This window comes from Mustelus asterias, chromosome 9 (assembly GCF_964213995.1).
Source record: "Mustelus asterias chromosome 9, sMusAst1.hap1.1, whole genome shotgun sequence".
Lineage (NCBI taxonomy): Eukaryota > Metazoa > Chordata > Chondrichthyes > Carcharhiniformes > Triakidae > Mustelus > Mustelus asterias.
Genome location: NC_135809.1, coordinates 7,654,172 through 7,726,260, shown reverse-complemented (window position 1 = coordinate 7,726,260; position 72,089 = coordinate 7,654,172). Strand labels below are relative to the sequence as shown.

The 72,089-nt window shown below is 44.0% G+C and overlaps 1 protein-coding gene across 2 annotated transcripts; it reads right to left on the bottom strand.

The window, feature by feature from the left end:
- Window positions 1-14,061: 14,061 nt before the first annotated feature.
- On the bottom strand, window positions 14,062-71,331 carry tmtc3 (transmembrane O-mannosyltransferase targeting cadherins 3). Of its 2 annotated transcripts, none has more exons than XM_078219626.1 (14): window positions 71,191-71,331; window positions 62,343-62,543; window positions 53,085-53,303; window positions 49,276-49,375; window positions 47,935-48,050; window positions 42,596-42,768; window positions 36,317-36,569; window positions 33,308-33,456; window positions 28,535-28,655; window positions 26,073-26,184; window positions 25,105-25,208; window positions 22,953-23,122; window positions 17,627-17,853; window positions 14,062-16,707 (listed from the first exon to the last, which is right to left on the bottom strand). In XM_078219626.1, the coding sequence occupies exons 2-14, from the start codon at window positions 62,535-62,537 to the stop codon at window positions 15,881-15,883; spliced, it is 2,766 nt and encodes a 921-aa protein (XP_078075752.1). In that variant the 5' UTR covers window positions 62,538-62,543; window positions 71,191-71,331; the 3' UTR covers window positions 14,062-15,880. The 2 variants fall into 2 exon arrangements, with proteins under 2 accessions (XP_078075752.1, XP_078075751.1); XM_078219625.1 differs by lacking the exon at window positions 71,191-71,331 and adding an exon at window positions 63,536-63,742.
- Window positions 71,332-72,089: the final 758 nt, after the last annotated feature.

Genomic DNA, 72,089 nt, shown 5'->3' with positions numbered 1-72,089 from the left:
GAGTCTCGGTTTTGCAAAAATCTTACACCATCCTCTCAACTGTGACCAGCGGTGTGCCTCAGGGATCGGTGCTGGGTCCACTGTTACTTGTCATTTATATTAATGATTTGGATGAGAATATAGGAGGCATAGTTAGTAAGTTTGCAGATGACATCAAGATTGGTGGCATAGGGGACAGTGAAGAAAGTTATCTCCGATTGCAACGGGATCTTGATCAATTGGGCCAATGGGGCTGACGAATGGCAGATGGAGTTTAATTTAGACAAATGCAAGGGGATGCATTTTGGTAGATTGAACCAGGGCAGGATTTACTCAGTTAATGGTAGGGCATTGGGGAAAGTTACAGAACAAAGAGATCTAGGGGTACATGTTCATAGCTCCTTGAAAGTGGAGTCACAGGTGGACAGAGTGGTGAAGAAGGCATTCGGCATGCTTGGTTTCATTGGTCAGAACATTGAAAACAGGAGTTGGAATGTCTTGTTGAAGTTGTACAAGACATTGATAAGGCCACACTTGGAATACTGTGTGCAGTTCTGGTCACCCTATTATAGAAAGGATATTATTAAACTAGAAAGAGTGCAGAAAAGATTTACTAGGATGCTACCGGGATTTGATGGTTTGGGTTATAAATAGAGACTGGATAGACTGGGACTTTTTTCTCTGGCGCGTAGGAGGCTGAGGGGTGATCTTATAGAGGTCTATAAAATAATGAGGGGCACAGATCAGCTAGATAGTCAATATCTTTTCCCAAAAGTAGGGGAGTCTAAAATGAGAGGGCATAGGTTTAAGGTGATACAAAAGTGTCCAGAGGGGCAATTTTTTCACACAGAGTGGTGGTGAGTGTCTGGAACAAGCTGCCAGAGGTAGTAGTAGAGGCAGGCACAATGTTGTCTTTTAAAAAGCATTTAGATAGTTACATGGATAAGATGGGTATAGAGGGATATGGACCAAATGCGGGCAATTGGGATTAGCTTAGGGGTTTAAAAAAAAGGGCGGCATGGACAAGTTGGGCCGAAGGGCCTGTTTCCATGCTGTAAACCACTATGACTCTATGACTATAATCGTCATTCTCTGATTTGATTTGATTTATTATTGACACATGTATTAGTATGCAGTGAAAAGTATTGTTTCTTGAACGCAATACAGACAAAGCATACCATTCATAGAGAAGGAAAGGAGAGAGTGCAGAATGTGGTGTTACAGTCATAGCTAGGGTGTAGAGAAAGATCAACTTAATGCAAGGTAGATCCATTCAAAGGTCTGACAGCAGCAGGGAAGAAGCTGTTCTTGAGTCGGTTGGTATGTGACCTCAGAATTTCGCACTTTTCTCCCCAACGGAAGAAGATGGAGGAGAGAATGTCCGGGATGCATGGGGCCCTTAATTATGCTGGCCGCTTTTCTGAAGCAGCGGGAAGTGTAGACAATGTCAAAAGATGGGAGGCTGGTTTGCGTGATGGATTGGGCTTTGTTCATGACCCTTTGTAGTTTCTTATAATCTTTGGCAGAGCAGGAGCCCACACCAAGCTGTAATACAACCAGAATGAGTGCTTTCTAGGGTGCATCTATAAAAGTTGGTGAGAGTCGTCGCTGACGTGCCAAATTTCCTTGGTCTCTCGCTAAGAGCTCAGTGATCTTGTGTCTTTCAGTTGGAAGATCAAACAGCACAGGTTAGAAATTACATACAGCATGTCAGCATGGACAAAGTGCACAATTTATTACAAATGGTCACGCCTTGTGTACAGAGTTAAGAGAGTGGCTCACAATGTAACAGACATAAATAGGAAACGCTACCAGCCAGCTGAACATTCACAGAGACGCCTGCAATAACAATCAAAACATTTCTTACAATGAAATCATACCAGTCATTGATAGGATTTCATTTCTTGCACTTGCAGGAATATTAGACTCCCCTTTGCGATTTAGTCACCTCACACTACCCTGGTGGATATTCAATTTCAGGCGCCAGTTGTGTGTCAGGCACATTACACCATGTTCCCATCATAGAGCTTCCTCATTTAGATAGAGTCATAGAGGTTTACAGCATGGAAACAGGCCCTTTGGCCCAACTTGTCCGTGCTGCTCAGTTTTTACCACTAAACTAGTCCCAATTGCCCACGTTTGGCCCATATCCCTCTGTACCCATCCTACCCATGTAACTGTCTAAAAGACAAAATTGTACCCGCCTCTACTACCACCTCTGGCAGCTCATTCCAGACATTCACCAGCCTCTTTGTGCAGAAGCAAAATTGACAAAGAGACTTCTTGAAATAATCAGGTTGCCAGTTCACTCTGATTTATTCTGCCTATCTTTTTGAGATGCCTAATGTGATCAGCCATTCATTCTTTTGGTGTTTCATTTATTCTTTCATGGGATGGTGACATGGCTGGTAAGGTCAGCAGTTATTGTCCATCGCTTAATGCCCTTGAAATGAGTGGCTTGCTGGGCCACTTCAGAGGGCAGTTAAGAGTCAAGCACATTACTGTAGATCTTAATTCACATGTAGGCCAGGCCTTGTAAGGATGATAGATTTCCTTCCCTAAAGGAGAACCAGATGGAGTATCTATATGTCAATCAATTGTTTCATGGTCACCATTACTGAAACTAGCTTTATATTCCAGACTTTATTTTGAATGCAAATTAATCATTGATGAATTAATTTATGGTCATTGATTAATTAGTTTGTGGTCATTTATTTAAAATAATTGGTGAAAGAAATTACGGGTAAATGAAGAATAATTTATTGCAGTAGAGGGTTATTAAGGTCTGGACTACACTATCTGAAAGGGTGGTGAAATCTCACTCCATAGGAACTTTCAGAAGGTAATTGGACATGTGGTTGCTGTTGAAGGTGGATCAATATGCGGGGCATTGAAAGAAAGAAAATCTGGGACTGGAACTAAATGGACAGTTACATCAAAGAGTTAGAACAGACACACTAAGTCGAATGGCCCCCTTCCGTAGAATTCTCTGATACTTGTGTGAGTAACTCATCTCCTGACTCTCCAAAGCCTGGTCCACCATAGACAAGGCACAGTACAGGGAATGCGACAGAATGCTCTCCAATTATCCAGATGAGAGAAGTTCCAACAACACTCAAGAAGCTTGATGCCATCCTGGACAAATCTTCCCACTTGATCAGCAAACACCCTCCACCACTAACACGCGGTGGCAGAAGTGTGTACCATCGACAAGATGCACTGCAGCAGCTTGCCAAGGATCCTTTGCCAGCATCTTTCAAACATGCAAACTCTACCACCCAGAAGGACAAGGGCAGCAGGTGCATGGGAGCATACCACCTGCAAACTTCTCTCCAGCATCCTGACTTGGAACAATATCGCCACCGTTCCTTCACTGTCACTGGGTCAAAATCCTGAAACTCCCTCGCTAACAGCACTGTAGGTGCAGCTACACCACATGGACTGCAGTAGGTTCAAGAAGGCAGCTCACCACCACCTTCTCAAAGGCAACAAGGGATGGGCAATAAATGTTGGCCTGTTGGCAATGCTCACATGTTTCTGTTTTTATTCTTTGCACGGGATCCCAGGAACAAATAATTTACAAAAAAAACAATGATTTAGTAACTGCCTGACTCCCGAGATGGGAGTGCAACTACTGGGCCAAGGCTGGCATAGAAATGAGAACAAGACCAACATAACCTTTTTCATCTTCAAGATTTAAAGCTGGTGCATACCCCAGTGCTAACCGTCAAATAACCTTAACAATAAGTCTGAGTTCCTTCCTATTTTGAAAAGAAAACAGAACACGGTGCACAATTGCAGGAAATAATTTAACAGGAACCCTTTAAACCTCGTCACACCCTCATTTTTAGCTAAAAGGTAAAAATAGTGGCTGATGTGGTGTGCACTCTGTCAGCACCAAAGCATAAACGTTAAGAGAGAATTCTGCGGCTGAAGTTTTTAAGTGAAATTCTTCTAGATGTAAGCAGTTGAAATTGTAGTCAAACCTGAAACTGCACTCTCGCTATGCTCAGAGTGTTTCCAAACAAAGAGCGACTGAACAAAGAGTGACTTTTAAGTGGCGTCTTGACAAATACACGAATAGGATGGGGATAGAGGGATACGGTCTCCGGAAGAGTAGGGGGTTTTAGTTCAGTTGGGTAGCATGGTCGGTGCAGGCTTGGAGGGCCGAAAGGCCTGTTCCTGTGCTGTAATTTTCTTTGTTCCTTGAATAGAATTGTCTGTCGTCAGTGATTGACAAATATCTTCGGATGTAGCTTTGTCTGTCATCACGTTTAAGAGATTGGGAGGATCTTACAAAGCGTGAGCACAAAACTAAAAACAGGTTTTGACATTGTCAGCGACCTAAACGGATTACAGCCTCCGGCGCCTTCTGAACACATGGGGCGGCACAGTAGCACAGTGGTTAGCACTGCTGCTTCGCAGCATCGGGGACCCAGGTTCCCTTCCCAGCTTGGGTCACTGTCTGTGTGGAGTTTGCACGTTCTCCCCGTGTCTGCGCGGGTTTCCTCCGGGTGCTCCAGTTTCCTCCCACATTCTGAAAGATGTACTAGTTAGGCGCATTGACCCAAACAGGCGCCAGACTGTGGGAACTAGGGGAATTTCACTGTAACTTCATTGCAGTGTTAATGTAAGCCTTACTTGTGACTAATGAATAAACTTTAAAAAAAACATCTTATCACAGGCTTTTCATTCAAGGTCATTTATTCTGTTACTGCCAGGAGTTTGCTCCAGTTGGTAGCATTTCCCCTCTAAGTCAGAAATTCCTGGGTTCAAGACCAGTCCTGGTTACCATAATTGCTCAAGTGCTTTATACAACTGCCATCTGCAGTCACTTGAGTCCAGGCATGATCAACTCTGCCATTCTTTTGCAAGATCACTGCCCAACTCCAAAGTTGTCCACATTCTGCCCTCAGACAGATCTCCGTGGCTACAGCTACAGAACTCAAAACAACTGAACTGAGTCACAAAATGACAAGATTTAAGAATAATGTAATGTCATAGCTTGCCCACGCAATGAATAGAATCTTATCATAGAAATCATAGAAACCCTACAGTACAGAAAGAGGCCATTCGGCCCATCGAGTCTGCACCGACCACAATCCCACCCAGGCCCTACCCCCATATCCCTACATATTTACCCACTAATACCTCTCACCTACGCATTTCAGGACACTAAGGGCAATTTTTAGCATGGCCAATCCACCTAACCCGCACATCTTTGGACTGTGGAGGAAACCCACGCAGACGTGAGGAGAACATGCAAACTCCACACAGACAGTGACCCAAGCCACGAATCGAACCCAGGTTCTTGGAGCTGTGAAGCAGCAGTGCTAACCACTGTGCTACCGTGCCGCCCTTAGGGAATAGAAATAGTTTAAATGATTTATATTTGTTTTGTGGGGATTAGAAACAAAGTACAAGTCTAATTTTTGTGTTCTATATTTTCATGCCAAGAAAGGGTTGAAATTTCAGTTAACTTCATGTTAAACAAAGGTACCTGCATGTCGATAAGTCTTAGTTTCACTTTAAGCTTTGCCTGCATTGTAATTAAGGGTTTACTATGTAAAAGTGAGTACAGGGGCAAAAAAATTAAGTTGTTGCTAGGCCACCAGAGGCTCACACTGAACAACATAAGCAGTTAGATTCAGTCCGAACAAGGTAACCCAAGGCGCAATAACAGATCTGCCAGTACAGGAAGAACAATAAAGTTAGGGGCAGAAAGCAAGTCCCAGAAGCTGAAAAATAGTCAGAAACCAGGGAATAGGGCTGGATAGAGATCAAGGAAGATAAAGGAACAAAAAAATGGAATCTGAACAAGGTACTGTTCACTGAAGTTAGAGGGGCAGAGAGAGGCTCTCAGTTAAAGAAAGCAACAAAGTGCAGACCTAAAGAAATCAGCTAGCAAGAAGCCAGACATCTGAAGCAATCCTAGGTTTTGTGCCATCTTAATAAAGCCTGTGAAGCAGTAGTGTACTATTGGCAAGGTTGTGTACCTCAGAGATTAAGTGGAAACTTGAATGTACAATGGAATCCAAGGCAGAGAAATCCTGATAGGAGAGATCAAAACCCTGGATACGGATCCTTGGTGAAAACACCTGACAGAAAGCCTCACTTTGGAAAAAGAGTACAAATTGTGTCCTTTGAGAGTGATGACTGGAAACCCTCGTGTCAAGAGTTCCAGTGTGACCAGTTGGCTTACAGTGTGACAAGCATCTGGGAGGATTTGATGAGAAATTCACAGAAGTTGTATGGGGTGGAAATTGTCACTTGGTTTGGGAGTGTGGGGTGTCTGACCACATTTTGCCTACTAGTTTACATGGACTATGTACTTACAGAGAACATTAGAGTATAAGTTAGATTCTGTAACTTGTGTTGTCCTTACAAATTTGAGTACACCTGTGAGGATTTAGCTGGGGTGAAGGTAGTGTATTATCGTTAATATTTTCATGTTTGATAAATGTTTTTTTCTTTGTTAAAAAGTTGATTGGCATCTTGCGAATCTGTTCATCCATGTACCTAAACAAAAAATAGAAGTCACAATCTACTGAGCTGGGATCACTTGGTAAATGCTGAATCCTGATAACACAAAGACCTTAACCTAATAATCAATATGTTACTTCACTCCTTTATTGATCTAATTTTTTACTTGGAAAATGACTGATTGTAAAACTTACCTCAATTCGACCCTTGGAAGGCCATTTTAAATGAATAAAATTTTGATGATATATGTTAGGGATACATATCTCCAAATTCTAAAAGCTTTTTTTAAATTGGAAGGACATTGAATTATTTGTCACTATCTTGGGAACTGACCTGGGTTTATATTTTAAAAGGTTACAAGTTCACTTTGCACTGTGAGCAAGATGTCTTTTCCAAGAAATCGCATGACTTAGCGAAATGACCAGCAAGACACCTGAGGAGATAAGAACTGTTTGTTTATTTGAAATAAAAGCCATCACAAAACAAAAATTCCAGGTCAACTTTATCCAATAGTACTGCTGCTTCACAGCGCCAGCAACCTGGGTTCAATTCCGGCCTCAGGTGACTGTGTGGAGTTTGCACGTTCTCCTCTTGTCTGCATGGATTTCTTCCGGGTGTTCCGGTTTTTTCCCCACAGTCCAAAGATGTGCGGGTTAGGTTGATTGGCCATGACAAATTGGCCACCTAATCTTAGTGTTAGGTGGACTAGCAAGGTAAATATATGGGGAGGTTACAGGGATGGGGCTTGGGTGGGATTGTTGTCGGTGTAGGCTTGATAGACCAAATGGCCTCCTTCTGCGCTGTAGGGTTTCTATGAGGGGCAAGTAGGATGATAGAACATGAATTAGGTAGGAATATACGGTCATTCTCTGTTATTTCAGACCCTCAGTCATAGCCGCACTGATAATTATCAGCCACACTGAGCCATATCGATACTCAGCCTTGCCTCAGCAGCACTGATTCAGTATTTTAGAACAGTCCAGGATAGCAGTTCCACTTCTTCCTTCACCCCATCTGGTTCTTTAACAAAAATCGTTTTTCTTTCCAGGTGTCAGGCACCAACTCTTGGATCCCAACAGCCCTCCTGATCCTATTTCCCGTTCACATGCCTCTCATGTGACCCCTCTACCCAAACTCACGTCTGTTGTGATTCCACTATCCCGTCTGACCCCAGCAATCAGCCTCAGCAAGGCCTCAGCTTCCCCCCCTCCCCCCATATGCCCCCACCTCAATGAACGTCCAGTTTGGCACAATGCTGTTGAGCTCATCTTCCATTGCTTCCAGGTTCACTTCTTTGGCTAAGGATTTTGCCCCCACACAGTGGTCCTGTTCTCCCATCTCCAGAGTTCTCATTCCGCTGGGACTCAACACTCTGACCTCTTACCCTTTCTTGGGAAGTACTAACATGACATCAGCCCTCTGAATTTCTCTCCTACCCCTCAATCTAACCTGCCTCTCTTGGAACTTGCATCACTCCATTATCTTGCACCTAAAGCTCAGGAGGACAGCACGTCGTTGTTTAGTCAACAGACGTCTATCTTGTGCAGGCTGAACACTAACATTCGGACATCTCCTCCACACCATGCCCCCACCGCAAAACATTAACCAATCATTTCCCATATAGTTGTGGAGCAGATTATTACACAAAATAATCTGAGGAGACCCAGTACAGAACGATCCGTTTATGAGCCAATGCGTTGGGAGAGCACAACCTCTCCTTTTGCCTTGCATCGCTACCCTTTTTGACATTTAACCTGCCTTACACACCATCACACCCGCCACACCCCCACCACCCAGCCTCATTTCCCTTCCTCTGTCTTGCTTTAAACCTGTTACATCTTTAACAATGTCCAGTTCTGATAAAAGGTCGCTGACCTGAAACGTTAACTCTTGTTTCTCTCTCCACAGATGCTGGCCAACCTGATGAACGTTTCCAACGTTTTCCCTTTCTTCTGCACTTAAATGGATCTACACGAGCAACATTAAAAAAAAGCCAAGGATTGGAAACATTACCTTCAACTAATAGCTATGAAAATTGCAAAACAAATAATCTGACCTTGAAAAGAGTTGGACAATGGAACAAAATTAATCTGTGGTGCTTTTGCTCTCTACAGAACCGAGCATGGTTGCATGACATGTTCTGGGGAATTGTTTTTATGGTGTATCACTCTTCACTCCTGAGATGACAGAATCTCATTACCATGCAATTAGGCAATGCTCTTTGGTCTACAAATAGCTTCCAATGTTGCTTGTGGCGGAATTGATAATACCAACCAATACAAGGTTGGCTCATCAAAAAATTAACCCTGTAAATACAGGGAGAAGGGATGTGCATTTATAAAAAGCTCCTTTAAATGACATCGGAACATATCAAAGAGACGAGATTCTACACAAGGCACCCTTAGCCCCCTCCCCCCAACCACCTTACCTCATCTCAAATTACCAGCAAATCCTTCCATTCCTTCCATTCTCCCTCTAGGTACCTGTCTAGGTTCCCCTTAAATGTGTTTATGCTTTTTGACTCAACCACTCCTCTGAGGAAAGTCATCCTGCACTTTTCATAACTCCCTCTGTGACCCCTCATTACTTCTTGAAGTGAATTCACAAGAGTCTCAGCTGAAAGATGACACCTCAAATATTGCAGCAGCTCCTCAATTATGCACTGATGCATTAGCCTTGATCAAGAGTTCAAATGCTTGAGTGAGATCTTGATTAGAACTTCCCTATTAAATGGAGATTTGAGCAGATTAGTGGACATTCTACACATACCTCTTATTTCAACAGATTCGGAAAAAACTCAGTGGCGCACTGGATATAAAATGGATTAAACATAGACAATGTCTTAGGCTCTCCTCATTTGACAGACCTGCCATCCCAGGAATCAGCGTGGTAAACCTTCGCTGTACTCCCTCTATAGCAAGGACATCCTTCCTCAGATAAGGACACCAAAACTGCACACAATACTCCAGGTGTGGCCTCACCAATGCCCTTTGATTATAATATTCCCTGCTAATATTTTTGTTTAACAGCTAGCTCATGGTTAAGTGGTCATACAGGCTATGTACAGTCTGGTTTAGACGAGGACAGTAGCCAAATAGGGAGGGGGAGTTGGTGAACAGAACCCATCACAAGGGCTTTGGTCTTCCTAATGTTTATCTGAGAGAAACTGGGCAACGAGTCCATTACAAATAGCTCATCATACAGTTGCAATTCATTTTAGTTTTATCCAATTCATAGAATCATAGAATCCTTACAGTGCAGAAGGAGGCCATTTGGCCCATCAAGTCTGCACTGACCATAATCCCACCCAGGGCCTATTCCCGTAACCCCACATATTTACCCTGCCAATCCCCTGACATTAGGGTCAATTCAGCATGGCCAATCAACCTAACCCGCACATCTTTGGACTGTGGGAGGAAACTCACGCAGAAACGGGGAGAACATGCAGACTCCACACAGAGAGTCACCCAAGCTGGGAATCAAACCCGGGTCCCTGGCACTGTGAGGCAGCAGTGCTAACCACTGCTGGCGTGCCGTCCCAAGATTCAAGTAGAACCTGTTCTTTTTACACCTAGGCGTGATATTAAAAGTAATCTGATTGTTCATAAGCTCTACACAAAGCTTGGCATAAAATGCTATTTGTATCTCAAGTTTCTACACATTGATCCAAATAGTTCAACTATGTTGACAGATGTGTAATACTGCATGTGCAATTAGGATTGAGAGTATAGTATTAGCAATGAAGTAGATAAATAGCTCTTTGTTTTGGCAACCTACTTGGCAACCTACTTGGCAACTGTCATAGCATTATGTAACCTTATCTAAGTACCCAGGCAACCCACGAACTATCAACCTTCTAGTGCAGACACAGGGGAACACTATCATTCAGATTCCCCTTCATGTTACACACCATCCTGACTTGGATATCAGCAATTAATTCATCGTCACTGGGTCAAAATTCTGAATCTCCCTACCAAACACCACTGTGGAAGACCCTGTATCACATGGACTTCAGTGGCTCAGACACTCACCACCACCTTCTCAAGGGCAACGAAGGCTCGGCAATGAATGCTGCCCTTGCCAGAGACACCTGTCTCCCATATTTCTTTTCCAAACAACTTGGTAAAAGACTTCATAGGGACAAAGCTGGGAAAGTGTTGCTGGAATGTCTATCAAATTTGTTGAATTTCTGTAGATATTTCTGAAGAATAAAATTTTAAAAATTTAACTGGACAGCAGTATCAGCTCTGTATCCAATAGTCACAGTACAAAAATCTGGAATATAAATCAGCTATTAGTTCCAAAGGAGCCCCCTGAAAGTGAAAGCCTTCTCCAGTTGCTTGGATGGGGTTGGGAAAGAAACGCTTTGAGTCGTAATGCTCCTCCCTTCATGGTAGGTGGGAGAGATTGGATAGAGTAGCTGGTCTTTTCCACTCGGGCAATTTCACTTCTGAATCTACCTGGTAACTTGAAATCAGAACAATTCTGCCAACGTTGAGGAGATTTCAGCATTGAGCCTGCAAACTCTGCCTTAGATTCATAGCGGGTGCACGATGGCACAGTGGTTAGCACTGCTGCCTCACAGCGGTTAGCACTGCTGCCTCACAGCGGAAGGGATCTGGGTTCGATTCCCGCTTGGGTCAGTGTGTGTGGAGTTTGCTCGTTCTCCCTGTGTCCGCGTAGGTTTCCTCCGGATGCTCCGGTTTCCCCCCACAGTCCGAAAGACGTGTTGGTTAGAAGGATCAAGATTTAATAGAACTTTGGCAATATTGCAATGCATCTCGTGTATCAGTGAAGTACGAGTTAAAATTGTAGCTATTTGTTAACGAAAGAATATCACAGACCAACTATTTCAGGAATTTTCTGATATTCGGGTGTTTTAAAAAATTTAACTCCCATTCATCACCACACCAAGTCAGATATTCTGAACGATGAAACAGATTTATACTGGTCACAGTGGTAATCAAAAACTTCTAAAGTCTCAAATTCTGTCAGTTATGGAGAGGGAGCTTGGTCTTTTCTCCTTGGAGAAACGTAGGATGAGAGGAGACCTAATAGAGGTATACAAGATGTTGAGAGGCATAGATCGGGTGGACTCTCAGAGGCTTTTTCCCAGGGTGGAAATGGCTGCTACGAGAGGACACAGGTTTAAGGTGCTGGGGAGGTAGGTACAGGGGAAATGTTAGGGGGAAGTTTTTCACACAGAGGGTGGTGGGCGATTGGAATCGGCTGCCGTCAGTGGTGGTGGAGGCAAACTCAATAGGGTCTTTTAAGAGACTCCTGGATGAGTACATGGGACTTAATAGGATGGAGGGTTATAGGTAGGCCTAGAGGGTAGGGATATGTTCGGCACAACTTGTGGGGCCGAAGGGCCTGTTTTGTGCTGTCGTTTTTCTATGTTTCTACGATGGCCTAGTGGTATTATCGCTAGACTATTAATCCAGAAACTCAGCTAATGTTCTGGGGAATTTTGAATTTGAGTTCAATAAAAATAATCTGCAATTAAAAATCTACTGATGACCATGAAACCATTGTCAATTGTCGGAAAAACCCATCTGGGCAGCATGGTGGCACGGTGGTTAGCACTGCTGCTTCACAGCACCAGGGACCTGGGTTCAATTCCCGGCTCGGGTCACTGTCTGCGTGGAGTTTGCACGTTCTCCTCATCTCATGTTCTCACATTCTCATGTCTGCGGGAGTTTCCTCCGGGTGCCCCAGTTTCCTCCCACAGTCCAAAGATCTGCGGGTTAGGTGGATTGGCCATGCTAAATTGCCCCTTGTCAGGGGGACTAACTAGGGTAAATGCATGGGGTTATGGGGATAGGGGCTGGATGGGATTGTGATTGGTGCAGACTCGATTGGCCAAATGGCCTTCTTCTGCACTGTCAGGTTCTATGGTTCACTACTGTCCTTTGAGGAAGGAAATCTGCCATCCTAACCTGGTCTGGCCGACATGTGACTCCAGATCCACAACAATGTGGTTGACTCTTAACTGCCCTCAGGCAATTAAGGATGGGCAATAAATGCTGGTCAGTCAGTGACACCCATGTTCCATGAATGAATAAAAAAGTTTCAAAAAGGGATGTAACATCGCCATGCTTCTTTAATTTTAACCAATCACATGCAGTTTAGTGTGCTAGACACCTTAGCAAACTTAATTTGCCCAACAGAAACTTGTGGAACACGACCTCTTCTTTCGGACACGTTGTACAGCATTCCAGACTGAACATTTGAGTTCAACAATTTCAGATAATAACCACTGCCCCCATTTCCCCTTGGTATTGGCTACGGCTCTGCTGTTGATTAATTCATTCCTTCCCCCCACCTTATCACAGATCTTTCCCCTTTGTGTTCTTCTTTCCTCCCCTCACTTTTACCTTCTTCTGACTTGCTTAAACCTGTACATCTGTAATGTTTCCTAGTCCAGACACACGGTCACAGATCTGAAAGATGAACTCTGGTCGGTCAGCTTCATTGACTCTGAATATCAGCCTTTCCTGTTTGCACTTTGTAATTTTGCATCACTTGTCTCTATCCTGCACGCGACAATCTCACGGACTTCAGCTGATTCCGTTCATAATGAGATTCTGCAATGCCATTTAATGCAGAGAGTCAGTTTATCAAGAGACTGCACTGAGGCAGTTTGTGAAGAGAATCTGCAGTGAGCACTGGGCATAAAATGCCCTCAGCAGCGCACCGATGTTACAACTCCAGGCTCATTCTCTTCTGTCACCTTCCTCCATTAATTCCACCAGTTATGGCTCGCCATGTCAATCTACTGTTGCAAAGAGTGTTTCTCTATTGAAGATATAGGAAACGGGAGCAGGGCAGTGGGTCGAATTTTAGATTGCTGTAGCACAGAAACAGCATAGACATGGGCAGCACGGTGGCACAGTGGTTAGCACTGCTGCTTCACAGCTCCAGGGACCTGGGTTCGATTCCCAGCTTGGGTCACTGTCTGTGTGGAGTTTGCACGTTCTCCTCGTGTCTGCGTGGGTTTCCTCCCACGGTCCGAAGATGTGCGGGTTAGGTTGATTGGCTATGCCAAAATTGCCCTTAGTGTCCTGAGATGCGTAGGTTAGAGGGATTAGTGGGTAAATATGTAGGGATATGGGGGTAGGGCCTGGGTGGGATTGTGGTCGGTGCAGACTCGATGGGCTGAATGGCCTCTTTCTGTGCTGTAGGGTTTCTATGAATCAAATGACCTCCTCCTGTCCTGCTTCAAAGTCTCTCTGAAGCGCCCACTGAAGCGCGCCAGCATTGATATTAACGACCGGGAGGAACTTGCTACTGTTCAAAATGCCGACAACTGGTCCATCAAGCTGCATCACGCTTCGAGTCAAAATGCTTTAACGAGGCAGAGTACTGGCAGAGAAAAAAAATAAACAAATCCAGCTCTCCGATCCCACCTTCGCGTAGGATGTCCTGCCTCATATGACCAAATATCCTTGTGTCGAGAATCCTGTTAAGTCACGGGAAGACGCATCAGAGGAATTAGTGAGCCCGGGTAGATGTCTTCCTCGAAGCAAGGGACAGCTGATTATGAAGGCAACCCACATGTACTTCCCCTTTAAGAGAGGTTGGCCCAAAGTCACAATGCTCTGAAATTAAAACTTTATTTGCATTTAAGCAAAGACAAAAAAGTAATCCATTTAGGTGAGAGATTATACCACTTGTTAGTGTCAACTAAACACACAGACCAAGACATTACTGTGGTCAATATCCAGTGGTCTCGTTTAAGGGTGTGTTTCTAGTTAGTGATTCGATCCATCGAAAACCTGGTCAATTCCCAAAGAACTGAAATGGCAAAACTCTGAATAACTGAAGATAAGTTTGCAATGTCCGTTCATCAGTGGAATTTTCAACCTTACTGAATCATATGCAATTATTGTGAGTACAGCGTTATGTACATTCAAGGTGCAAAAACTGTGTCCTGAATACAATGAGAATTAGCCTGCACTGTGCAGCTTAACATAAACATGGAAACGGAGTAAAACAATAATGCTGAACCAATGTTAAATTCAAGATAAATGAATAGAGTATACGTGATTTCTCTTTACATATCAGTACATGATCTGACCTGATATAAATGAGTAAATGTTGTGTACATGTCCAACATGGAAAACTACAGCAGCACACAGCTCCTGCTAAAATCTGCTCCTTCTTATTAACATTGAAAACAGGAGTGGTTTATCATAACTATGGCAAAGATTCTTTCAGCGCCACAGTAATTAAAGTTTGTGCACAGAAAATGAAAATGGAGTTTATCTAAGTACTACACAACACATGAAGGCAGCAAACGTAACACCTCTGTTATATATTATATAAATAAAAGATTGTGGAAATGTGCTGTAATTTCAGAGTTCAGAAGTTCAAATAGTTTGTTTCATCTTCAAAGAAACAAGCTCAAAGTCTTGAGGACATGTTTTCTTTTTCAAAGGTTTCATAATATGCAAGTGTCACGGTTGTTATTGCAGTGCCCCTTCACTCAATCTCAAAAGATAACTCTACTGTACTGCAAAACCTCCGTGCCACTGCTGTGATCGCCAATTCATTCTCATGCAAGAACACAGCCTCTCGTTCTGTTTACGGGCCGCAGCAAGGGAAGGAGCCACTTTTACCCAGCCAGTCTGGGTGGGTTGCCAAGACAAGCCTCAGGAAGCCTTCCCTTTGCCGGTTTCCGTTTGTCTTTCTTTCCTGAGGGCATACATTGTGGGCATAATACAACGCCCGGCTCTTAGAGTGTGAGCCTAGTCATTGAGCATTGTTCTGTTTTGTGTGTGTGTGTGTGTGTGTGTGTATGTGTGTGTGTGTGGGGGGGCACCTTCAACCAAGCCCCATTCTGAAATGGCACTTATCCATATGCACTTTCCAAAACGCTCACCAAACACCCACTCCCTCAGCCCAGAGGCATCAAAGCTGATTGTAGGGGCCTTACCACTGTCTCAAGTGAAGCCAACCAGATCGCAACGAGAAACATTGCAATCCCCACACATTAAGATTCACTTATTTATTGAACAATGGGAGGGGAAGAACCTGGAAATTGTTTGATTTACTAGACCCATCCAACGTTAGGTTGGCTCAAGAACATCCAAGCCCTTGGATCGTGGTACAGTTCTGAAACACAACATCCTGAACAGAAGCTACACTATATGTTTCCATATGAAAGGTTATTTGTTCGAGTTTATGAAGGTGATTGGAGGTAGGAACCTTTTAAGTTTTACTAAATTAGTATTTAAATTTGTATTCAGAAAAACTACTGGTTTTGTTGGTATTAATAAGAATTCCTATTCAAGTTACTTTGCATAAAATAATGTTTCCTGCATGGCAGGAAACTGTAAACCATTGTTGCCACAATAATATAGTCAAGTCAAAAGGACAATGATCATCCAGATCGTCGTGTTTCACCATTTTCTTCCTATTCAACATTCAGAATCCGTTCTATCTCTTCAAGCCGCTTTAAGGCTGCAGCGCGCTTCTTTTCAATCTCTTTGATCTCTTTATTGGACTTTTTCTTTGTCCGTTTGTTCAGGCCATTTGGGGATTGTTTAGAGTTGCTGGAAAACTCCACATAACTTTCAGCAGCGTCCACTGTTTCAGAAGCTTTTCTCTGTTCGCTGCCTTTCTCCTTCAGATTCTTGCCGGAGGCTTTATCCTCCCCGTGGTTCATTGCACTGACTGCTGTTGCTGAATGCTCCAACGGGCCTCCGTTGCCCTGAGCTGCGATCTTGCTGCGCACGATACTCAGGTGGCGATGGATGTACTCCTCGTCTGGTGCCAAAGCCAAGGTCTCAGTCAGGCAAGCCTCAGCCCTCGCCAGGTCCCTCTCTTCAAAGTACACCACGCACAAGTTGTGCTTCCCCTGAACGTTGGAGGGATCGACCTCCAAAATCCTCTCAAAGCATCTCTTGGCTCCTTCAATATCCTTCTTCTTGTTCATCAGAATATCTCCCTTCAGGATGAGGCCTTTAATGTGATCAGGGTGGTGATGTAGCAGGTCTGTCAGAACTGGAAGTGCTTCCAACTCCATTCCAGTCTGAGAATACAACAGTGCCAGATTAAACAGTGCGCTGCGGAAACCTGGCTGCACCTGGATGGATTTCTTCATCCAGGATTCAGCTTCAACATTCTCCTTGTTGTCCATGGCAAGCATGCCCAGATTGAAGTATCCATTCGCATCCCCGGGCTCCATTTCCACGTAACTCAAAAAACGTTTCTTCGCCTCAGGCCTCAGGCTGACTTCACCTGTTAAAATAAAGGGAGATGGCAAATCATTGAATGCTTTGCAGTTCTATTCATTTTCCAGGTTCAATTATCTTCTAACCAAACAAAATCCTGAGACAGACACCTGACTGCAACTAGGATGAAGGCCCCCCCGTCATCGTTTGTTGAACCGGAGTAGCACTGAGTGTAAATCAGTCTATCGGATATCTATCACTGGTTCATTTCTGTCTCCTGGCAACTTTCACATTGTATTTACAGCACAAAAACAGGCCATTCAGTCTACTGGTCCACGCCAGTATTTGTGTAGCATACAAGCCAACTCCCACCCCATTCCATTTAACACTATTAACATATCCCTTTATTCCTTTCCCCCTCGTATTTATCTAGCTTCCTCTGAAATACATCTATGCTGTTCACCTCAACCGCTCCAGGTGCGAGCTAGTTCCTCATTCTGACCATTCTCCAGGTAAAGAAGTTTCTCATAAATTCCCTAATAGATTTATGAATCTTAGTCTTATCCTCATCGCACACGTGGAAACACGTTCTCTACATCTACTCTCATCAATCAGTTCCATGTTTGCAAATAAAATGTGCAGTTTTCTAATGAGCACAGTAGTGAGCTTTTACATCTTTGAGATAAAGTTCTTGCAACGGGTGCTCCGAATGTTTGGTTCTGCTTACTTCTCAATTCCAGTGGGATTTTCACTCAGAGGTGACAGCCATGAACTTTAGTATTAACACACAAGACTCGACTTTCCTAACCATTGGATAACGGACATTAATTGTGAGTACTCAGACTTAACAAATAGCATCTATTTAAATCCCGATAGGTCCTGAGAAAGTCTAAATTGAGTCTTTGAATTTATTACATGGGTTTTTACATGCTGCACGTGGCCTGACTCAAGGAAAGATTGGTTTTAAGGATGATTTGCTGCTTTACCTGATTCTTGCATAAGCAGACCCGAGTTAAACAGTGCCAGCTTGTGGTTTGAACTGATTTCTAGAGCTTGGTTGAAATGTTTCAAGGCTTCGGATGGATCTTTGAGCTCAATGTATACAATCGCCAAATTGTACCAGAGGTCAGCATTGGTCTTATCCAGTTCCAAGGCTCTTATGTACGCGTCCCTGGCCTCCAGAGGCCTGTCCATCTTCAGAAGCAACTCACCCCTGAGAATTAAGCATCAAGAGCTTATCAAACAGTGTAATTCTAAATGAAACATTAAATACCCCAGCTACCCTGACCAGTGATGGTAAAGGGAAAGAAATCTTGCATTTATGTAGCACCCATCACAATCTCAGGATGTCCTAAAATGTTTTAAACAGCATAATACCATAAGAAATAGGAACAGGAGTAGGCCATTCGGTCGAGTCTGCTCCGCCACTCAATGGCATCATGGCTGAAACTACATCGCTCGCGTTTACTTTTCTGCCCTTTCCCCGTAACCCTGGATTCCCTTACTGATCAAAATACTATCTCAGCCTTAAATATCCCCACAGCTCTCTGAGGTAAGGAGCTCCAGAACCTTCAAAGAAATTCCTCATCTCATTCTTAAATTGGCACCCATTTATTCTGAGACTGTGCCCTCTGGTCCTAGGCTCTCCCATGAGGGGAAACATCCTCTAAACATTTACCCTGTCAAGCCCCTTAAAAATCCTACATGTTTCAATGAGATCGCTTCTCATTGTTCTACATTCCAATGAGTAGAGTCCCAATCTGTTTAACCTTTCCTCATAAGACAATCCCTCCATACCAGGGATCATCCCAGTTGACCTTCTCTGAACTGCCTCCAATGAAATAATATATTTTCTGAAGAGGGCCAAAACTGCACAGAGTGCTCCAGATGTGGTCTCACCAATACCTTGTACAGTTGCAGCAAGACTTCCCTACACTTATACTCCAAACCCCTTGAAATAAGGGCGAACATTCCATTAGCCTTCCCGATTACCTGCTGCACCTGTGTGCTGGCTTCGTGTGTTTCTTGCACAAGTGTTCCAAGTCTCTGTGTTGTAGCTTTCTGCAGTTTTTCTCAATTTAAATAATACTGTTCTTTTGTTCTCCCTTCCAAAATGAACAACTTCACATTTTCCCACATTATACTCCATTTGCCAACTTTTCGTCCACTTACTTAACCTAGCCATATCTCTTTGTTAACTATTTGCATCCCTCTCGTAACTTGCCTTTCCACCTATTTTGTGTCGTCTGCAAAACTGGCTGCTTTACATTTGCTTCCTTCCTCCAAGTCATTAATATCTATCATAAACAGTTGTGGTCCCAGCACTGATTCCTGTGGAACCCCACTGGATACAGGTCACCAACCTGAAGAACCCCTTACTCCCACTCAATGTTTCCTGCCCATTAGCCAATTCCCATTCCATGCCAGTATACCACCTCCAACACCAGCCACTGAAATGCTTTTGACACATAATCAATGTTGTAATGTAAGCAAGGCCACAGCCAAATTGTGAAAAGCAAGATCCCACAAACATCTGTGAGATAACATAATCCATTTAATGCTGACTGAGTGATAATTTTTGGCTCAGGACTCAGAGGAGAATTCTCTTGTTCTTTCCTAAATGGTGTAACGAGGTATTTTACATCCACCAGAAAGGACAGGCGAGGTCTTGGCGCTGTGTCCCCTTTGAAAGATGTCATCCTCAAAAAAGCAGCACTCCCTCGTTAAAAGACTTGTGTTTGTAAACACAAGTGTGAGATATTGCACTTTGGAAGGACAAACCAAGGTAGAACATACAAGGTAAATGGTAGGACACTGAAGAGTGCAGTAGAACAGAGGGATCTGGGAATACAGATACATAATTCCCTAAAAGTGGCGTCACAGATATATAGGGTCATCAAGAGTGCTTTTGGTACATTGGCCTTTATAAATCAAAGTATTGAGTATAGGAGTTGGAGGCCAAATTTAGAGTATTGTGTGCAGTTTTGGTCACCTAATTACAGGAAGGATATTAATAAGGTTGAAAGAGTGCAGAGAAGGTTCACAAGGATGTTGCTGGGACTTGAGAAACTGAGTTACAGAGAAAGGTTGAATAGGTTAGGACTTTATTCCCTGGAGCGTAGAAGAATGAGGGGAGATTTGATAGAGGTGTATAAAATTATGATGGGTATAGATAGAGTGAATGCAAGCAGGCTTTTTCCACTGAGGCTAGGGGAGAAAATAACTAGAGGACATGGGTTAAGGGTGAGGGGGGAAAAGTTTAAAGGGAATATTAGGGGGGATTCTTCACACAGAGAGTGGTGGGAGTTTGGAATGAGCTGCCAGATGAGGTGGTGAATGCAGGCTCACTTTTAACATTTAAGAAAAACTTGGACAGGTACATGGATGAGAGGGGTGTGGAGGGATATGGTCCAGGTGCAGGTCAGTGGGACTAGGCACAAAAATGGTTCAGCACAGGCAAGAAGGGCCAAAAGGCCTGTTTCTGTGCTGTAATGTTCTATGGTTCTATATGTGATCAAGTCTCTGGAGCAGATCTGAACACAATATTCTGATACAGAGGGAAGAGTGCTGCCCACTGAGCTATAACAGACATCATTCAGTGTGGTTTGTGAATTACCTCCTGAATCCAGCTGACAATTTCCTACAAAGCTTCTAAATATTTTGTTCTGAGCTTAATAACACTGATGCTGACCCATGTGTCTGGATGGGATGGACCTAATGACACTGGTGGCTCTCCCACCCACTTTCATACATTGGTATGTAATTTTCATAGTAAACATTGTGCTCCTAACCATTCTGAAACTACTTGATTAACCACTACACCTACTCTTCAAATGGATTATGTAGAAGTGATTTACCTAACGTCAGGTCCTCTTAATGCTAACTATCAGTATATGATGAAGGAATAATACAGCAGCACGTCTTTTACCTTCAGCAAGTTTATTCTATACCCAACTTGGCAGAGATACCAACTCCATATAATTACTCCACAACAACTGTTCCAGCTGTGCCATTTATACTCTTTTGGAGGTTGAGCCAATAACTATTACCTGTCTTTAATAAAAGGCAATTAGCTTAATTGCCACAGCATGCACTTGCTGATACATTGACAGGCCCTCTATTAACTTCTCCTTTCCTTGCTGTCTTGCACTTTCCTCTTCAGCTGCTCACAGCAGCCTTCCATTTTCAATTTCAAGTTGTCTAACATCATCATTCCTTTTCTCCCTCTTGGTCCAAGTCTTCCTTAATCATCCCCTTTATCAGTGTGGGCCAATCCAAACTTGTTGCCTTTTCTCCAGGATATTCACCAAGAATTTCTTCCCCTCCACCACCCTGAGAATTTCCTTATTGCTCTGGTGTTATCTCTAACTGACCCACTTCCATCTTTCTCCTGAACGACTTTTCACAAATATCTTGTCTTTAAATTAAATAATACAAAGTAGCTGTTCAATTCAGGAATTTTTTAGAAACTAGAAACATGATGTTGAACCTTTGCCAAGAGAAAATTACCAATGAAATTCAAGTTAGCAGTACATATGAAGGATTATATTATCAAATGACAACACATTGTTCAATCATAAGCTGCTTTGGACTCCTAGGAAATTGCAAAAGCCTCTGAAGCATCAAATGTTGCCCACTGTGACAATATGGAACTGCATCGACTGAAGGTAAAATTATTTGGAACAAAAAGTATCCACAATTGTGTAGTAAACAGAAAGGTCTGATTTCTGGTAATCCTTAAGCTGCTGTATTCATTCTGGCTTTTACCCATTCTTTTGTTTCACTGAATGTAATGTTTTTCTTAGAATTCCTTTCCTTTGTTAAAAGTTTTTGTTTGCCATAAACACAAGTTTTTAAACAATTAAACCGAAAGTTCTATTGGTACTGTGCTCATAAGGCACATCCTTCTTAAACTCTGCCCTATTAATCTAGCCAGGAGATTATTTCAAGAAGCATCCCTCAAAATAAGACAGACATGAATAGAAAGGACTGGACTCTCAATTCAGAGAACACAACTTTAAATCCCATCAGGGCAGTTATGAGAGTTTGAATTCAGTTTTTAGTAATTAGCTGGTATCAGTAAAAGCAACCATTCAGTTGTCAAGCTCTAGTGGAAAACCACCAACATCTAGTGAAAGCCCATCAACGCTTCTACTTTCTCAGAAGACTAAGGAAATTTGGCATGTCAACTATGACTCTCACTAACCTTTACAGATGCACCACAGAAAGCATCCTTTCTGGTTATATTGGTATGACACCTGCTCTGCCAAACCGCAAGGAACTACAAAAGGTCGTGAATGTAGCCCAGTCCAGCTCCCATCCATTGACTCTGTCTACACTTCCCGCTGCCTCGACAAAGCAGCCAGCATAATTAAGAACCCCACGCACCCCGGACATTCTCTCTTCCACCGTCTTCCTTCGGGAAAAAGATACAAAAGTCTGAGGTCACGTACCAACCGACTCAAGAACAGCTTCTTCCCTGCTGCTGTCAGACTTTTGAATGGACCTACCTTGTATTAAGTTGATCTTTCTCTACACCCTAGCTATGACTGTAACACTACATTCTGCATTCTCTCATTTCCTTCTCTATGAATGGTATGCTTTGTCTCTATAGCGCGCAAGAAACAATACTTTTCACTGTATGTTAATACATGTGACAATAATAAATCAAATCAAAACAAAACCCAAGTGGCTCACTAATGTCCATGAGGGAAGGAAATCTGCCATCCTTACCCAGTCTGGCCTTTACATGACCCCAGTTCCAGACCAACATGATTCATGCTAAACTTTTCTCTGGAGTGCGCTAGCAAACCACAGTTGCTTTCAGTGGTTCAGGTGGGCAGCCCACCACCACCACCTTCTCAGGGCAATTGGTAATGGACATAAAACAGCCTTTCCAGTGACACCCACATCCCAAAAATGAAACAGACCATAAAGAAACTGCTGTAGGCTAAGAAATGATCAGAGGATTTCCAAGATGATGAGGTTTTGCTGGAGCAGGAAAAATTACGCCCTCTGACAAGTAGATCATTAACAGATCATAGATTTAAAACGATTGAGAAAAGATCTAGGGGGGAGATGGAGAACTTTTTCACGTAAGAATTGTAGGGACCGGGATCATTCTATCTGCGTAAGTGGCGAAAATGACTCCATAAATTTAACAGGGAGTTGGACAGACACTTAAGAATGATGAACTTTCCGGGTTATGAACACAAAGTAGAAACTAAGCACAGCTGCTCTTTTAAAGGACTAACAAAGACACAATGGGCCGAAAGGCCTCCTCCTGTACTGCAAGCTTCAATGATTCTATACCTGTTTATGTACGCCTGTTTAAAATCAGGTCTCATACTGATTGCTTGACGATACAGTTGGTCAGCCTCCTCCAAACGAGATTCATTTCCTCGAATCAAATTTGCGAGATTGATGTAAACGTTTAGGTGATTAGGTGCGACGCGTGCTGCATACTTCTTTCCTGGTATAACCTTTCTCAAAAGAAAATGTGCAAATGTCCACACTGAGCTAGATGTCAATTGCGTAGTAAGTTTTTTTAATTGCATTATACACAGAAAGAAAGCAAGAGAATGCGGGATGCACAAACATGACACAAAGACAGAGATCGGGCAGGGGCGGACACGCAAACCAAGGGCCTTGAGCATGGAGATTGAGGGGGATGGGCACATATTCACATCAGGCACGCTAGACACCTACATAAGGAAACATTAAATCTTTCTCACCAGTCATGTAAACATTTAACATTTGAAAGGCAAACATCATTATCAAATACGGCTACTTTATTCTTTATGTTTAAATATGCCAACAAGAATCACAAAGAGGGAACTAGTTTACGATAATAAGGAAGTAATTTTGACAAATGTCACCCCATTATTCAGAAAGAGGAGCGGAAAACCAGGTAATTACCGACAGTTCCTGTCAGTGGGCTACCAGAGATAGAGTGACTGAGCATTTGAACAAATGTGAGCTGTTCAGGTGCGTCAACATAGTTTTGTTAAAGATAGATTGTGTCCCAGAAACCTAGTTGTACTCTGAGTTTATGGCTAATAAGATTGATAAAGGAGTAGCTATAATGTTATCTTTACAGACATACAGAAGTATTCAATAAGTTTCCAGATGAGTCCAACAAAAACGAGAGAACATGAAATTGGAGGTAGGGGTTTTTTGATTTGGAAACAGTTGGGAGATAGATGATGAGAGGGAATTTAGTGCATATATTCTGATTGGTGGGATATGACAAGTAGTGGTTATGGGGCCACATCTCATTGCCATATTTTTCAATAACTTGGATGAAGTAATAATGAGTTCAATACCCGAGCTTTCCGACAACGCTACAATTGGGAAGGACAGGAAGAAGTGCACAGTGGGCAGAAAGTCATAAAGGGAGAAGCAGATTGAGTGAGTGGCAAAAACTATGGCAAGTGGAGTTCAAGGTGAGGGTGTGTGGAATGACAAGACAAATATGAGCACTTGCAAAACACCAAGGAACTAGAAACTGTAGAGGAGCAGAGAGATTTGACATCCCATTTGAAACTAGTAAACACAGAATGTAATGATAAAAGCTAATGGAACGTTGGCCTTTATTACAAGGAGCCTGAAATAAAGTTATACAGCGTATGTAGTCTTGGTCAGACCACAACTAAAGTCCTGAAGTCGTATTTGGGCACTGCATTTAAGAAAAAATGTACTGACATTGGAAGGGGTACATTGTGGTCCCAGAGTTTAGAGGATTAAGTTATAAAGATAATTTATACTCATTTATGTATACTTCCTTGAGATTAAGGGGTGAAGTGATCTAGGAGATTTAAATGTCAAAATAATCTGATGGATAGGTATAAAGAAACTATTTCCTCTGGTGAGGAAATGAAGGTTAAGGAGGCGTTACATTAAACATTAATGGCCAAGCCATTCAAGACCAAATAACAAGGTTGCACTTTATCACACAAAGGGTGTCATGAGTGTGGAACTCTCTGTGGGAACAATTAGAGTTGGAAGACTGAGGTAGATTTGTGATGGTTGAGGTGAGGACAGCAAGGGATAAGGAGCAAAGGCAGAAAAATGGAGTTGAGATACAAGTCAACCATGGTGTAATTCAATGAAAGATCAGTTCTGAGGGGGCTGGCTGACCCACTCTGGATCCTAAGGTTGTAATACAAATAATTTGGGAGGTCTGTTAAGCCCTGATAATTGTCAAGCAGAAATAATTAACTATTGCTCAATTGTATGAAAATAAAATGCAGCAAAAATTAACTTCTGATGTCCCTCACATTTCAGAATTGGGTTCTGAAAATACAAGACCCTGCAGTATCAGCTTGGAGTGACAAGGAAGAATGGCTGCTTTTATTCCTCGAGATAGTGAGTGTCTATATAAAATGACCCGCCATTATGTGACTCATCTAAGACAACCACATTTGACTGAAGACCTCCTTCAGTTGGTAAAAGCGCAATGTACCTGTGGCATAAGTGATTTTGCCAGCATGTAGGCATCTTCTGCTTCTTTGGTTTTGTTCAGGTTTTTATAGGTTCTTCCAACATTCATATGGGCCCCAATATCATCTTTGCAATATGAACAGGAAACAATAAAACACAACATTGTGTTAGCAAAACTAAGCTAATGTTCTACTGTCTTTACACTTATTCAACCTGAAATTCATCAAAAGCATGACTTGTATGTCTCACATACAGGCTTCTCACTTCAAGCGACCCTCATACACCTTGGCCTTTCGAGCAATTCTGAGTATTGAAGCAATATTGCCATTCTCATGGCACTAGCCTGAAATCTGAGCAATACTATGAGTGGCGGCCTGACACATTCCAGCTCCCAAAATAATAGATCAGGAAACAGAAAAACAACCAGGCTTAAATATAGGAATGTGCACTGAAGGAACGCCCTTGGCTCAAATGATTATTTGTGAACTTGGACCCCGTTTCAGATCTTTTATTAATACAGGATGGTAAAGAAAAAAGTCACATGATTGCCAATTAGGTTTCAGGCAGTTTATTTGCTAACATTTTAGATTTTGCCTTAACTTTTCACTTGCTTCTACTATATGTATTTATTAATATTTATTTGAATATCTATTAATGTATCAGAGATCAGATTTGTGCTAATACACAAATTTTATTCTTTGCAGTCTGGTTTCTTTTTGTCCTACAACCCGTGTATGGCCTCTATACGAGAACTGGGTTAGATTTTGCAATGCGTGTGCTGTAGCGAAACAATCGCATTGATACTCACACATGTTTGCGCTGTGCAAGTGTACTCTTATTGGGCCGTGTGTTCAATCAGCACAGCCAACATCAACTTAAGTTGTACAAGATCCAAGCTCCCATTTCCTATCTCAAGTCAACAATCACCAGAAGGGATACACCCATGCTAAGCTGCACAAGTACTTTTCAACTTAATTGAGATTGTGTTACCTGGTTGAACCCTTGTGGCTTGAATGAAGTACTTCAAAGCTTTCCCATAGTCATGCTCATTTTCCAAAGCATGTCCCACGTTGTTCCAAAGTTTGGCATTGTTTTTATTGACCTTTAATTTTTAAAATTGCATAATCATTAGAGCAAAACTTCCAGCAGATGCCATATCCCTGTACATCTACTTTAAAAGCTGACCACTAAACCATATTTATTACTAATATCTCCTTTAATATCTGAACCTTTATAAAACCGTGGCTGGGCCAGAACAAAAATATTAAGTCTAGTTCTGGTCACTGCACTTTAGGAAGTCTGTGAGGGTTCTAGAAACAGTGCAAGGGAAATTTACCAGAATGATTCCGGGGATGAGGGCATCTTAGGTTGCAAGGTTTGGTTGGAGAAGCAAGTCCTCGGAGCAAAAAGAGTTTTAGAGGAGATTTGATAGAGGTGTACAAAATCATGATAGGTTTAGCTAAGGTAGATAAATGAAAACTGTTCCCATTAGTTGATGGTGCAAAACTAGTCGGGACACAGATTTAAGATTTTGGGCAAGAGATGCAGGCAAGCGATGAAGAAGAGCTTTTTTACTCAGAGTGGTAATGATTTGAATCTTTCTCTCTACGAAGGTGATGGGAGCAGAGACAATCAATAATTTCAAAAGGAGATTGGGTGGGCACTTAAGGGAAATCAATTTACAAGACTGGGGATGGTGCAGAGTAATGGGGTTTACTGGACTCCTCTGCAGAGAATTGGCATGAACTCAATGAGCCGAATGGCCTCCTTCTGTGCTGTAGTGCCTCCAAGGTTGACTACTTTCGTCAAAATTTCTCATATATATGTGGTCAATACTGAACAGCCAAAACACACAAACGAGACCAAAGATTAACATTTAGCAACTGGATATAAAGTTTAAAGTTTATTTATTAGTGTCACAAGTAGGCTTACATTAACACTGCAATTAAGTTACTGTGAAAATCCCCATGTCAATAGGTTCAATATCCTGGACGGCATGGTAGCACAGTGGTTAGCACTACTGCTTCACAGCGCCAGGGACCTAGGTTCGATTCCTGGTTTGGGTTGCTGTCTGTGTGGAGGTTGCACGTTCTCCCCATGTCTGCGTGGGTTTCCACCGGGTGCTCTGGTTTCCTCCCACATTCTGAAAGACGTGCTGCATTGACCCGAATAGGCACACTGGACTGTGGCGACTAGGGAAATTTCACAGTAACTTCATTGCAGTGTTAATATAAGCCTTACTTGTGACTAATAAATAAACTTTAAACTTCAGTCGCCACACTCTGGCACCTGTTCGGGTACACTGAGGGAGAATTTAGCATGGCCAATGCACCTAACCAGCATGTCCTTTGGACTATGGGAGGAAACCGGAGCACCCGGAGGAAGCCTACGCAGGCACGGGAAGAACGTGCAGACTCCGCACAGACAGTGATCCAAGCTGAGAGTCGAACCCGGGTCCCTGGCGTTGTAAGGCAGCAGTGCTAACCACTGTGCCACCCAGGATATTGCACCTCTGAAGGTTACAATCAATTTCTGTTATCAAAATTCATAGAATCATAGAATGATACAGTGTAGAAAGAGGTTATTCATCCCATCACGCATGTGCTGGCTCTTTGCTGCAGCTATCCAATTAGTCACACTCTCTTCCACTTTCCCCTTAATCTCAAGGATGTTTACCCTTTGAGCGATCATCCTATTATCCTTTGAATGGTACAAGTGAACCTTTCGGCAGTGCATACCAAATCACAATAACTCATAATAGTAATACTCATGTCACCTTAGATTTAAAGTGATTGGCAGAAGAGCCTATGTTCTCTTCTGCCAATGGAAACAGTTTATCTTTACTTACTCTTATCAAAACAATTCATGATTTTGAACACCCCTATTCCCAGATTCCCAATTAACCTTCTCTGCTCTAATGAGAACAGTCCCACCTTCTCCAATCCTCCACACATGTCCCTCATCCCGTACCATTCTAGTAAATCTCCTCTGTACTCTCTCCCAGATTTGATATCCTTCCTAAAACGCATTTGCAAAATTCAATACAATACTCCAGCTGATGGCTAGGCAGGATCTTGTATAAAGATTTAACATAACGTCTTTGCTTTTGAATTCTAAGCTAAGGATCCCATACATTCTTTTTAAAATCTTCTCATCTTGACTTGCCACCATTTGCATGCACACAAAATCAAGACTAAAATAGTTTTTCCGGCGTCACCCTTTAACAGAAATTGACTGCATCTTTGTTTATATTTGTCATGTTTTGCCGCGGTGGCATAACAACAAAGATCCTCTTTGAAAGGAGAGGACTTTAAGAATCAAATGAAGGACATTCCAACAGCTTTGAAAAACAAATACACAACACAACTGAAAAATGTGCACAATCTTTTTCACAGTGGCTTACTTCCCAAGAACAACTCTTCATTCCCATTCCAAATCAAATCTAATCATACCTTTAGGCCAGACATGAATAGTGTGTACTCTGACTCCCAATCCCAATTTCGGTAAATTGTTTTGCTGGTATGAGTAACAAGTAGAATCGTCAAACCAACCCACGACAGCTTTTTTAGGTTCCTAAAAAAAAAAAGGTATTAAGAAAATAGGTCAATGAATTGACAAAATACATACTGTAGCGTTTAGAAGCAGCATAGGTCAGGGTGAAGAGTTCTCAGCAGAATCAGTTGTTACAGCAAAAATAAACTTAATGCTGACCACAGACTGCTTACGCCAACATCGAGTCAGTCAACAAGACATCTTTCAGGTACGATGCTGGACCAAGATTGCATCTGCCTTCTCAGGTGGACATAAAAGATCCCATCGCACAATTCTAAAGTGCAGCAGGGTTCTCCTTGGGAGTCCTAGCCAATACATGTCCTTCAACAGTCATCATTAAAAAAAAACCTACCTGACCATAGTCTCATTGGTGTTTGTGGGAGTTTGAAATGTGCAAACTGGTAGCCATGTTCCAGACATTAAGACAGTGATTACATTGCAAACGCATCATTGGTTGTAAAAGGTTTTGGGACATCCTGAAGTCGTGAAAGGTGGAAATACAAGTTCTGTCCCTTTTACTGCCACTTCTAAAAGTCTTGTGCAGAATGTTGGCCAGAGCAATGCAGCATTTTTCAAATAGTGTTGTGGGATTTGAACTGTCAGAACAAAAATAATGAAGAATTTAATGCCATTTCTGAGAGACAGCACCTTCCAACATTGCAGCACTCCCTCAGCATTGCACTGAATCAACTATCAATATTGTGTTGGTCTTAAGTAGGACTTGGACCAATAATCTTCTGAATCCGAGATGAGAGGGTGGCCAACTGAGCCAAAATGAGTTTCTAGCGTGCAATTAACTTCAGCTCAAAATGCTCATTTTTAAGCATGGTACTAAGTGGAAGGTGTGTTTTTGCTTTAACGTAGCAAAATTGATGCATATAGCCCAAGGGATCTTTGATTACGTTTGATCCTCATAGTTAAGACAAATAGCATCTAAGCGGAAGCTAGATTAGTACAAGAGGGAACAAATAGAACGATATGCTGATGGGGTTAGAAGAAGTCAGGTGGAAGGAGGCTCTTGTGAAGCATAATCACCAACACGGACTAGTTTGCACAAATGGCCTTACCGGCATTGTAAGTAATTCTGCAATCCAACATTCAAAAGTAAAATTTATAATCCAAACAAATAAAGTAACTGGGGTACATAATGGAGGGTTCTATGATGGAACATTATCAGTCCAAAGGCGGAGCAGGACAAAGAGAAGGTTCATCACCTTTTCAGGCAATCCAAATATGGCCCAAACACTTGTTGGGTCCCCAAAAGAATTTGAGACACTGGCTCAAGTATTTATCACCAAGGTAATGAACAAGGCAAAACTGGAATCAGTGGGAACCTGATTGGTCAAAGTAGTAAGTTTTAGGAAGTGTATTAAAGGAGAGACAAGTAGAGAGACAGAGATGTTTCAGAAGAGAAATCTTTGAGTTTAGCAGCCCAGGAAGCTGAAACATTTAGGTTAAAACTTGGCTTCTAATTTGAATGCGATAGGCAGGGGTGTCACGCTAAAAGGGTCTTAACCCCATATGATGTCGAGCCTTCCAAAAAGAAGGCAAATCACTCTCTGCAGAAGAAAAGCTGCTGTTTGCTTTGAACAAAACAGCTGACAGATTATGACTGGCATTGGGTTGGACTCTCATGGTTAAACTGAAAACCAGTGGATTCTGTACAAGTAATTATATACCTATAAACAAGTATCACTCGAGTCCAGAAACCATAAGACCATATGATACAGGAACAGAATTAGGCCATTCGGCCCATGTGCTCCGCCATTCAATCCTGCCTTCTCCCCGTAACCCTTGACCCCTTATTGATCAAGAACCTATCTATCTCTGTGTTAAAGACACTCACTGACCTGGCCTCCATAACCCTCTTTGGCAATGAGTTCCATAGATTCACCACTCTCTGGCTGAAGAAAGTCCTCCTCCTCTCAGTTTTAAAGGGGCGTCCCTTCACTCTGAGATTTTGCCCTTGAGTTCTAGTCTCTCCCATTAGTGGAAACATCCTCTCCACGTCCAATTTATCCAGGCCTCTCAGTATTCTGTAAGTTTCAATTAGATCCCCCGCCCCCCCAACCACATCCTTCTAAACTCCATCGAGTATAGACCCAGATTCCTCAACCAACAAAGAACAAAACAGCACAGGAACAGGCCCTTCGGCCCTCCAAGCCCGCGCCGCTCTTCATATGACAAACCCTTCATTCAAACGTAGTTGTACAGTATGAGATTTAGATCAGACAGTTTGTCATGTTGGCTGTATAGGATAACAGACCAATCTGCAACCTAATCAGAACAACAGCTGTGCTGTTACAGTGCAACTGAATATTTTCACATGCAAGCTATTTTGGAACGAGGTCCTGCTGGAAATTAGTCTCAAAAAGAGGTAAAATTGAAGTCAGAAAAACATTTATTTTATACAAGCTACAATGACTGCCCACTGTTACGAAAAGCACATGTTAGTTATCTCAGAGGGCTAAAAATATTTTTGCGCACACACACACACGCTTTACACTGCTGTATAAACCTTCCAGCTCATGGGAACAATTCTCCCACCCCACTGTGCTGCTTTTGTAGCGCAGTGAGCCGGGAGACTCGAGTGGAGGCCGTTTCATGGGCTTCCCGGCTTCAGCAAGTCTCCAGAGTGCCGGATTTTTGGCGCCGTCACTCCGTGCCAGAAATCGACGTGGAACTGAATAAATTATGGAAATTCTAATCTCCATACAATTTAAATCCCATTAGCAGGCCCGGGACTGAAATCTCCAGGTCCGCTTGCATCTCCCTGCCTGCCTGGAGTGGTTCACTCCAGCGGGGTTTAGTACAGCTCCCCACTTGCAGGGAACTGGTGATCCGACCCTGTTGGAGTGAAGGGGGGGGGGGGGGGGGGCGGTAAAGGAGTGCCCCTGGACATTGGCACCTTGGCAGTGCCAGCCTCGGGCCCCCTGGCACTGCCTAAGGGGCAAAGTGCCAATGTCTTGGGGCACTTTGACATTACCCACCAAGCGTCAGGCAGTAGTGAGGAGGCAGGACCTAATGGGGGCGGGGCGATCGGTAGAGGTGGGTGGTCCTGCTGCCACTCTGCATTTGGGCCTAGTGACTGAGGGAGGCCAGCGATCGGAGCTAGCCGGAGTGGGTGGAGGGGGATTTCAGCCAGCTGGGAGGGGGTTGGGGCTGCCGGGGGCGAGGAAGGGAAATAATCAGGTATGTAGCAGGGTCTAAAACACATGGGGACAATTCTCTGAAAATATGATGCTGAGTGCAAGAATCCAGGTTGGATTGCAAGAAGTTCCGCTCCCTGTCTATATCTTTTCCAGTAATTTTTGCCTTTTGAATACAAGCAGCACAGAATCATGATTGAAAACCCATGTGGTTGTCGTGACAAAGTCCATTCTACTTTAGTAGGAGGAGGCTGAGTGAGTGGGCAACATTCGGTTCAATCTTTGGCTGGAAAGCTATTTGATTTGATCTTTTCAATGCTGAAAATGACACACTAATCAGGCAAGCCTGCACTCCGATTCGGTCTGTATTTATATCACACTGAATGCTTGTCTTTGGGTCAGCACAGTTCATTGTCAGTTGGAAAAAAACAATTTTTGGCAAATTTCATGGTGAGGATGTGATCCCAAGTACTGAAGGATTCTCGTGTGTATGTTATAGGTACAGCAAGTAATTAGGAAAGCCAGTAGAATGTTACCGTTTATTTGTGAGCGGAATTAGTGACAGAAGTAGGGAGGTTATGCTTCAGTCATACAGGTAATTGGTGAGACTGCATCTGGAATATTATGTTTAATATTTTCTATTTTATTTTTATTTTATTTAAGGGTCTTTTTATTTAAGGGAAGATATAATTGCGTTAGAATCAGTTCAGAGGGGGTTTACTGGACTAATACCAGCAATGGGCAGGGTTGTCTTCTGAGGGAATGTTGGAGAGGTTAGGTTTTATTGTTGCGAAGTTGGTGTTTGTAAAATTGTCTGTTAAAAAGGTAGTGTTTTTTCTGTACTTAAAAAGAGATGCGGTGCATGTGCAGTACACAGACTGAAACATTCTATCGCGAGGCCAGGCTGTAGCCTTGCCAAGATAACAGGCTGTTTTTGAATTTTGCCCAATCAGTTTAAACTAGGCACTTAGCTAACAGCAGCCTATTAGATTTGAATTTGATGTTTTGGTAACCCGAGAACCAATTTTATTATGGGGATGTCGGTATGTCATCAGGGGTATAAGAGACAGCTCTCAGCTCGAGAGAGACAGCCAGTGACTGCTCTCTGCCGGCAACTGCCTCTGCTAAGCTCATTTAACCTCCCCTTTATAACAGTATCCACTAGAGTTTAGAAGTCCAAGAGATGACTTGATTGAAAATTTTAGGATCTTGAGGAATATTGACAGGATGGACGTGGAGCAGATGTTTCTTCTTGTCAGAGAATCTAGACCGAGGGGTCACTATTATTTCTAAAAGGGGTGACTCACCTGAGACAGAGATGAAGATTTTTTTTCTCTCAAAGGGTCGAGAGTCTTTGGAACTCACTTTTCAATTTTATTCCTACAGATACGAACCCTGGTGCTTTGTTGGAACTAAAAGTAGCATGCTCAATCTTACTTTCATTGTGTTACTAATGATCAGTTCAGGATATTCTGCTCATTGCAAATGAAGTTTTGTAAAGTTTCAATACTATTATAACAATACCGTGTTTCTGTTATCTTCTTCCATCCATGTGCAACAAGCAAACAAAACCCCATGCTGGGTACGTAAAGCACACGCTCTGCTACCACAAAGCCAACAGGGAAGAACAAGTTTGATGCCGGGATGAATGGCAACACCATGAAAGAAAGTGCCTGTAAAGAGAGAGCAATGTTGAACCACATGTAGAATTAGAAGTCAAACAACAAACATCATTTATGACACCAGTAATGAGCAAAATGTATTTTAGAGTGAGGGAATGCAAGTCATGCCATGGTTGGAGGCTGATAGTTTGCTTTTGAAAGTGGAGAGAGCAATGGAAATGTGAAAAGGCTTCGCTGACTCCAAAACACTTGGGAGACTCGAGGGGACTGGCCAAACTAACAAGAACCAGCGTGCATATGTCACTGTTAAATGTTAAAATGACAAGAACTCTAAAAATACTACTGATCAAACTTTCTCGTGTTAATTCCACTGCCCATTTTTCAGCACCGGTTATTCCTGCTGCTTGAAGCTTTGAACAGTGCAAAACTGAGTCACTTCTTTGACAATACACAGCTGTGGAACTCAACCACTATTTTCTTTCAATTTGTTGATTTGTTCTCAGGAAGTAGGTAATGCTAATTATTCTTAGTTGCTCTGGTTGTTTAACAAACAGGGGCTTAGTGAAGCATTTTAGAGACAGCCGGATGGTGTGTCACACATCGGCCAGACCAAACTGAACTGGGTGGTGCTAACAGAATAAGGCAGGACTTCCAACCACCTCAGTGCTTGACCTGATCCAAATTGATCCAAGCAAAAAACTGATTACAGCAAAACAACTTGCATTTATTTATTGATCCAGTTTCCCCTTAAATGCATCAGTGCCATTTGCCTCTTTAATCAACGTGGTAGCAAGTTCCAGAATCTATCCTTTTCGATTTATTAGTGATTATCTTAGATTTACGATCCCTAGTTTGGTTCCCCCTAAACATGGAAAGATCTTGCATTGCACTTTTAACATTGAAGGCCATGAATTTGAAAACTTAAAATGCAGCCACTGCAACAGCGTCCAGTCCACATTCCTGCACATTCATAGAACTATAGAGTCCTTGGAATCCCTACAGTGCAGAAAGAGGCCATTTGGCCCATCGAGTCTGTACCGACTCTCAGAAAGAACATCTTACCTGATATTAAAGAAAGACCTTGCATTTATAAAGTTCCTTTCATGTTCTCAGGCACGCTTCAGGGTATCTTCCAGGTATTCAAAATCATGAGGGGCCCGGAAAGAGTGGGCAGAGAGAAACTGTTCTTATGTATGGAGGAAGATTCAGATCAATAGGGAATTAGATAAGCCCATGAAGGGGAAAAAGAATTGTGGGATCACAGGGAAGGAATGGGAAAATGTAACTACTGAATTGTTTTGCAGAGTCAAGATGGATGCATTAGGTTGAATAGTCTGCTTCTGTGCTTTAACCATTTGATGATTCTCTTACCGCTACCACCCTCCTCCAATCTCTCCCACAAGCCCCAGTGGCCTACATTCTTGCATCTTCATCCCTCCAACAGGTCTGGTGCTCGTTTTAAAACATCCCCAGGCTACCCAGCAGCCCCATTTCCACAGTCTCTTCTGGGGGAGTGTAGTAGATGCTGATTCGCTGGATTCCTTCAAGAATTGGGCCTGTTTCTGGCTGGGCAGAGATTTCCTTGTACAAGAGGCAAGTAGTGCATAGCATTAATCAGGGCTTGGGCAGTTCTCCTGAACTAATTTTGATTATACAAGAAGATATGAGGGGGATTTTGCAGATTTTTCTCCCCAAATAGCCTGTCTCTCCCAGCAGATCACATGGTTTCAGGCGGGTGGGGTATGGGGTAGAAAGAGTGCATACATTGTGATACAAAAGTTGACAATTCCTTGGGGCAGACTGGACGGAGTTAAAAGTCTTATTTTGTTGGTCAATTTTCAGGTGTTCCTTCTTTTGTCTCACGAGAGGGAGGGAGGGAAGGCTTTTAAACTGTTGGCTGCAAGTGGCTGTTGAACGTAACAGGTAATTTGCGGATTAACTAAAACTTCAGGGAGACAATCACAAAGTATATTCTTAAGTATTATGCAAGTGTTTATGTAAGCTCATTAGTGAGAAATCCATTTCCCAGGAGACTTCTATGGAGCAATTAGTAAACACTTTGTGACGACTTCAGTAGAAAAACAACCAATGCATTATTAATATATTGCATTTGTCAACCCCTCTACCCATCTAAAGAATGGTTAAGTAATTCAAATGTTCAGACAATGTATATTTTATAAAACATACAATAATTGGAAGATAGCAGCATACCCAAATCTGTACAATGAAATTAATTTTGCAGCAGTATCCATAGAAACATACAGCATAGGAGCAGCCATTCAGCCCATTGAATCTGCTTCCACCGCCCTTGGAGCCAACACACTCCAGATCATAATTTGCTGCAGCAAAAATTCTCCTCTTTCTCTCTGATTCTGTTTTTTTTAAGTTTATTAGTGTCACAAGCGGGCTTACATTCACACTGCAATGACGTTACTGTGAAAATCCCCGAGTCGCCATACTCTGGCGCCTGTTCGGGTACACTGAGGGAGAATTTAGCACGGCCAATGCACCTAACCAGCACGTCTTTCAGACTGTGAGAGGAAAGCGGAGCACCCGGAAGAAACCCATGCAGACACAGGGAGAACGTGCAGACTCCGCACTGACAGTGACCCAAGCCGGGAATCGAACCCGGGTCCCTGGCGCTGTGAGGCAGCAGCGGTAACCACAGTGACTGGCATTCCTGCTAGTGGGACGTTATTCATAGAGTCATAGAGGTTTACAGCATGGAAACAGGCCCTTCGGCCCAACTTGTCCATGCCGCCCTTTTTTTTGTAAAACCCGTAAGCTAATCCCAATTGCCCGCATTTGGCCCATATCGCTCTGTACCCATCTTGCCCATGTAACTATCTAAATGCTTTTTAAAAGACATTCATATTTATGTCATCAAATTAGTTTCTGTATCTGCTCTTACCATTATTACAACTTGGGATGATTCTCCAGGATAGCGAAGACTATAATGTATCAGCAGAGCCATTAGACAATAGAAAGTGACTGTGGCGAGGTTCCGAATATCCAAGACCGATTCCACCAGTGGGATTGTGCCCATCGTCCAGTCACAGCACAACTCCGATGGGTTCAGGAGAAGCCAACCATTCAACGGCAGGAGGTAGTTGAACGTTAGCTGCCTTACGGGGCTCGGACTGACAGCAGCTGGATTGTCAAACCTGAGATAGAAAAATTAAAATCATGAGCCAAGTCTAAAAATGAAACCTGTATCCATATAAGGAAACTTCCGTTTACATAGTACACCTTTAAATTAATAAAATATCTCAAGGCTCTTCACAGAAGCATTATCTGACTCCACACTGAGTCACTTGAGGTAATTAGGGTAGCTGACTAAAAGCTAGGTTAAACTGAGGTTTTGAAGGAGGAATGGAGAGCTCAAGAACACAGTAACAAGAGCTCACTTAGCCCTTGAGTCGGTTCTGAAATTCAATGAAATCGTGGCTCATTTGTCTCTTAATTCCTTCTATATGACTGTCTTGGTTCCATATTCTTATATACCACATCTTGCAAACATTCTCAGATTTTAAAATGAGCTAGCATTTAATACTTTTTATTGAATAAAGACACACACATCCACCAATCTTTGGGTGAAGTGTTTCCTAACTTTTCTCCGGCTCTGGTTACATCCTCTTGACCTACCCTCTCCCACTAGCAGAAACTCTCTCTTTCTCCATCCACTTTATCAATTCTTTCACAACTTTATAAACCTCAAATCACCCCTAACACTTCTATAGCCCAGTGAACACAAAGCCATCTCATTTGTTAACCTACACTGGCTTCCAGGTGTAAGCAATGCCACAATTTTAAAATTCTCATCCTTATTTTCAAATCCCACAATAGCCTCTCTTTTTCCCAACTCTGTAACCTTCCCCTGCCCTCCCAGGTATCTGCAATTATCCAATTCTAGCTTTGAAGTATCCCTGATGTGGATTGCTCCATCACTGGTGGCCATGCCTTCAGCTGTCAAGCTCCGGGATACCCTCCCCAAATCTCTTGCCTTTCTTTTCTTCTTTAAGACTCTTCTTAAAACTTACCTCTACGACCAAACCTTTGGCCAGCTGCTCTAATATTTCCTAATGTGGCTCGGTGCCAACACATGATTTATAACACAAGTACAAATTGTTTCTTCTGTAGTTGATGTAATTTCCCTTTATAATCTAACTCTGGTAACACAACTGCGGGAAGAACTGAAGAATTTAGAACCTAGATGGCTGATAAAGCAATATCGGATCTCTTTGAAGCCTTACAAGGCATTACACACTTATCATGTCCCTAAGACATGAAAGGGATCATAAACTTTTTAAATCAAATCTTGCTTAAATTGGACTCTACTAAACCAAAAGGTGGCGACTTCAGGTTACAGAACTCAAGATTGGCCACAGCTTCTGGAAATTTCCAAACAGCAGTTACAGGACAAAAATAACACGCATCAGTATGGAATCTCACACCTCTCTTTGTGGGCATGTTGCAATAAACAGAACCGGGAAGCAGCAATGGTCAGTCTCTGCAGCCTAAACTATAACGCAAGAACAGCCATTGAAATCTGTTATCCCTGCAGATGCGTTTATAGGTTAACTGGTGCGGCCAGTCTTTGACGTTATTATAGTTTCAGAAGCTGTCACTCTTTGCATGAGAAGTCGCCTGATCGCAAACAACTTGCAAGCTGCTTTGTGCAGTGCCTGGGACATTTGATTTATTATTGTCACATGTATTAGTATACAGTGAACAGTATTGTTTCTTGCACGCTATACAGACAAAGCAGAGAAGGAAACGAGAGAGTGCGGAGCGTAATGTTACAGTCATAGCTAGGGTGTAGAGAAAGATCAACTTAATGCAAGGTAGATCCGTTCAAAAGTCTGATGGCAGCAGAGAAGCTGTTCTTGAGTCGGTTGGTGCGTGACCTCAGACTTTTGTATCTTTTTCCCGATGAAAAAAGGTGGGAGAGAGAATGTCCGGGGTGCGTGGGGTCCTTAATTATGCAGGCTGCTTTGCTGAGGCAGCAGGAAGTGTAGACAGAGTCAGTGGATGGGAGGCTGGTTTGCGTGATGGATTAGGCTACATTCACAACCTTTTGTAGTTGTATATTTGGGTGTGTGTGAAGTTGTGATCATCTCCATGGGTTTGAATCTGTGAATAAACTAATTTCTGATTTAATCATAAAAAAATTAAGTCACTTTAAAAATTGTACCTCACAAACTAAGGATTTGGGAAAACAAGCCAATGCCCATTTTTAAAACAATATAAAACAATTTTGCTTAGGGACAAACAGCGAAAGGGTAAAGGAGTTCAGTTTGCTTCTCTCTCTCTCTCCTTTCAATAACACATGGAATTACCTGGAGTAATCATGAAATTCAATGACATGTTTTGTAGTGCCCAGCACCAACATTGGTCAGATGTATCAACTGCTGAACTATTAGTTGGTTGTGTTGATTGAGCAAGAATTGTTGGTTTTCCAGAAGAATTCGCTCTTCTCCTCAAATGGCACCACAGGATCTTTTGACATTTCCTTGACAGACAAGCCAGGTCTGGATTTAGCCTCTCATACAAAGAATTGCATGTCTGCTAACGCAGCATTCCTTCAGTACTGCACTGATGCATTAGCCCAGAGTGGGGCTCGAGCCTGCAACTTTCTGATTCAGAAACACAAACTCCAACTCAAACCAAACCAACACTCAAGACTGCACAAGCAATTTTTTGAAAAGGATCAAGATTGCACTGCGGACTGTTTACAATACTTAAATGTGTTGGGCATTAAAGGTTGAAAGGCACATGTTGAAAGTAATATCAATTGAATTATTATCCTTCTCAACTTTCACTTTGAGAGTTTCAGTCCTAAGACTATGAGTCAACAGCTTTGAAAAAATTTTGCACTGGCTTCTGATCAACCAGTGTTTAGCGATTGGAAAGCAACATTGCTTTGAGAGTTGTAACATTTGGAAAATCCAGAGCACCATCTACTGACCAAAGAAGATTCCGTCATTAAGTAACTGAAGGTTTGTTTAAACCACATGATCATTTCAGGCCAGGAAAAGTGGTTGGACATTTTATTTCTGAAGTAAAGTTTATTTATTAGTCACAAGTAAGGCTTACATTAACACTTCAATGAAGTTACTGTGAAAATCCACTAGTCGCCACAGTCCGGCGCCTGTTCGGGTCAATGCACCTAACCAGTACGTCTTTCAGACTGTGGGAGCAAACCGGAGCACCCGGAGGAAACCCACGCAGACTCGGGGAGAACATGCAAACTCCGCACAGACAGTGACCCAAGCCGGGAATCGAACCCGGGTCCCTGGGGCTGTGAAGCAGCAGTGCTAACCACTGTGCCACCGTGCCGCATTAATACATTTTAAATGTATTAGTGCATCTCCCATGACCGCTGCGGCTGGTAAATCAAGAGGGTTTTATCATGACCAGCCAAGTTAAGCATTACGTATAAAATACACACTACAAATTTATATCAGTGATGGAAAGATGGTGGGGCATAGGCTATACTGCACAAAAACTGGTCATTTGGCCCAACAAGACTAGGCCAGCATTTGTAGTCCACTTGTGCCTCCTCCCATGATTCCTCATACAAATCCATCATTATAACCCTCTACTTCCTTCTCCCTCATCTGCCTGTCAAACATATAAGATCCTGAGGGGACTTGACAGGGTAGGGGGGGGGTGAGATGTTTCCACTACTGGGAGAGGCGTGAACAAGGGGACGTAGCTACAAGATAAAGAGACGGTCATTTAAATTTCTCCTCGCAGAGGGTGGTGAATCTCTGGAATTCTCTGCCCCAAAGGCTGGACATTAGAAGTATTTAAAGAGAATGTAAATAAATATTTGATGGATTGAGGAATAGAGGGCTATGGGGAGATGTCACAGGAAAGGAGTTGAGGCTGACATAGATCATCTGTGATCGTACTGAATGGCGGGGCAGGCTTGAATGGCCTGGTTGCCACTCCTGCTGCCATTTCTTGTGTCTGGCTTCCCCTTAAATGCACCCATACTACTCACTTCAATCACTTCCTGTGGTAGTAAGTTCCATACTCTTATCATTTTCCTGGTAAAGAGGTATCTTCTGAATACCTTACTGGATTTCTCAGCGACCATCTAATGGCCCTCTAGTTTTACTCTTCCCCACAAGTGGAAGCGTTCACTTTGTATCCACCCTTATCAAAACATTTCACCACATTATATGGACACCACTCAGCTTTCTTTCTTCATGTTATTTATTTCCACTACGCCAGTGATTTAAATCAATTGGAAATTTGTGAAACTTGGAATAGCTGAAATACAAATGACTCCAGGCTAAACAGGCTGCCTTCCTTCAACTATGTGTTCAATTTAGCAACCTGGTCCAGAATGAATGGAACTCATCTCCGACTGACATATGAGTGGCACTTAGTGCTGGAATTTGCAACTTGCACCTATTTGCTAATAATCTGGCAACAGATCCTGTACTGCACTGTCCCATGGTGTGCTTTGAATTAGGAAGAGGAAGTGGAGGCCACTCAGTCCCTCGAGCCTGTACTACTATTTATTCAATCATGGCGGACCTGTTTCTTGATTTTCTTTTCTTGTCTTGGTTCTATCACTTTAATATCCTCACTCAACAAAATAACATCTGCAATATTTAAGCTTTCAATCGAGAGGGGCAATTTTTTTCCACACAGAGGGTGGTGAGTGTCTGGAACAAGCTGCCAGAGGCAGTAGTAGAGGCAGGTACAATTTTGTCTTTTAAAAAGCGTTTAGACAGTTACATGGGTAAGAGGGATATGGGCCAAATGCGGGCAATTGGGACTAGCTTAGGGGCTTAAAAAAAAAAAGGGCGGCATGGACAAGTTGGGCCGAAGGGCCTGTTTCCATGCTGTAAACCTCTATGACTCCTCAGTCTGATTCCTTTATTTGGGGTGGGGGAGGGGGGTTCTGAACGGCCTAGCTCCAACTTCTGGACTCCTCCATCAGAGGAAAATATATCTGTTTATCCTATAAATTCTGTTAATTTTCTTAAACACCTCTTTATATCACGCTTAATCTTCCTTTCCCAAGTGAATATTAACCCCTGGGTTTATTTCTCTTTCAAGGAGTCTCTCTTCTCTCCTCTCACCCTTGTTGGTTGCGGAAGCAGCTCTTCGAGTGTGTATGTGGCACAGTGAAGTCCACTTGCTACCAATGCCGGTTAAAAATGATGGGGTGTCCTGTCCATTAACACTCACCAATTGTTAGCAGGCAATCAGAAAGCAATTCCTTTCAATTCGATTTAGCTTTGCAATATGGTGTTAAAACACGCCTGTTTATTGATAAAGCCCATTAAAAGTTACAACTGATCCAGCTACCCTATGACAACCAATTCCTCTGAGATTTTATCACAGGCATGGATGTGGAAAAAACAGCGAGGGGCGTTTGATACGAGTTTAATAAGCATCAAGCAAGGACCTGTTGATCAAAGCTTCTACTCTGTGCCTCCAGTCACGAACAGAACATTCCCTAAATTGGTTTCAATGATAAGAAACATATAATCATTTAGGTTGGAACCAAACGTCTTCAGGAACACAATAGATTTTTAGTTTTTGGAATGTTTTACAGATGAAAACAAATTGAAGCACAGAAACAGACCATTCAGCCCGACAGGTCCATTCTGGGTTTTATGCTTCATGATGGGCGGCACAGTGGGTTAGCACTGTTATGTCACAGCGCCAGGGACCAAGGTTCGATTCCCGGCTTGGGTCACTGTCTGCGTTTGCACATTCTCCCCGTGTCTGCGTGGGTTTCCTCCGGGTGCTCCGGTTTCCTCCCACAGTCCAAAGATGTGCGGGTTAGGTGGATTGGCCATGATAAATCGCCCCTTAGTGTCAGCAGGACTAGGAAGGTAAAATGTGGGGTTACGGGAATAGGGCCTAGGTGAGATTGTGGTCGGGATGGGCCGAATGGCCTCCTTCTGCAATGTAGAATTCTATGATTCTCCTCTCCTACTGCAACTAACTCTCGCTGCATATCCTCTATTTTTTTCTTCCTTGTGTACTTATTTGGCTTCCTCTCAAATATACCTCTGCCATTCGCTTCAACTATTCTTTGTGTTAACGAGTTCCACATTTTCTCCAAGAAATTCCTCAGAAATTACTTATTGGATTTATTAGTGACCACCTCACATTTATGGCTCCAGGTTTTCAAGTTATTAGATCAAACGTATTTTACCTGGTGAAAACTGGTAGCTGGGATTGAATAACCTGAACTCGGACAATGACAAGCAGAAGAGTGCTGAGCATCAAACAAATCAGTTTCATCAGTGTCTGGAGCACCCACGATGGCACAATGCCCTTTCCTTGCACCAAGTGGCCCACCACTTCCCCCAGGACGTGCAAAGTAAACTGTAAGAAAGATAAACAATCGTTATTTCAAGAGGACTTCATTCAGCAATCACAACTCCAAACCGTTCAGAAAAAGAACATCAGAGAGTTTGTTAGGCTAAAGCTTGCTGGAAAAGTAAGGACATATCCCTTAACGCACAGAGAGGTTAATCTGCAAATTGAGGGGATTAAGAGATATAGCATGAGTTACAAATCTCCCCTCTGTGCACAAATGACACCTTGCCCTTAGCTGCCCTGTTTATCTTTTTGAACTTGTTGGATTGGCACATTGATTATTCACTTTCCTCGCTGAGGGACCCTTCCAACAACCTGGTAGCTCTTAATGGAATGTCAGTCATTCTCTGATTGTCCTCTTGTATACTGTTGTCAGCTCACCTTTCCAACAAGTCATGGCATGGAATTTATCTAAAATTCAGTAAGAAATCCATTTAATATGAGGTTTCCCTCTCCAGCAAGACTTGACTCAAAATTTCCTGATTGCTTTTACGGCTACATGCTAACGTTCAATTTAAAGGACAGCTTGTGTTATTTTAAAGTGACGTACAAAGGGTCACGTGATGCAAGTACAGGAGCAGCTGCATTATCGTGAACTCTGGCGCTACTCATCTTCTAATCCTTTTTTTCTTAATGCACAACCCATAATTATTTGATCATGATCTGTGCTATTTTGCTGGAAGATCCTGGCGAAATTTTGGTGACAGGGAGCCGAGTTAAGTCAAGAAAATTCTTGTTTGATTGAGGCTGTCCGAGAAGGCTGGGGTGGGGCCCAGTGGTGGTTTCATTGGGGAACGAGCCTACACTTTGGCGATGCCATAGGCATCGAGACGATGGCTGCCGTTGTGAGCGAAGTTGTGGACGATGGTCTTGGTTCGCTGGCACAGATTATTGGTGCTCACATTAATGCACTGAGAGATGGAGTAATAGTTATTCAGCGAAGAAAAGGCCCTTTGGCTCATCGAGTCTGCACCAACAGTAACTACCACTAAATTGGCGCTAATCCAATTTCCCGGCATTTGTCCCATATCCTTAAATGTTGTGATATTTCAGGTGCTCATCCAAATACTTTCCGAAGGTTGTAAGGTTTCTGGCCTCCTCTACCTTCCCAGGCAGCGCACTCCAGACTCTCAGTGAATTTTATTTTCTCAAGTCCCCTTTTCCATCTCCTGCCTCTCACCCTCAAACTATGCCCCACATGATTGACCCTTAACCAAGGGGAACAGCTGCTCCCTACTCACCCTGTCCATACCCCTCATAATCTTACACACCCCAATCATGTCTCCCCTCAGTATGCTCTGCTCTAAAGAAAACAATCCAAACCCATCCAGTCTCTCCTTATAGCTCAAATATTCCATCCCAGGCAACATCCTGGTGAACCTCCTCTGTACCCCCCCCCTGGTGCAATCACATCCTTCCTACAGTGAGGTGACTAGAACTGCACACAGTGCTCCAGCTGTGGCCGAATCAACGCTCTGTACAGCTCCAGCATATCCTCCTTGTTCTTGCACTCTATGTCACAACTGATGAAACCAAATGTCTCATATGCCTTAAGTACCCTATTCACCTCTCTGTCATCTTCAGGGATCGGTGAATAAATACCCCAAGATCCATCTCTTCGTCTGCGAAAGAGTACACCGCTAAACCACGTCTGGCGTCTGTTGGCTACTCCTGGTGTTCCTCTCCCTGGGATTTCCTTTCTTTATCTGGGGAGGTGAGATGCTGATACAGGCTCTGATTTGTTATATTTAATTCTCGAGGGTTTCCTTTATCCTGTCGGGTGGGGGAGAATTGTGTCTCTCCCCCAAAGATCCTGTTGATGGGGGTCTTGGCGATTTTTCTTCTACTTGTTGGTAGGGTTTCCTTGGTGGAAAATGGTTTAAGTTTTCCAGTAATGGAGGGGCCTGAATGGTGCCTCTGATATGGCTGTAGAGGAGTGAGGTCTGTTGTTTTGAGTATCCTGGCGTGGTGTAAGAATCCTTGTCTTACTGGCTCCTGTATACAACAGTGTGGGGCACTGCCATGCCACGTCTTGTGCCAGCGGCAGTATCCTGATGTTCTGCTTTTTCTGGGACATCCTTTCATTGCCTGGAGGTCCTGGGATGCTGAGTTAGGTCTCGATTGATTGTATTTTACCCCATAAGAGATCCTATATGTTGTGTAGCTCTGTTATCCTGTGGAGGAGGGCATGCACCACGGTGTTGTGCTCATGGCTTTATCCTGAGCTCCCCCCAACTCTTTCTGGTATCCTTTCTTTATCCGTACAAAAGGAGACAGCGACGACAATGATTAATAATCTGTACCATTTGTATGAGTGTTTGCTGGTCTTTTCTGTATATGTGGAACAATGATCACTCTGTACTGTAGTAGATTTTGGGGATTTGTTAGTCTGTTCTGGTAAACGTAAAATGGAAAACCCTCAATAAAAACATTCATTTAAAATGACGTACAGCTCTCTCAGCTTTCTGAGGCTGGTTTTACAGAGACCTGGTACCTGTTAGAATCACCTGTAAACAGACACACACCACACACACACATTTCTTGCCTATAAATCTTAAGCATTTCCTTCCATCGCTATGGTGTTAGAGAAAGTCTAAATATTTAGCCAAAGCTGTCTACTCTTCTGCACGTTTGGCTTTGCAAGATCACAGCTGATGGTTGCCAGAAATGTGGATTGCGAAATGAATTGGACTGTGAGCTGTGAGGGGAGACAGCGTCCTGAAACTTTTAACAAGTCCAGACTGGTCGCGAGGATTATTGCCTGCCGTCAGTGCATGTCAGGAAACCACAGGCGGAATGCCTGGCTCCGGACTTGCCTCACAACACTTGTAAGTCTGAACTTCCTTGCTCTGCTGCTGGAAGCGTGGAAAATCAGGGATCTGTCTGCCGGACCACCACAAAACTCTATCCCTAGTCAATTTTTGGTCCCCAGCTGGAATATCAGAGCAGCACACTTAAGGAAGGATGTGAAAGGGTGAGGAGGAGATTTATTAGGATGGTGCTAGGAATGAGGGATTTCAGTTATGGGGAGGGATGAGGGAAGCAGGGGGTGGCTCTCCTTTGGACCTATAATGTTGAGGAGATTTGAAAGAGGTGTTCAAATCATGAATGGTCTTGCTAGAGGAAGTAAGGAGAAACACTTTCCAGTGGCAGAAGTATTGGTAACCAAAGAATTTTGTTTAAGATTTTCACTCCATCTGACGAAGGGGCAGCGCTCCGAAAGCTTATGGTATTTGCTACCAAATAAACCTGTTGGACTTTAACCTGGTGTTGTGAGACTTCTTACTGTGATTGGTAAAAGAACCAGGGATAACATGAGGAAACGATTAATAAACAGGATTTTTACACAGCCGATTACTGTAATCTGGAATGCGCTATCTGAAAGATAGCAATGAAGGATTCAATGTTCACATTCAAAGGAGAATTGGATAAACACATGAAGAAAAGCATTACCTGGCAAAGGGGAAGGAGTAGGGAAGTAGGAATTAATGGGTAGCTCTACCACACAGACTGCACATCCATGATGGGGGCTGAAATGGTTGCATTCTGTGCTGTATCATCCCATGATTCCAGGATTGCATGTCCTCATAATCATGCTGGACAGCCCACCTACTGTATGAGCACCCTGTCACACTGGCAGAGGTTGGAGCAGTGTCCTGCCACTTCACTTGGTAGCAGTCAAGATTTGGAGTGGGCCAGACAAAGGGGTGCCAAAAAAAAGCTTTCTTTTTTTTTCATCTTCCAATCGAGGAACATAGCAGAAATTGACCAGCTCGATTGGTCTGCCCTTTCTCACTGGGACCTCAGTTCCAGTATGGGACATGCCAGCTTGCAGCTAGCTTGGGTACTCAACCTTACTGGTGATTAATGGATGGAATTCTGCCGGAGCTGGGAAAACTCTCCAATTTCTCTGAAGATTAGCATAAGACTTGCCGTCTCTCATGCGATCACCCTCTAACTCTCCAGACAATGAACACAACTCGCATCATCTCCCGCTAGTGCATTTGCCACTTATCTTAGACCCCCGACCTTTGGTTGCCAGTGGACACAGTTTCTCAAGATATTCTGTCCTCTACCCACAGTGGTTCCCAGCTTTTATATGTCACGGCACACCTCTACACCATTAAACATTTTGATGCACACCTCCTATTTTCTCTGTCTTCTTCTCTTACTGGGAACTTCATTTTCACCTTCTCTCTGCCCCCTCGCCTGTTTTTGTTTAAACTTCTCCCCAGTCTCTCTTTTGCTTCTCCCAGGGTTTTTGGGCCCTTTGTGAGTTTTCACTTTTTGTGTCGGCGCATGGGATCTTTGTCTTCAGAAGGATGTGGAGGTTTTGGAGAGGGTACACAAAGGATTTACCAGGAAGTTGCCTGGTGTGGAGGGCATTAACTATGAGGAGAGGTTGGAGAAACTTGGGTTTGTTCTCACTGGAACGACGGAGGTTGAGGGGCGACCTGATAAAAGACTACACAAGATTATGAGGGGCATGGACAGAGTGGATAATCGGAAGCTTTTTCCCAGGGTGGAAGAGCCAATTACCAGGGGGCGTAGGTTTAAGCTGCGAGGGGCAAGGTTTAAAGGAGATGTACGAGGCAAGTCTTTTTTACACAGAGGGTGGTGGGTGCCTGGAACTTGCTGCCAGAGGAGGTAGTGGAAGCGGATACGATAGTGAGTTTTAAGGGGCATCTGGACAAATATACGAATAGGATGGGAATAGAGGGATATGGTTCCTGGAAGGGTAGGGGGATTTAGATCAGTTGAGCAGCATGGTCAGTGCAGGCTTGGAGGGCCGAAGGGCCTGTTCCTGTGCTGTTATTTTATTTGTTATGCTCTAAATCCCACTGGTCATGCACATGGGTCTGACAAATGTAAAAAATCTAAATCACACGTGCGCCTCTTTCCCAGCTGACACATGGACGGGAGATTCGTCGGGTTTTGGAGATGCCGACCACAGAGCTGAAAACAAAGGTTAGTTTTAGTTTAATTACATGAATTTTGAATCATTTTGAATCCTTTGTCATGGTACACTTGGGGGGTCTTCACGGCACGTCGGGAACCGCTGCTTTATAACATACATTTAAATGATAAAAGAGGGGAGCCTCAACTACAAGGGACTCAACAATAACCTGTTTTCCAAGGAAACAAACAATACATTTACAGTGTTATACTTACTCCTTGAGCGACAAAGATTTCATAGACAAAACATATGCCGATGACCGTTATTCCTTGTTCCTTGCATAAAGTTGCAACAGCAACTAATATCACAGTGACCACAATAGGTGCCCACACTGAAGGAAAGAAAAGATTTTGTTATTTCTTTCTGCCCATTCAACTCCCCAAGTGCAAAAATCCAGATCTTCAGTGAAGGACAGTCCAGTAAATAAAAGAACAAGCAAGAAAGATTTGCATTTATATCAGGCCTTTTACAGCTATGAGATCTCCCAAAGCAACCAATTAAATTTTTTGAAGCATAGTCATTGATGTTAAGAGATGTCATAGTCAGAGATGCAGCGGACAAGATGCACACAGCATGCTCCCACAACCAACTACGGCATCTGTTTTTGAAGCATTGGTTGAGGGTTAAATATTGACAAGAGGGAACTTGGGCGTTTGGATGAGATGTTAAACTCTGTCTGGCCTCTGATGTGGCTTAAAAAACCCCATGGTACCATTAGAATGGGGATTTCTCCCCGGTGTCATGGCCAATATTTATCTTTCCACCAACATGCAAAAACAGATTAACTGGTCTTTTGTAATTATTTCATGGGATGTGGACATCGCTGGCTAGGCTTGTGTCTTTATTGCCCATCGTTAATTGCCCTTGAGAAAGTGGTGGTGAGCTGCCTTCTTGAACTGCTACAGTCCATGTGCTGTAAGTACATCCACAGTGCTGTTAGGGAGAGTTCCAGGATTTTGACTCAGTGACAATGAAGGAACAGTGATGGTATCATACCAGGATGGTGTGCGTCTTGAAGGGAAACATGCAGGCGATGGGTGCTCCCATGGGTTTGCTGCCCTCTAGCTGTTAACAGGTCTCAGGTTTGGAAGGTCCCGTTGAAGGAGCCTTGGCGAGTTGCCGCAGTGTATAAACAGCAACGTGGTTGACTCTTAACTGTCCTCTGAAATGGCCTAGCACGCCCCTCAGTTCAAAAACAATTAGGGACAATAAAAATCATGATCATACTCGCAGCTTTACACAGGAAGAATCGCTCAAGACTGACTTCTTGTGATTACTGGCTTCTGTGAACATTCCACCTTTTTCAGGGCCTCTCTTTGTTGAAAGTTTAAGATATATTCAGTTCCATTCAGGTGCCATATCAAGAACTAATACAACATCACCCCACACTAAGCCATGCAGTTTTGAAACTGTCTCAGTGAATATCGGTGATTTTGTTTTCTTTAAACCACCAGCTTTTAACTATGAACAAGCCACTGAATTTGCACGAATAAAACTGTGCTCACACCCCGGGTACGCAGATTCTTTAGCCGTTATGGAACAGCAAAGTACATTACCAATAGAATTGTTGGGACCTTTAGACTTAGTGTACGATAAAAATGCAGCCAAAAAGAAAATGGAGGACAGGAGCTCTGCCCGACCGACAACTCCAGTAACCTGCGGCATAAAAAGAGAGAGAGAAATGTAAATCTCCACACAGGGCCAACATTCAATTATTTACTTCAGCTATAAAGGATATATTGGTGTGAGGATATATTGCAGAGAAACAGGTCACTCAGCCCAGTCTATGTTGGTATTTATATTCCGTTTGAGCCTTGCCACATCCTTCCTCACTTAAATCGGACTGACAAACTTTCCCGAAAATGTATCGATACTCTTTGCTTTAACCACTCACTGCAGGAGTGAGTTCAACACTTCCATTACTCTCTGAGTAAAAAATGTTTCTTCTAAATTTCCTACTGGATTTCTTGGCGACTATCTAATATTGATGGCCTCTGGTTTTCCCTTTGCAACAATAGGAAACATTCGCTCTGTATTCACTCAATCAAAGCCTTTCAAAGACCTCTATCAGGTCACTATTTAGTCTTTTGCCAAGAGAGAACTTGAGAATGGATATACTGGCACTGGAGGGGGTGCAGAGGAGATTCACTAGGTTGATTCCGGAGTTGAGAGGGTTGGCTTATGAGGAGAGAACGAGTAGACTGGGGGTATACTCATTGGAATTCTGAAGAATGAGATGGGATCTTATAGAAACATATGAAATTATGAAGGGAATAGATAAGATAGAAACAAGTAGTTGTTTCCACTGGCGGGTGAAACTAGAACTAGGGGGCATGGCCTCAAATATGGGGGAGCAGATTTAGGACTGAGTTGAGGAAGAATTTCTTCACCCAAAGGGTTGTGAATCTGTGGAATTCCCTGCCCAGTGAAGCAGTTGAGGCTACCTCATTGAATGTTTTTAAGGCAAGGATAGATACATTTTTGAACAGTAAAGGAATTAAGGGTTATGGTGAGCGGGCGGGTAAGTGGAGCTGAGTCCACGAAAAGATCAGCCATGATCTTATTGAATGGCGGAGCAGGTTCGAGGGGCCAGATGGCCTACTCCTGCTCCTAGTTCTTACGTCCTTATGAGAGGGGATTCGGTCTGCCAATTCCTTCCTGATATGTATACCTTTGCATTTCTGATATCATGCTTGTAAATCTTCTCTGCACCCTCTGCCGAGCCTTTATCCCCTTTTTATAAGATGTCTGCACATGGTCCTCTTAATGTGGCCTAATCAAGATTTAAACAGATTTAGCATAACTTCCCTACTTTTCAATCCTATCTCTCTGGAAATAAAGTCCAGTGCTTGGCTTGTTTCATTATTGGCCTTGATGAGCAGTGACACAACTTTCAGTAATTGGGTGTACTGACACACTGCAATCCCTTTGGTCCTCTACTCCATTTAAACTTGCACCAAGTAACCTCCCCATTCTTTCTAACAAACCTCACATTGTGTGCTGAGCTTTGCTTGCCAACTATCTGCCAGTTCTGCATGTTTATTAATGTTCTTCTGTCATATGTTGCAACCCCCCCTCAGTACTTTTTAAACTTCATTTTACAGGATGCTGCCTGGGCCAGCATTTATTGCCCATCCCTAACTGCCCTCCATTTCAGAGGACATTGATGAACCACAATGCTTTGGATCCGGAGTCACACGTAGGCCTGACCAGGTAAGGATGGCAGATTTCCTTCCTTGAAGGGCCAGGTGGGTTTTCAGAATAATTGACAATGGTTTCATGATCATCATTAGATCTAATTCCAGATTTTAACTGAATTCAAATTTCACTATTGCCGTGGCAGGATTTGAACCCGGGTCTCTGGATCTTGTGACAATGTCACTGCCTCCCCGAAACAGTCTTGACCATCTCCCCCAATTTGGTGACATCCACAAATTTAGAAATTGCATGTTAGATTCCAAAGTCCAAACCTTTAATCTAAATTGCGAACAGTAGTAGGCCCAGCGCTGATTATTGTGGGTCCCACCTTCTGCCACTCCGGATAACCAGTCTTCACTCCCACTCTCTGCTTTCTAATCCACTCAACCTGCGTATCTTTGGACGGTGATGGGAAACCGGAGCACCCGGAGGAAACGCATGCAGACACAGGGAGAACGTGCAAACGCCAGACTCCAAACACAGACAGTTACCCAAGGCTGGAATCCCAAACCTGGGTCCCTGGCGTTGTGAGGCAGGAGTGCTAGCCACTGTGCTACCTGCTCTCGAAGTACCAAATGCTGCTACAACCACAGTCTGTAAAAAGGTGTCCCCCCACCCTCCCCTCTCCCCCCCCTCCCCTCCCCTCTCCCCCCCCCCCCCCCCCTGCCGCCCCCCCACATCCCCTCAATCACACTCTAATCTTCACCCCAATTTTCACTCTGAGGTCACACCAAATCTGAGATATTCACATCAGGATTTATGTTGTGCATTATTGAGAGAAATCAGGAAAACGCTCTTAATGCACTTGTTTACAAATAGTGAGCAGTGAAAATCCTCACTGAAGGGTAATGTTAAAGTGCCTATAAACATTCAGATGTATTTGTTAAATACTTAGCCAGTCTTTAAAATTATGAAAGAGTTTGATGAGGATGTTTCCACTTGTGGCGAGTCCAAAACTATAGGCCATAAATATAAGTAGTAATTCTATACCTAGTGTGTGGTTAGAATGTGGAATTCACTGCCACATGGTGTCATTGAGACAAATAGCATAGGATGCATTTTTAAGGGCAGACTGGATGAGCAAGCAATAAGAATGGTACTGATAGGGTTAGAAGAGTGGAAGGAGGCTCATGTGGAGCATAAACACTAGAATAGAACAGCCTGTATCTGTGCTGCAAATTCTCCATAATTCTACTTAATGTGAAATGACTGTCTGGTCTGAGACAAAGGCTAAGTTGTGCCACACAGTGGTGAACAGTTGGTATTACAAGCAATACTGGAACAGTCACTGCCTCCAGACCAGACCACACCATACATAATAAGCCAGACCAGGCTTGTCAATGAATCACCAGCCAAGCAGCTACAATGGAAATGATGAGTCCAGAAATTCTCAGTACTGGGGCCTGGACCAGCCACCATGGCACAATCTAACCTGATTCCTGTGCTCCGGTGGAGATACGACAAGCAGGATCATATCTGGGAGTGAGCCGTGGTCCTCCCCACAAAAGCCTCCTGATGACAGATATGACCAGGACTGGAATTAGGTAATCGTGGATGAGGATGGCCATCTGGTCGTTCTGCCCCCATTCTCCCACTGCACCATCTAAATGATCCGTAAAAAATTCTCAGACTTCTTTCTCAACCACTTAATGTGGAAGTTCTAAGAGTGAAGGACTCACTCACGTCAGAGCTAAAACTGGGAACTGAGAACAAGATGCCTGACTGGGGAAGAATATTATTATCTTTTAAAGTTGAAAACAGAACAATGGAGAATGCAGCGGGAGCTTTTTGTTAATAATGTTGACTTACCTGAGGAAAAGAGCTTTGAAACACAATTGTCTTTTGTGCATCTGGCTTCAGTAAAGTTTATTTATTAGTCACAAGTAGGCTTACATTAACACTGCAATGAAGTTACTGTGAAATTCCCCTAGTTGCCACAATCTGGCACCTAATCAGCACGTCTTTCAGAATGTGGGAGGAAACCGGAGCACCCGGAGGAAACCCATGCAGACACGGGGAGAATGTGTAGACTCCGCACAGACAGTGACCCAAGCCGGGAATCGAACCCGGGTCCCTGGTGCTGTGAAGCAGCAGTGCTAGCCACTGCGCCACCGTGTTAAGTTTGTACAAGCCTCACGCGCATATGCACGTCTAAGTCCTTACTCACCGCTTCTGTGTGAATTGGATGAACCGCGAAAAGCAGAGAGGCAATCAGACTGGACTTCCTGTCCAGGAACAGCTGGCATACTTTGAGATAGATCACGCAGACCACTGCGTGCAGGATGAGATTCAAGAGATGATAGAAAGCAGAATTCAGTTCACTGAAAAGGTAGTTTAAACGGAAGGTGAGCACGGTGAGTGGTCGATAGGATTTGTGGCTCCTTTCCTGCAAAGGAAAAGAAAATCATTTGTCATTTCTCCATTTACAGAAAACAGACAGTATAATGCAATCCAGTCGTTCAACTTCGATAATTCTGGGCTGGTCAAAATTCACCCTGATCAGCGTTTATCAATATTTCAGTTTGAATTGCAGTTTTAATTCTGCCTACAAACTATTCTATCTAAAACAGATGAATGCCACATCATTTCTTGAGTGGTGATGTGGGCGCTTCAGGGTGGCACAGTGGGTCAGCACTGCTGCCTCACAGCTCCAGGGACCTGGGTTCGATTCTCAGCTCGGGTCACTGTTTGTGTGGAGTCCGCGCGTTCTCCCTGTGTCTGCGTGGGTTTCCTCTGGGTGCTCCGGTTTGCTCCTACTGTCCAAAGATGTGAGGGTTAGATGCATTAGCAGTGCTAAATTGCCCCTTAAGTGTCCCGGGATGCATAAGCTAGCGAGATTAGTGAGGTAAATATGTAGAGTTACGGGGATAGGGTCTAGGTGGGATTGTGGTTGGTGCAGACTCGATGGGCTGAATGGCTCCTTCTGCACTGTAGGGTTCCTGTCGATTCTTCCTATGGATATTTCATACCCATCAGCAAGGCCAGACGGTGCCTCAGTTTGAGGCTCAGCTGAAGACAGCAGCTCCAACAGAGCAGCACTCCCTCAGCACTGCCCTGGAGTGTCAGCCTTGTTCAAGGCTGTGGGAGTGGGGCTTGAACTCAGAAACTTCTGATTAATAAGGAAGAATTTAGCCAATGCTTACTGTGTGCAGGACACTTTGTTGGTTACTTGTGGTTTTAAAAAAAGCATTGGCAATCCAAAGATGAAAAGGAATTGTTTTTTAGATACAAAAGCAATAAAATCTTCAGTTTGTAAATTGCAGTATTTTACGGAATTCCTGACACTTCCTCTTGAGGAGAGTTCTGAATGCAGTGGAGAAGAGGCAATTGTAGATTCACTAACATGTTACTAGGGGTGAGGCTTAAAACTGTGAAGAGAAACTTGAGACGTTAAGGATGGGAAGGAGTGATATGATGTAAATCTTCAAGGTTTTGAAGTGTTTATGATAAGGTAAACACAGTATTAGCGTATCACTGTCGAGATAGTAATGAAAAGACCCAATATTAACATAACAAAGGGAATGAAAGGGAGTTTATTTAAAAATCATCCAATCACAAATGGGGAGATGGTGGTGTAGTGGCAATGACGCTGCACTCTTAATCCAGGTTGGCCTAGTGGTATTATCGCTAGACTATTAATCCAGAAATTTAGCTAATATTCTGGGGACCCGGGTTCGAATCCTGCCACGGCAGATGGTGGAATTTGAATTCAATAAAAAATATCTGGAATTAAGAGTTTACCGATGATCATGAAATCATTGTCGATTGTCAGAAAAACCCATCTGGTTCACTAGTGTCCTTTAGGGAAGGAAATCTGCTGTCCTTCCTGTTATGTTTAGTTTAAAGTTTATTTATTAGTGTCACAAGTAGGCTTACATTAACACTGCAATGAAGTTACTGTGAAAATCCCCTAGTCGCCACACTCTGGCGCCTGTTCGGGTACACTGAGGGAGAATTTAGCACGGCCAATGCACCCTAACCAGCACGTCTTTTGGCCTGTTGGAGGAAACCGGAGCGAAACCCACGCAGACACGGGGAGAACGTGCAAACTCCACACAGACAGTGACCAAAGCCGGGGATTGAACCCGGGTCCCTGGCACTGAGGCAGCAGTGCTAACCACTGTGCCACCAACTGGTGATAATGATACATGGAAGCTTTCATTGTTTATTCTCGAAATACGGAGGCTGAGTCTTTGGACCTGTAACGTGACGTTGGTGGCAATGCAGCAGTGGTTACACCTGGGCAAGGGCTGACAGTCAACATTGTTCCGCTGTCCTCCATACGCTTTACTAGGAAGCAATACGGGACCGGATGTCTCCTTAGCTCACTTGCATCGCTGTGTTACTGTTTCCTGGCAGGGCAGGTGGTGGTGCAGCGATTTCTCAGACTTACATTACTTGAAATTAGCAAAACATAAATAAAAATAAATACTTAGCACAACGCTAAACGCTTAACAATGAAAGAAGCAAAGGAGAAAAGGGTAAAAGACAAAAAGAATGACCTGTATGACCCTGAATGAACCCTGCTGTACTTTGCCCCTATAAAGATGGAAGCCACTTACCATCAGCGTGCGACGGCACCTACACGGCACTGACAGCAAACACAGCCCTCATTTCCATATTAAATCCTTATACAATCCATCTGCCAACTCCATCTTACTTCAGTTCACCTCCTGTTGAAACCCTCACCCATGCCTTTATTACGACTGGATTGGGCTATTCCAACACACTCCTGTCTGACCTCTTCAGCTCTCCATAAATTTAAACTCACCCAAAACTCTGTCGCGCATCTCCCAACTTGCATTGTCCCATTCGCCCAGCACCAATGTTCCCTCCAATTTCTGTTTGTTCTGCTTGCTTCACTGTGTGGTCCCTTTAAGACTGTCACATGGCCGCAACAAGGGAACGCTGTTTGTGTGCACCCTTGTTCCCATGTGGCACATTCCCGATTGCTGTGGAGCTGAGCAGGAACACTGCCCATCATCCCTGTGCTCGCTGACAGACATTGCACCCCTTCCCTCAAACCTCTATCCCCCCCCCCTTTCTGATGCCCCTTATAACGCAAGTTTTTGGTCACCTGCCCTATATCAAGGTGTTAAATTTTGTCTGATAATGCTCCTGTGAACGTGTTGGGTGTTTTGACAAGTTAACGGTGCTATATTAATGCAGTTGTTGTTGACTATGTGCAAATGTCTGTTTCTAAAAGTCTGATGTTTTTAGACATTTTGGTCTAAAAAGAAATCAGGTTAATTCCTGTCACAGAGCACAGCTCTCAAAGAGGTCCCTATCTGCTTCAAGAAGATACCATCATCCCAGTCTACTACTTGGATAGTCAGAAGCTTTTTCCCAGGGTGGAAGAGTCAATTACTACGAGGCATGGGTTTAAGGTGCGAGGGGCAAGGTTTAAAGGAGATATACGAGGCAAGTTTTTTTACAGAGGGTGACGGGTGCCTGGATCTCGCTGCCGGGGGAGGTAGTGGAAGCAGATACAATAGTGAGTTTTAAGGGGCGTCTTGACAAATATATGACTAGGATGGGAATAGAGGTATATGGTCCCCAGAAGGATAGGGGGTTTTAGTTCAGTCAGGCAGCATGGTTGGTGCAGGCTTGGAGGGCTGAAGGGCCTGTTCTGGTGCTGTAATTTTCTTTGTTCTGTACCAAAAAAAAGCCAAGCAGCGTGCCTTAATGACCATCAGCCGGTGGCTCTGACATCCATCATTATGAAGTGCTTCCAAAGGTTAGTCATGGCACAAATCATTCCAGCCTCCCAGATTGCTGGGATCCTCTACAGTTCGCCGCCTATAACCACAACAGGTCCACAGTAGACACCATCTCCCTGGCCCTGCACTAAACCCTGGAACACCTAGATAATAAAGACACCTATGTCAGACTCCTATTTATTGACTACAGCTCAGCTTTCAACACCGTTATTCCTACAAAACTCATCTCCAAAACTCTATGGCCTGAGCCTCGGCCCCTCCCTTTGCGACTGGACCCTGAACTTCCTAATCCAAGACTACAATCAGTAAGGATAGGCAACAACACCTCCTCCACGATCATCCTCAACACCAGTGCCCCACAAGGCTATGTCCTCAGTCCCTTACTATACTCCATATTCACCTATGACTGTGTGGCCAAATTCCCTCCAACTCGATTTTCAAATTTGCTGATGACACCACCATAGTGGGTCGGATCTCAAACAATGACGAGACGGAGTACAGGAAAGAGATAGTGAATCTGTTGAACTGATGTGATGATAATAATCTCTCTCGGGACTCTCGGATGGTGGTTTGCCTCCCTGGTGCAGGGGTCCGGGATGTCTCTGGTCGAGTCCCAGAAATCCTGAAGGGGGAGGGAGAGGAGCCGAAGGTCGTGATGCATATAGGTACTGCTGACATAGGTAGGAAGAGGGAAGGGGTCATGAAAAGAGAATATAGGGAGTTAGGTAGACAGCTGAGAAAGAGGAATGCAAAGGTAGTAATCTCGGGATTGCTGCCTGTGCCGCGGGAGAGTGAGAACAGGAATCGGTGGAGAATGAATGCGTGGCTGAGGGACTGGAGCAAGGGACAAGGATTTGGGTACTTGGATCATTGGGACCTCTTTTGGGGCAGGTGTGACCTGTTTAAAAAAGACGGGTGGCACTTGAATCCCAGGGGGACCAATATCCTGGCGGGAAGGTTGGCTAAGGCTACTGGAGAGACTTTAAACTAGAAAGGTTGGGGGGAGGGAATCGAAATGAGGGGACTGAGAGCGAGGAGGTTAGCTCGCAAATAGATAAGGAATGTAAACAGGGTAAGAGGGAGGTTAGACGAGTGATGGAGAAGGGAAGTGCTCAGGCTGAAGGTCTGAGATGTGTCTATTTTAATGCCAGGAGTGTAGTGAATAAAGTGGATGAGCTTAGAGCGTGGATTGCTGCTTCGAATTGTGATGTGGTGGCCATTACGGAGACTTGGATGTCTCAGGGACAGGACTGGGTGCTTCAGGTGCCGGGTTTTAGATGTTTCAGGAAGGACAGGGAGGGAGGCAAGAGAGGGGGGGGGAGTGGCACTGTTGATCAGGGATAGTGTCACGGCTGTAGAGAAGGTGGACGCCGTGGAGGGATTGACTACGGAGTCTCTGTGGGTGGAGGTTAGGAACAGGAAGGGGTCGGTAACGTTGCTGGGTGTTTTCTATAGGCCGCCCAATAGTAACAGAGATGTTGAGGAGCAGATGGGGAAACAGATCCTGGAGAGATGTAGGAATAACAGAGTTGTCGTGATGGGAGATTTTAATTTCCCAAACATAGATTGGAATATCCCTAGGGCTAGGGGTTTGGATGGAGAGGAGTTTGTTAAGTGTGTCCAGGAGAGTTTCCTGACACAGTATGTGGATAAGCCTACTAGAGGAGAGGCTGTACTTGATCTGGTGCTGGCTAATGAACCTGGACAGGTGGAGGATCTCTCGGTGGGTGAGCATCTTGGGGATAGCGATCATAATTCTATCTCCTTCACGATAGCATTGGAAAGAGATAGGATCAGGCAGGCTAGGAAAGTGTTTCTCTGGAGTAAAGGGAAATACAGTGTCATCAGGGAGGAAATTAGACGGGTAAATTGGAAGGAGGCATTCTTGGGGAAAAGTACCGAAGGAAAGTGGAGGATTTTCAAGGAATGTTTGTCTGGAGCTCTGCATGACAACGTTCCGATGATTCAGGGGGGTGTTGGTAGGGTACGGGAACCGTGGTGCACGAAGGTTGTGATGAACCTGGTGAATAAGAAAAGAGAGGCGTACAGAAGGTTCAGAGAGCTAGGAGGTGTTAAGGATTTAGAGGAGTATACGGGATGTAGGAAGGAGCTTAAGAAGGAAATTAGGAGAGCGAGAAGGGGTCATGAGAAGGCCTTGGTGGGTAAGATTAAGGAGAACCCCAAGGCTTTCTACAAATATGTCAAGAGTAAAAGGATGAGATGTGAAGGCATAGGACCCTTAAAAGGTGAAGGGGGAAAAGTTTGTGCGGAACCGTTAGAAATGGCGGAGCTGCTTAATGAATACTTTACCTCGGTATTCACGGTGGAAAGGGATCTGGGTGGTTGTACTGCTGGTTTGCGGTGGACAGAAAGGATCGAGCATGTGGACATAAAGAAAGAGGATGTGTTGGAACTATTGAATGGCATCAAGGTTGGTAAGTCGCCGGGACCGGATGGGATGTACCCCAGGTTACTATGGGAGGCGAGGGAGGAGATTGCGGAGCCTTTGGCGATGATCTTTGCATCGTCGATGGAGACGGGAGAGGTTCCGGAGGATTGGAGGATTGCAGATGTGGTCCCTATATTCAAGAAAGGGAACAGGGACAGCCCGGGAAATTACCGACCGGTGAGTCTAACCTCAGTGGTTGGTAAGTTGATGGAGAGGATCCTGAGAGACAGGATTTATGATCATCTAGAGAAGTTTAGTATGATCAAAAGTAGTCAGCACGGCTTTGTCAAGGGCAGGTCGTGCCTTACGAGCCTGGTTGAGTTCTTTGAAAATGTGACCAAACACATTGACGAAGGAAGAGCGGTGGATGTGGTCTATATGGACTTCAGCAAGGCGTTCGATAAGGTCCCCCATGCAAGACTTCTTGAGAAAGTGAGAGGGCATGGGATCCAAGGGGCTGTTGCCTTGTGGATCCAGAACTGGCTTGCCTGCAGAAGGCAGAGAGTGGCTGTGGAGGGGTCTTTCTCTGCATGGCGGTCAGTGACCAGTGGAGTGCCCCAGGGATCTGTTCTGGGACCCTTGCTGTTTGTCATTTTCATAAATGACCTGGATGAGGAAGTGGAGGGATGGGTTGGTAAGTTTGCTGACGACACCAAGGTAGGTGGTGTTGTGGATAGTTTGGAGGGATGTCAGAAGTTGCAGCGAGACATAGATAGAATGCAAGACTGGGCGGAGAAGTGGCAGATGGACTTCAACCCGGATAAGTGTGTGGTGATCCATTTTGGCAGATCCAATGGGATGAAGCAGCAGTATAATATGAAGGGTACCATTCTTAGCAGTGTAGAGGATCAGAAGGACCTTGGGGTCCGGGTCCATAGGACTCTTAAATCGGCCTCGCAGGTGGAGGATGCGGTCAAGAAGGCGTACGGCATACTGGCCTTCATTAATCGAGGGATTGAGTTTAGGAGTCGGGAGATAATGCTGCAGCTTTATAGGACCCTGGTTAGACCCCACTTGGAGTACTGCGCGCAGTTCTGGTCACCTCATTACAGGAAAGATGTTGAAGCCATTGAAAGGGTGCAGAGGAGATTTACAAGGATGTTGCCTGGATTGGGGGGCATGCCTTATGAGGATAGGTTGAGGGAGCTTGGTCTCTTCTCCCTGGAGAGACGAAGGATGAGAGGTGACCTGATAGAGGTTTACAAGATGTTGAGAGGTCTGGATAGGGTAGACTCTCAGAGGCTATTTCCAAGGGCTGAAATGGTTGCTACGAGAGGACACAGGTTTAAGGTGCTGGGGGGTAGGTACAGAGGAGATGTCAGGGGTAAGTTTTTCACTCAGAGGGTGGTGGGTGAGTGGAATCGGCTGACGTCGGTGGTGGTGGAGGCAAACTCGTTGGGGTCGTTTAAGAGACTTCTGGATGAGTACATGGGATTTAATGGGATTGAGGGCTATAGATAGGCCTAGAGGTGGGGATGTGATCGGCGCAACCTGTGGGCCGAAGGGCCTGTTTGTGCTGTGGCTTTCTATGTTCTATGTTCTCCCTCAATGTCAACAAAACAAAGGACGTAGTCATCGTCTTCAGGAAGCTTAGTGGAGGACATGTCTACATCAATGGAGATGAAGTAGAAATGGTCGCGAGCTTCAAAATTTTACGGTGTCCAGATCACCAACAACCTGTCCTGGTCCCCCCATGCCGACACTATAGTTAAGACAACTCTACTTTCTCAGAAAACTAAGGAAATTTGGCATGCCCGCTACGACTCTCACCAACTTTTACAGATGCACCATAGAAAGCATTCTTTCTGGTTGTATCACAGCTTGGTATGGCTCCTGCCCGTCCAAGACCTCAAGAAGAGTTGTGAACGAAGCCCAGTCCATCACTCAAACCAGCCTCCCACCCATTGACTCTGTCTACACTTCCCACAGCCTAGGAAAAGCAGCCAGCGTAATTAAGGACCCCACGCACCCCGGACATTCTCTCCTCCACCATTGGGAAAAAGATACAGAAATCTGAGGTCACATACCAACCGACTCAAGAACAGCTTCTTCCCTGCTACCATCAGATATTTGAATGGACTTACCTTGCATTAAGTTGATCTTTCTCTACACCCTAGCTATGACTGTAACACTACATTCTGCACTCTCTCCTTTCCTTCTCTATGAACGGTATGCTTTGTCTGTATAGCGCGCAAGAAACAATACTTTTCACTGGACACTAACACATGTGACAATAATAAATCAAATCAGATCAAATCAAACTGTAGGGCTGGAGGAGATTACAGAGAAATGGAGGGGCAAGGTGGCAGAGGGATTTGACCAAAGGATGAAAATTTTAAATTTGCAGCACTGCCAGAGCAGGAGCCAACAGGAGCCAACAGACAACATTACCACAGGAAGTAGCTGATGCTGAAACACTGAATGTATTCAAGAGGCGGCTGGATATAGCACTTGGGGCGAATGGGATCAAAGGTTATGGGGAGAAAGCAGGATTAGGCTTTTGAGTTGGACGATCAGCCATGATCGTGATGAATGGCGGAGCAGGCTCGAAGGGCCGAATGGCCTCCTCCTGCTCCTATCTTCTATGTTTCTATATATCAGTCAACGCAGATAGGTAGGGAAAGGGAAGTGGGCGAATTAGCAGAGTATTGAATCAGTTCAAGTTTGCCAAGTATGGAAGATGGGTGAACGTCAGGAGAGCATTGGAATAGTTAAGTGTGGAGGTAACAGAGATGAAATCCTTATTTTGTATGTGCTGTACTCCAAAGGATCTCGGATTGACTTTGAGAGAAAATAATAGGAACTGCATTGGCCCAGTGGTCCCTCGAATCTGTTCCACCATCCAATAATATCAAAGCTAATCTTCCCTGTAATGTCTTAACCATGTTAGGGGTTGTGGATTTTACACAAAGAAAAATACATGGTTTACACATGTGGATGCAAACGAACAACAGATTTATTCTAGGAGGTTTTGCCTGTACAGAATACAAACTAAAACAGCAGCATGCAACACCCTAATGATATCGCCATCAAATCATGTGACCAACTCTTAAAGCAACCACGCAACTCCCAAAATCCTGCATTCCAATCAGGACTAAGCTCTGAATGTGGTAATGATAAAACACTGACCAGATCATTCTTAAGATAGTTTAACATCTATATTGTTAAAATTGACATTAAAAAATAATAAGCAGCTGCATTCCGAATGCAAATATTTCTTTTTGTCAAGGTCAGATTACCTCAGAAGTGGCATTACCTCGGTCATAGGAGTTCCCCAGAAGTCATTGAGAAAAAGGTTCTTCAGAGGTGTAGATGGATGCAGGTCTTTGTTGTCCAGAATGGCAGAAACATCATCAAAGACGAACCCACAAGAAGTGCTGTTCCAGTAACAAACGGCCACTACTCCGGTCAACAAAACGATCTCCTTCCAGCTTACCTCAGCCATTCTCATGGGCTGCTGCAGAAAATTAAAACAGCATTTTTAAAATATTTCTGATTCTACCTCTTTTATCAAACAAAGTCAGCAGAATGTATCATATAAAACTTTGATATTTTTGGTTCTGGTTCAACCAGAAACTTAACTGGGCCAACCACATACTGTGGCAACAAGAGAATCAGAAGCTGGGAAATCTGTGGTAAGTAACCCACCCTCCGACTCCCAAAACCCTGCCCACCATCTAAAAGGCTACAGTCAGGAGTGTGATGGAATAACCCCCACCTACTGGGTGAGTGCAATTCCAACAACTCAAGAAGCTTGATATCACCCAGAACAAAACAGCCCCGCTTTACTGGCACCCCATCCACCACCTTCAACATTCACTCCCTCCACCCAACTATGTAGTCTATACCGTCTACAACCAACTTGCCAAGGCTCATTTCACAGCACCTTCCAAACCCATGACTTCCAGTACCTAGAAGGACATGGACAGATGTATGGGAACAGCACCATTTCCACATCATACATCATCCTGACCTGGAACTATATCACTGCCCCTTCACTGCCGCTGGGTCAAAATGCTGGTATTCCTTTTCTAATAGCACTGTGGGTGCACCTAAAGCACATGGATTGCAGTGGTTGGGGATGGGTGATGGCCTAGTGGTATTATCGCTAGACTATTAATCCAGAAATTCAGCTAATGTTCTGGGGACCCAGGTTCGAAACCCGCCACGGCAGCTGGTGGAATTTGAATTCAATAAAAATGATCTGGAATTGAGAATCTATTCTCAATTCCATGAAACCATTGTCGGAAAAACCCATCTGGTTCACTAATGTCCTTTAGGGAAGGAAATCTGCCGTCCTTACCCAGTCTGGCCTACATGGGACTCCAGAGTCACAGCAATGTGGTTGACTCTCAACTGCCCTCCAAGGGCAATGAGAATAAATGCTGGCCAACCAGCGACGCCCATGTCCCACAAATGGATTTTAAAAATAATGAATGTTGACCTTACCCAGTAATGCGCCATCAGATAAACAAAGTATCCATTTCTTCTGCAATGATCATCCCACAATTTTTGCCATAGTATAACTTAGATCTGTGCAGAACTAGTCTATCAAAACTCACCACACGATGATGGGCAAGTGACTCTCTTGTCGTTCTGAAATGGATGCAACATTTTAAAACGAGTCTCCATTGCAGTCTACTCTGCCTTTGCGAACAGACTTAGTTTCCTCGGCAATTCCACACCTTGTCTACACAATGCATATTTACATTACTCAGGATTTATCATGACCTCATTAATGTACGCTTCAACCCCTTGAAAGTATTTGTGTCGGAGAAGCTGCTCTATGAAGGTTTTCCGGAAATGGCTCATAATGGTTAAAAATTTACTTATTGTGCAATATTATTTGGCATGCATTACTGCACGCAAGAATATCCCCTCAGAGATCAGCTCCAGGTGTACAACCTGTCTTCATAAATCACATCAACTAGCAGAACATTCGGCCAATCCACCCAATCGAAATGACATTACTGTACATGAATGATCCAGACAGGAATGTAGGGTATGATCAGTAAGTTTGCAAAAACTGGTGATGTGGTAAATAGGAAGGAGAAAAGTCTTAGAATACAGGGCGATGTAGACGGGCTGGTCAGATGAGCAGAGTAGTGGCAAATGGAATTTAACCCTGAAAGTGGGAGCTGATGCATTTTGGGAGGACGAACAAGGCAAGGGTGTACCCAATGAACGGTAGGATACTAGGAAGTACGGAGGACCAGAGGGACCTTGGGGCGCACATCCACAGGTCCCTGAAGGCAGTAGGACAGGTAGATAAGGTGATTAAAAAGCTATATGGGATTTTGCCTTTATAATGTGAGACAAAGAATATAAGAGCAGGGAGGTTATGATGTAGCTGTACAAATGCTCGTTAGGCCACAGCTAAAGTACTGTTTACGGTTCTTGGTCGCTATAAGAAGGATTCAATCGCATCGGAAAGGGTGCAGAGGAGATTCACCAGGATGCTGCCTGGGCTGGAGTGTTTCAGTTATGAAGAGAGGCTGGTTAGGCTGGGTTTGTTGGAGCAGAGAAGGCTGAGGGGGGGGAACTGATTGGGGTACACAAAATTATGAAGGACATAGATAGGGTAGGTAGGAATAAACCTTTCCCCTTAGTTGAGGTGTCAGTAACCAGGGGGGGGGATAAGGTAAGGGGCAGAAGATTTAGAGGCGATTTGAGGAAAAACTTCTTCACCCCAAGGGTGGTGGGAATCTGGAACTCGCTATCTGAAAGGGTGGTAGAAGCAGGAACCCTCATGCATTTAGATGAGCATTTGGGAATGTCATAGCATACAAGGCTTCCAACCAAAATGGGATTAGAATAGATAGGTGTTTGACACGATGGGCTGAAGGGCCTTTTGACTCTTATGACTCTGTGACTAACTATAGAGGTCAGCTTCTTCAGAGGTCACTTAAAGTGTTTTTAAGAACAATGTTTATTATCCAAACTCAGCTACAGGGATAGGATTACAATGAGGATAATCAGCCTGCACGCTCATTCCCAGATTTACCACTAACAGACATTCAAATGGATATGGAGAGCGAGGCGGTGAATTGACTGCACATTCTACAAACATCTGCATGTGTGCCGGCTTCCTTCTGTGTGTGTATCTCAGCGATGGTCCCCAAACCCTTTCATTAAGCAAAGAGGAAATGCAGTCCCATGTGCGTCTCCCTCAGCTGCATCTCTCAAAGGGGTTTATCCAAGCTCAAGTACTGATTAGGTTGGTTGGACCGTCAGTCTAATCAAGGGGATACACATGGGACATCTTCCATCTGAAATAGGAAAACAGACACGATGAATGCATGGCTGGAGGGATGGGACGGGTGTTGGCACTGGCAAGGCCAGCATTTATTGCCCATCCCTAATTGCCTTTGAACTAAGGAACTTGCTAGGCCACTGCAGAGGGCATTTAAGAGTCAACCATATTGCCATGGATCTGCAGTCACGTTGGCCAGGCCAGGCAAAGATTTCCTTCCCTAAAGAAAATGGTGAACTAGGTGGGTTTTTACAACAATCAACAATAGTTCAATGGTCACCATTACCAAGACCTGAGACTAGCTGTAATTCCAGATTTAATGATTGAATTTAAATTCCACCAGCTGCCGTGGTGGGATCTGAAACCCAAAGCATCAGCCTGTCTCTGGATTACTGGTTCATTAACACTTTCCTACTGAGCCACGGTCTTTTCTGGTCGTTATCACACTGCTGTTCATGGGACTTGTTTATGGGACTTGTTGCATGCTGTTAGAACTTCACTGGCTGTGAAGAGTTTCAGGACATCCTGAGGTTGTGAAAGGTGCTAAAAAAATGTAATTTTGGTCATCTTGATTTCAGAAAATTATACTGTTCCGCAATATACATGAAGAGCAATTTCCTTTCTGCTAATGTTGCTGGATTATACATTACCAGAACCATTCTAAGAAGTCTCACAACACCAGGTTAAAGCCCAACAGGTTTGTTTGGAATCACGAGCTTACGGAATGCTGCTCCTTCCTCAGGTGAGTAAGCGCTGCTCCTTCCTGACGAACCTGAGGAAGGAGCGGTGCTCCGAAAGCTCGTGATTCCAAATAACCCTGTTGGACTTTAACCTGTTGCTGTGAGACTTCTTACTGTGCCCACCCCAGTCCAACGCCGGCATCTCCACATCAGAACCATTCTAGTATTTGTTTGCATCTGAAGTTTATCTGGATACAGTTGTATGTTCTGGCTGCCTGATACCTTGCAGCTTTTCTGAGTCTGGATCACAGATGGGCTGAATGGACGGGGAAACTGTCTGCAGAGCGCTTGTGCTGATTTTTTAGAAGCAAACAGAAAAGATGGCTGTCTCACATATGACTTTTTAAAGTTCAAATCCTTTTCCAAATAAGGATCGTGTTTGTGTGGATTCCAAAATCCTGTGTTGTGGTTTAACACTCATCTCGTCTCCAAACTTTTGTGGCCTGGGGCTCGGCTCCACCCTCTGGGTTAGGAGACTTTCTAACCCACAAACCGCAGTCAGTAGAGATAGGCAACGGCACCTCCTCCACGATTATCCTCAACACCGGTGCCCCACAACTCCTTTCGACCAACTTGTCCTCAAGCTGTGATTTTTAAAAATTATCACTGGGATGTGAGCATCATTGGCTAAGCCAGCATTTGGTGTCCATTCCCGATTGCCCTTGAGGTGGTGGTGCTGAGCTACCTTCTTGTGCTGCTGCAGTCCATGTGGAGCAGGTAGACCCACAGTGCTTTATGGAGGGAGTTCCAGGATTTTAACCTGGCGACAGCGAAGGAACAATGATATATGTCAAAGTCAATATGGTGAGTAGTTTGGAGGGGAACTTGCGGGCAGTGCTGTTCCCATCCATCTGATGCCCTTGCCCTTCGAGGTGGTAGAGGTCACAGGTTTTGAAGTATTTTGTTGCGCATATTTAAGATTGGGATTGAGAGATTTTTGGTCTCTCAGAGGATCCAGGGGAATGAGTGGGAAAAAGGAGCCGAAACCCAAGATCTGCCATGAGCATATTAAATATGGGGCAGCGTGGTCTCACCGCGCCGAGCGCTGCCGCCTCACCGCGCCGAGCGCTGCCGCCTCACCGCGCCGAGCGCGGCCGCCTCACCGCGCCGAGCGCGGCCGCCTCACCGCGCCGAGCGCGGCCGCCTCACCGCGCCGAGCGCTGCTGCCTCACCGCGCTTAGCGCTGCTGCCTCACCGCGCTTAACGCTGCTGCCTCACCGCGCTGAACGCTGCTGCCTCACCGTGCCGAGTGCTGCTGCCTCACCGCACTTAACGCTGCTGCCTCACCGCGCTGAACGCTGCTGCCTCACCGCGCTGAACGCTGCTGCCTCACCGCGCTGAACGCTGCTGCCTCACCGCACTAGGGACAGTCTCAGCTCAGCGGCTTGGGTCACTGTCTGTGTGGAGTTTGCACATTCTCCTCGTGTCTGCGTGGATTTCCTCCGGGTGCTCCGGTTTCCTCCCACACTCCAAAGATGTGCGGGTTAGGTGGATTGGCCGTGCTAAATTGCTTCTTAGTATCAGGGGGATTAGCTATGGTAAATGCATGGGGCTATGGGGTTGGGGCCTGGGTGGGATTGTGGTCGGTGCAGACTCAATGGGCCAAATGGCCTCCTTCTGCACTGCAGGATTCTATGAATAGCAGAGCAAGCTCGATGGGCCTTGTGGTTTACTTCTGCTCCTATTTCTTGTATTTCAGAGGGTGGTCACATTGCTGTGGGTCTGGAGTCACATTTAGGTCAGACCAGGTAAAGGCGGCACATTTCCTTCCTGGAAGGACGTTAGTGAACCAGATGAGTTCATGACAATCTGATAGTTTTACAGTCACCCAGCTGAGACTAGCCTTTTATTTATTTTATCAACTTCATCTAAATTGAGGAGATATTGTATTGGGATTTGAATGATGTCTCTGAATCGTTAGTCCAGGTCTCTGGAATACTTATCCAGTTATGCTAACATTTACCTACATTAATGCTGTCAATCTACACGATCAAAACACACGTTTCAAGGCTGTGTAGTTACATTTCACAACATTGAATAAACATCCTTTAGTTCCGCCTGAACAATTTAGTACAATTCTGCAAGAAGCTCAATTCCTCCAGGTGCTCAAACATCTGTTTTCCTTGTCTAAACATGTTATATCCACTGTTCCCTGAAAACTCATCCTACTTACATTTGGAGCATTCCGGCAGCACTCGTAAATTAGAGAAATCCAACCACAGCGCACTCGGCAATGCAAATCACACAACTGATAAAACCACACAGATTTATATACAGTTTCAAACCTGTTTGTGAAAACGATATTCTTCTGACACACACGGCTTTTTGACAGTCTCTACCATTTTGGTACTCTGTGCTCCTCCCCTACAAATACCTGACAAAGTCGGTCACTTTATGAAAGAATCGGAACACATGAGAACATAAGGAATTACAGCTGGCGTTGACCATTCTGCTGTTCCAGTCTCTTCTGCCATTCAACAAGATCCTGGCTGATCTTCTGCCTCAATTTCAGCTTCCTGCATTACCTCCATTTTCATTAACCCTCCGAGTGCCTAAAACTCTATCGACCTTTGGCATGGACACACACAACAACTGAGCATCAATCGCAAAAAATTCCAAAGATTCACAGTCCTTTGAATGAAGAAATTTCTGACCTTAGTGGTAAATTGTCAACCCTTGTTCGAGACCAACACAACCATGCAAAACATTTTCTCTGCATCTATCCTCTCAAACTGCTTAATATTTTAAGTGTCAGATATATTTTCTACTCCCTTCTCCTATTGAATGTGGGCAATATTTATTGCCCACATCTAATTATCCTTGAGAAAGTGATGGTGAGCCACTTACTTGAACTGCTGCAGTTCATGTGGTATAGATACATTCACAGTGCTGTTAAGGGGGGTTCCAGGATTTTGACCAAGTGACAATGAAGGAAAGGTGACGTAGTGCGTGCTAGGGGGAAACTTACACCTTTCATTCTTCTAAACAACAGAATATAGCCCTAATTCTTGGGAGAATGTCACAGCCATGCAGAGGGATCATCTTCAGTGGGATCATGCAGTGAGGCCACATGGGTAGAATTCAGGAACAGGAGCAGTGCAATCACACTGTTGGGGTTGTACTACAGACCTCCCAACAGCCAGTGTGAAGTGGAGGATTTGATATGTCAGCAAATTATGGGAGGATGTAAAAACAACAGGATTGTTGTGATGGGCGATTTTAACTTCCTCAACATAAGACTGGGATTCCTTTAGCGCCAGGGGCTTGAACGGGACAGAGTTTGTTCAGTGTCCAACAGTGCTCCTTGAGGCAATATATAGTCCAACTCGGGAAGGGGCTATCTTAGACCCAGGTTCTGGGAAACGAGCTCGGACAGGTGATTGATGTCTCAGTGGGAGACCATTTTGGGAACAGTGATCACAATTCTTATGTTTCAAGATACTTGTAGAAAAGTAGTAGTCCCAGAGTGAAAAGACTAAACTGGGGGAAGGCTAACTATGGCAGTATTAGGGAGGAGCTAGGGAATGTAGACTGGAGGCAGCTGTTTGAGGGTAAATCTACATACGCTATGTGGGAGTCTTTTCAAAGTCAGTTGTCAACAATTCAGGACAAGTATGTCCCTGTAAAAATGAAGGATAATGATGGCAAGATTCGGGAACCCTGGATCACAAGAGAGATTGTGAGCTGAGTGAAGAAGGAGGCATACATAAATTTCAGCAAATTGAAAGCAGATAAGGCTCTTGAGGAGTACAAAGATGGCAGGAAAGAGCTTAACCAGGGACTTAGGAGGGCAAAAAAGGACCATGAACTGTCCTTGGCAGCATTAAGGAGAATCACAAGACTTTTTATGCATATATAAGGAGAAAGAGGGTAGCTAAGAAAAGGGTAGATCCACTGAAGGACAGAGGAGGGAATGTGTGTGTGGAGCCAGATGAGGTGGGTGAGGTCCTCAACAAGTACTTTGCATCAGTATTCAAAGGAGAAGGATGTAGTGGATGGTGAGTGTAGAAAGGAGAATGTTGACATTCTAGGAATGTTGAAATAAAAAGGGATTGGAGGTATTGGAGGTTTTGAAAAACATTAAGGTGGACAAGTCCCCAGGACCAGATAGGGTCTATCCCTGAATACTTAGAGAGAGGGGGGAAGAAATTGCTGAGGCCTTGGCCAAAATCTTTGTATCCTCTTTAGCCACAGGTGAGGTACTAGAGGTTTGGAGAGTAGCTAATATTGTTCCACTGTTTAAGAAGAGCATAAGAGACAATCTGAGAAATTACAGGCCTGTGAGCCTCACATCAGTGGTGGGGAAATTATTGGAGAAGATTCTTCAGGACAGGATGTACTCACATCTGGAAGACTCATTAACGATAGGTAACATGTTTTTGTGAAGGGGAGGTCGTGTCTCACAAACTTGTAAGATGGCTACAAAACTAGCTTGGACATAGAAAGCAGAGAGTAGCAGTGGAAGGGTACTTTTCTAACTGGAGCTTTGACGAAGGGTCATCTAGACTCAAAACATTGGCTCCATTCTCTCTCTCCACAGATGCTGTCAGACCTGCCGAGATTTTCCAGCATTTTCTTTTTTTTGTTTCAGATTCCAACATCCACGGTATTTTGCTTTTATTTTAAAATATTAGATTAGAGAGGCATCTGTGTCGGCACAGACTTGGTGGGCCGAAGGGCCTGTTCCTGTGCTGTACTGCTCTTTGTTAATTGACCCAATATTTTCCCTTGGACAATATCTGGCAAATTATTGGCAGGTCAGCATGAGATATCTCAAGTGCCTTGGGGGGTTTCAGTTTCTGAGCTCACAGCGCTTTCCAGGGTGATCCACGTTTAAGGGATTGTCCCTTATTTTGACTGATTGCCCTGTGCACCTTAAGGAATGTCTTTTGTCCCTGGGAGAGCCTGTGGGAGACTTTTGATCACCAAGGCTTCCCCTTGGCCAATGCCCCTTATGTTATATAATGAGGTGAGCACCCTGGTCTCTCCCTGACCCTGTCTCTTCATGCAGCCCCTCAGTCCCTTAGACAGCCCCTCAATGTGCCCTCAGTCGCCATTCTGACCCTTTATTCCCCCTAAATGATCCCCCAATTCCGGTCTATTCCCCCTACCTCCGCGGCACTCGCTGTGGCTCAGAGGCTCCGCCCGCCGTGCGCCAATTCCCCGTCTCAGCTCAGCGGCATCTCCAAGCAACTGCCCCGCACCCGCCAGCACTTCCGGTCCGTCCACCAAATGGTTCCCATTTCCAGATCGAGTCCGTCTCGAACCGGGTCCCCCGCCACAGCACTTCCGGTCCGTCCACCAAATGGCTCTCATTTCCATATCCAGTCCGTTCCGAACCGGGTCCCCCGCCTTCACTTCCGGTCCGTCCACCAAATGGCTCCCACCTTCGTATCCGGTCCGAACTCCACCTGTTCCGCGCTGCCACATTTTGGTCCGTCCCCTAACCGGCTTCCCGCCTCCACTTCCGGCTTTGTCCCCATTCAACCCCACTCTCCCCCTGGCTGTTTCCCACCCCGCACATGGGCCGGGCAACAACAGCGGCTGTGCTGGAGTGTCCGGGCTACAGACCGTTCCACCTCCCCTCCCTCTGTCCAAACCACCTGGCTCCAGCAAGCAGCAGACTGCAAACAATCAACACACATCGGGAAAAGCCACTAAAATCTGAGGAAATAAAGTGAAATTGAACCTGTGCAACTCTGAATTTTACAAAAAAAAACCTGATAATCTGAAATAAGTTCTTAAAAATGTGAAATAAAAACTGATATTGCTTCTACATAAGACCTAAGAGAAGAAAATAAGATTAAGGACTGCAATACATCAGAGTTTAAAGTGTTGATTTGATCTTCACAATATAGAAATAGGAATCAGAGAGTTGGGGGCAATGTAATGTGTTATATTGAATATTTAGACGTTATGTTGAATATTTGGTTGTTAAATTGGGTATTCAGTTGTTATATTGGATATTTGGTTGTTAATGGGTTAATTTGAATGGTTACAGCACAGGAAG

Excerpts from the sequence above, each read along its gene's own strand:
- tmtc3 (XM_078219625.1), bottom strand. Across the intron at positions 42,769-47,934 it reads AAATCTTTGTCGCTCAAGGA|TTTACTTTGCACGTCCTGGG; the intron begins GTAAGTATAACA and ends TCTTTCTTACAG. Across the intron at positions 28,656-33,307 it reads AAGAAGATAACAGAAACACG|GAACCTAAAAAAGCTGTCGT; the intron begins GTATTGTTATAA and ends TTTTTTTTTTAG.